The sequence below is a fragment of the Balaenoptera physalus genome (genome assembly GCF_965194825.1).
Source record: "Balaenoptera physalus genome assembly, chromosome: 13".
In the NCBI taxonomy this organism is placed as follows: Eukaryota; Metazoa; Chordata; class Mammalia; order Artiodactyla; family Balaenopteridae; genus Balaenoptera; species Balaenoptera physalus.
The window spans coordinates 65,692,699-65,764,787 of NC_138892.1; the positions used below are offsets into that span (position 1 = coordinate 65,692,699).

At 38.4% G+C, this 72,089-nt stretch overlaps 1 protein-coding gene and 2 pseudogenes across 3 annotated transcripts; 2 read left to right on the plus strand and 1 right to left on the minus strand.

Moving 5' to 3' along the window:
* Positions 1-795: 795 nt before the first annotated feature.
* Positions 796-6,698, minus strand: LOC309640759 (olfactory receptor 5V1-like; annotated as a pseudogene). Its single transcript has one exon. The product of its transcript is annotated as an olfactory receptor 5V1-like (transcript).
* Positions 6,699-12,386: 5,688 nt separating this feature from the next.
* Positions 12,387-29,011, plus strand: LALBA (lactalbumin alpha). The gene is made up of 3 exons (XM_082420484.1): positions 12,387-25,690; positions 26,025-26,183; positions 26,661-29,011. Exons 1-3 carry the CDS (start codon positions 25,558-25,560, stop codon positions 26,738-26,740), a joined length of 372 nt encoding a protein of 123 aa, XP_082276610.1. The 5' UTR covers positions 12,387-25,557; the 3' UTR covers positions 26,741-29,011.
* A 4,038-nt stretch (positions 29,012-33,049) lies between these two features.
* Positions 33,050-44,063, plus strand: LOC309641435 (olfactory receptor 8S1-like; annotated as a pseudogene). Its single transcript has one exon. The product of its transcript is annotated as an olfactory receptor 8S1-like (transcript).
* Positions 44,064-72,089: the final 28,026 nt, after the last annotated feature.

Consider the following 72,089-nt stretch of genomic DNA (forward strand, 5'->3'; position numbering starts at 1 on the left):
GACACAGGATGCTCCCAAATGATCTATTACTTGGAGGATTTAAAAATTCTAACGAGAAAACACTCACTCTCTTCACCCTCTTGGGCATCGGCACAAGGCAAGAATTGGCTGCACTCTTTATGCCTCTGATTTCTCCAGAACCTTTCCTTCGAGGAGAAATCTCTGGACTCTGCGGGGACTGTGAGTGGTGACAGTCAGCTAACTCTGAAACTGAAAAGCTGGAGGAAAAGAGACAGGTGAAGGAGATGAGAAGTGGTGACAGGGAACAGCAGGGGCGTCACGTTCAATCTAAGGCTGAGAGTCTGGGTTAATCTCCAACGAAGGTAAGGACCACCAGGAGCTGGCCCCACTGGCCTTGTCACATGGGGTGGGGATGGGGGACAGCTAAACCACCTTGGCCACTTTCAGAGAAATGAAGAAGAGTGGGAGGGCACCCCTGGGAGCCAGTTTGAAAACGGTCACTGTTGTGAAATAATAAGATGCACTTTTCAGAAAAGTGAAGACTGTTCTCTTGGTTCTCAAAGACTTGCAAATACTGTGTGTTCTTCCGGAGGCATGCTGAAGCCCCCAGCCTTTGAGGGCAGAAATGGGAAGTAATCTGGGTTCAATACAATCCAGCACTCACTCCTTGAGGGTGTTGAGGATGACCAGTGTCTACCCCTTGGGTGCTATGGGGCCTGAAATCCCCTTATCACCTGGGATGGGAGGGGCAAAGCAGGTACCCCACTGGGCAGCAGGGGGCTTGGCTGGTGGGCGACAGACCATCATCAGATACATGATTTGCAAACATCTCGTGCCATTTTAGATGGTGGATTATCCTTTTCTTTTCTTCAAGAGATCCTAAACCTCTGTAGGGCACTTCGTTGCACTTAGAGGGAGAGGAGGAACGAAATCAGGCTGGCAGGTGCCCAAGGCCAGTGCAGCCCTAGGGCTGGGGAGGGAGGCAGGAGGAAGGGCTGAGAGTTGGCATTAGAGCAGATGGCCACTAGAGGGCGCCAGGGCACCGGTGGAGTCCACCTACGGCTTTCAGGCTGGATCTCCAGGCTCCGAGGTGAGAGGAACAGGTGGAGAAGGCTTTCTGCTTTCCATAGCTTGAAGTTATTCGCAGCACAGCGCTTAGAATGAAGGCATAGGATGCCACAATCCACAGGAGGGGAGCCAGTGTCAGGAAACCCGAGGTGCTCGCTCCAGCTCCCCACATGACCCCCACATCACCATAGAATAGCGCTACAACTGGAGCAAACTCACAGAAGTAGTGGTCGATCACCCTGCTGCCAGGGCAGAGAGGCAGAGGGGCTGCCAGGGCCAGAGTGAAGGCAGAGAAGGAGAGGCCACTGAACTAGGCTTCAGCAGCCATTCAACCAGCTGCTCGTCAGGGCAGGGTAGCGAAGGACGTGGCAGATGGCCAAGTAGTATCATGGGACGTGGCAAACAGTAGCAGGCACTCAACTGCAGTCAGTGAGGCAAACGAGTAGAACTGGACCAGACGGCAACCAGCGAGATGGTTTCCCGCGCATCCAGGAAGCTCTGCAACAGCTGAGGCCCGATGTTTGAGGTACAGCCCATCTCCAGCGGGGAGAAGTGGCAGAGGAAAAAGCACATGGGTGTGTGAAGAGTCCGGCTGGAGGCCACAGCCAGCACGACGAGGTTGTTGCCCCCGACTGTTACCACATAGACGACCAGAAAGAGGGTGAACGGGAGAAAGCCCAGGTGTTGCAGCTCCTCAAAGCCCTCTAGGATTAGCCAGGTGGTCTGGTTCTTGCTGTCACTCCTGGGCTGCTTTCTCATCTAGATTTGTCCTCAAGAGAACAGAGGAAGGTAATATTAACCAAGACGGTATTATGACCACACACCATGTTTGGCTTATTAATTTATTCATCAAGCAAGCACTGGGTACAGGCTTTATTGTCTCCTGTTTATAGAAGAGAAACTGAGACTCAGTGAGTTTAAGTCGATTACTCAAGGTCATTATGGTGGAGTCATGATTTGAACCCAAGTGTGCTTGACTCCAAAGCTCCTAACTACTATCCTACAGTGCTTTTTGAAATCCTTTCTGAGTGATAGAAATGTCCATATCAGAGAGCAGTATAGGGCTCTTCCAACCAGCTATTTACCTGACAATCTTCGCTGAGCATCAACAAGAGAAGCATCCCTGGTAAACTCTTCTGGAAGGGTAGGAAGAGGCCCCAGGACTTCTTGGGAGGTGGTCCTGCTCTAGGTCATGCACATTCCTGAAGCATTCACTCATCTCAGACTATTTTCCCTTTCCAAGAAAATGAGACTTGGAAATCCTGACAAAAAATGTATATCATCTACTCCATGAGAGATGCCATATAGAAAGATCTGAATTAACCTAGATCCCACTCTCCTGGGAAGCCATTCTTTTTCCTTGGACAAGTGGCCTGGTGACTGTTGGTAAAGCCATTTTCAAACTTTGCCCAGTCTCTAATCAGTTTGCTGGAAGCTGGGGATACTTTCTTTTTCTTGATTCTCCTGCCTTACATTCCCTATACGAGCCAAAATGTTCAGCTTATCTCACCTAACTGTAGATTCTTTAGAAATTTCTACCCTGGTTTGTTTTCTCTCAGTTATTCCAGGAAGATAATACCAACACACAGGAAGATCTTGATAAGTACTTGTGGAATATATGAAAATATAAATAAATGAATTAGTTATAATGAATTTCCAAGAGTAAATTGCCATGGAAAATTTCAGCATCTGAAATTAATGCTTGGGCTAGAGAAAGAGGCAATTTAAATGATTACCAACAGAGAAGGAATCTCTGGTCCCTCCCCTAACTGAGGGAATATTGGAATATTGCTACTCAGAGCTTCAGATGGAACCATGATTAAGATTGTAGGTGGAAGTCAAAGAGGTGAGTGTGTGTGTGTGTGTGTGTGTGTGTGTGTGTATGTGTTAAGCTGAAGAAACCAGAAAGCCCAACACAATATAGAGTTTTCTCATTTTTGAAGTTAAGAAAGATGACTTTCCACATTAGCAGATGGCAGCAAGAACACAGGGTTTTCGCGTTCTTTTCCTGGTCCTACCTGTTCTTCTGGTCTTGAGCTTACACCATGCAGACACACATTGGTCACATGGGCGGTACAGACATAGAGCAAATAGAGTACTTTCATATGTTTCTGAACATATTTTGTCTTCTATGTACTAGTGACTTCTTAAAGAACTAGGGAGAGACTTGAAATGAGAGTGGAATAGGACTCCGGATTTAGCAGAGAGATGGAGCAAGGGAAGAAGCTAGTAAAATTAACCAAACCAACAAACCAGTCAGCTGACCCCAAACGTTTCAAATCTGGACTCTGAATTGATGCTTATGATCAAAAAGTTACTATCGTTCTTGCTAATCAGTGAATTTGACCTTGGTCCCTGTTAAAATTCTTAAATAGATGTTTTACAGAACATTTGGAATTCTCATAAGGAGATATCATTAGGAACTATATAATGCCAATTACAGTGTGAAACCTCACATAATGTCTTTTATTGATAGTATTAATAATTTAGTAGATCAAAAAATAATTTAGTAGATCAGGAGAAAGGGGTAGGAAAAGGGCATATTAATTTCAGTAAAGCTTCACAGAAAACATGATGACTGCGAGCTTAAAGAGAATACTCTTAGCTTGTTTACTATATAGCAAAAGTATTCATTAATGACCCTCTGAAAGTCTGAGAAAGATGTCTAGTGAAAAGGAGAAAGTTTTGTAGATCTTGTCTTATTCACCTATCTAGACATAGCAAATATGCATGGCTCATCAAACTTCAGATGATATGAATCAAAGAGGGGTAACCAATATTATAGGTGATAGAACTATAATTCAAAAGAATCTTGTCTTTTGGAATGCTAAAGACAAGATGAAATTTAACAAGGGCACATAGAAAATCTGCAGATAGGTTTTAACAATCAGTTGAAAAATTACAGGAAGGATAAGACCTGACTTGGTAGCCACTTCTGTGAAAATGATTTGAGATTTTTTTTTTGACCATCATGAATTAGGACTTAGTAGGTATAAAGTAGGAGGGAACATATGAAGAGTGTGGAGATGTTTAACCTGGAAAAGACTAAACTAATGGCAGACTATGATAGCTGTTTTCAATATTGGAGGGACTTTTATGAAGAAGAGGGATTATAGTTATCCCATAGAAGCTCAGAGGGCAGAACAAAGACCATGGGGGTGGTGGTGGTAGAAACCCCATACCCACCTACCTGTGCTGGTTTCACAGAGGGGATTCTTATGGGGCTAACAATTGTTATTTACAGCATGATTTTTGGGGTATGAAAATAAGGTAAAGCTCACTTTAAGAGAGGGTAAGAGTGGGGACAATGAAGTTTCTTCCTAGAGCCTCCAGAAGTTTGTTGGCAAATATGGGCCCCATTCATTGGAAGTAGTTGGAACAAACACAAGACATTAAAGAAATATGGCATGCTTCCGAATTTCTTTAGGCTGTGTCAGAGATGGTCCTCTCTGGAGGCAGAGAGTAGTTTGGGTCCAGATAAATTCTAGGTACTCAGGTTCAGTAGAGAGGGGACATAACCTGCTTTGGGCTTGGAGTCAATGCCTTCTCTCCTGGTTGTCTTACCCCTGGACTAAATTCTTCTGCCAGCTTACAGGTCTGTGGACTTTCTGCTTCTCTCCTGTGAAGGCTCCATGTTATTGGCTTCTCCCCACTCCAAGGTACTCATGGAAGACTGTTGACCTTATTCTATATATGCTGCTATGGACACTACTGCCTTTTCTAGAGCAAGACAGCCTCCTTCCCTTCTGGGGGTTGAAGAAGAGCCTCCCCAAGGAGGAGACATATCTTGGAGTCAACCAGATCAGCTGCATGTATGTTTTTGTTCCAGGGAAATGTTTTGGTTCATTCATCAGGGACCACATCCACATGTTTCACTCAAATCTAATGACCTCTTCCTTATGAGATAGGGAAAAACTGGAAAGACATAAGAATATCCATGATTAAAACCAATATTTAATACTTTATAATTCATAAAGCAAATATTAACTTATTTGATAAATATCTGATACTCAGAATGAACCCCAATGTGAAATGCGTGTATGCTATCATTTGTTCTTGCATCATTGGGACGGATTATCTAGAGTATGACCTCTAAGGGCTAGATTAGCAGTCTTCCTACTCTGGCATGGGTCAGGACCTGGGCCCTGCTTTAATCTCTAAACAGGGAGGAGGCAGGAGAAAACGGCCATATAATTCTTTATTTAAAAATATATCTTTATTGGAGTATAATTGCTTTACAGTGTTGTGTTAGTTTCTGCTGTACAACAAAGTGAAGCAGCTATACGTATACATATATCCCTATCTCCCCTCCCTCTTGAGCCTCTCTCCCACCCTCCCTATCCCACCCCTCTAGGTGGTCACAAAGCATTGAGTTGACAGCCATATAATTCTGTAGATAATTTTTTCTGCTTAGTTTGATAGTTTTTAACATCACAGATTTACATAAACCAGGTCAGTCCTCTTAAAGAGAGTCCAGGAAGATAGTAAAATGCAGTTAAATGACAGATATAAAGAAGAAACCTTGCTGCAGGAATACAGCACTGAGTTCCTTCCATATGAAAGCAGAGAGGGGACCTAGGCCAGAAGGAAGACAGCACAGCGCCACAGCAGAGGCTGGATTTTTCCTAGTAACAGACTAGAATGGCTCCTCCTGGAGGAGAATGGACAAGTGTCTTACTTTGAGAGCTGAAAGGCAGAGTGGAAAGACTTGGATGAGGAAAAGGTGACCTGCAAGGAAGTAACTATAATATTGCTTTTGAGAGAGTAGCTGAGAGTAATATATGGCTGCCTCAGTCTTGGGTTGCTGTAAAGAGCCTGAGAGAGATGCCAGCTGAGAAACAGAATAAGAGACTTTTCGAGGTAGAAAGGAAGTCCAGTGTTTATTAATGTAGAATTTATGATAACAGTAATAAAAATACCCAACTTGTGTTTAAAAGTTTAATTTCAGCTTTTTTTCCCCTGAAGTGTTATCTGTGAGCTTAAAGTGGAAATGAAGGGTCTACATGCTGTTTCCTAGGTATTAGATTAGTTTTTGTATAAAACCGTGCCATACATTAATTAATTCAAGAAATATTGTACTTACCAAGTATTTATGACCTGTCAGACACTGTTCTACACTCTAGGTATAAGGCAGTGAACAAAACAAAATTTGGTTAGCGGAGTTATCTGAACTACTTTCAGTTACCCGCGTCTTGATGATGGATACATATTACCCTCATCAGAAACCTCTTTCATCCAGAGCTGGCTTTCCTGAATGCAGAAATCCTGCCTGGGAAAAAATTCATCTTCATAGGACTAGCTTCTTGTGTCCTTCATATCAACTAACTGATATAAGCATCAAGAATGAATGGAGAGAATATAAAGAGGAGGATGTGTTAAGACCAGAAAACAAAATAACGATACTAAAAGAGATCATTTAGTGAATATCTCTTATGTGTGAGGCACTCTAAGAGTTTTACAAAATTATCTCATTGAAACCTCACAAGAATTGAGGAAGGTAGTTATTATCATTATCTACAATTTACATATATCAGGTAAGTATAGCATAGAGAGATTGAGTATGTTGTCCAGGATCATACAATCAGTAACTGGTGAAGCCAAAATTCAAAGCTGACATTCCACAGTATTGCCTTTGGATAATAGAGAAGGGTAAATAGAAGATATTAAGAAAAAGAAGAGGGGACTTCCCTGGTGGCGCAGTGGTTGAGAATCCGTCTGCCAATGCAGGAGACACGGGTTCGAGCCTTGGTCCGGGAGGTTCCCACGTGCCGTGAAGTGGCTGGGCCCGTGCACCACAACTGCTGAGCCTGCGCTCTAGAGCCCGCGAGCCACAACTACAGAGCCCACGAGCCACAGCTACTGAGGCCCACGTACCTAGAGCCCATGCCCCACAACGGGAGAGGCCACCACAATGAGAAGCCTGCGCACCGCAATGAAGAGTGGCCCCCGCTCGCCGCAACTAGAGAAAGCCTGCGCACAACAACGAAGACCCAATGCAGCCAAAAATAAATACATAAATTTAAAAAAAAAAAAAAGAAGAAAACTGTGATGGGTTGGCCTGGAAATATGATTAAGTTGGTCCATAAAGACTATCTTCAGATGCTTGCTACCTCCAAAGTATTGTGGAACAGACACACAGATCTACAGACATACATGAAATGTACCCTAACTTGGCTCCTATTGATTGTCAAAATTTCATCCTGGAAAAGATAAATAAAGTGGATGTTATCAAACAATGGTCTCAGTCATTAACAAACAAAGTCTCAATAAAGCACTCTTACAATACCTCACTAGGACAGTAAAACTTCTTGGTGAACTCATCAGGATAAACTTGTTGCAACTACATGAACTAATATTCTCAATAAGACTGTTAGTTTGATCCAGTAAGATGTTGGAGGATATTTAGTAAAACTAAAGTTTGGCTTTTGGAATTACTGATCATCCTATGTCATCCTTCATGAAGGTAGCTAGATAGCCAGGCCAACTGTCTTTCAAGACTAATTTTGGATCATGGCAATAAAAACATGTGAACAGCACATATACATTAAAATAACTCCATCACCAAAAATTTTTTTCCTTCCAGTTTTTTTATATGCATTTTTATATAGTTGTAATTATCATCATACATAAAATTTTAATCCTAATATTTCACCTAACATTTTATTGTAAGCATTTTATATTATTTTTTAAAAATTTTAAAGTTCTTTAAAAAATAAATTTATTTATTATTTATTTATTTTTGGCTGCGTTGGGTCTTCGTTGCTGTGCGTGGGCTTTCTCTAGTCGTGGCAAGTGGGGGCTACTCTTCGTTGCGGTGTGCGGGCTTCTCATTGTGGTGACTTCTCTTGTTGTGGAGCATGAGCTCTAGGCACATGGGCTTCAATAGTTGTGGCACGTGGGCTCAGTAGTTGTGGCTTGTGGGCTCTAGAGCACAGGCTCAGTAGTTGTGGTGCATGGGCTCAGTTGCTCCGTGGCATGTGGGATCTTCCCAGACCAGGGCTCGAACCCATGTCCCCTGCATTGACAGGTAGATTTCCAACCACTGTGCCACCAGGGAAGTGCCAGCATTTTGTATTATTTCTTCATTTAAAATAATCATACAATATTCATTATGTAGATACAGCACCATTTGCCTAACCATTTTTTCATTGAAACTTTGAGTCTACATATAGACCATATATGTAGACCATATATATTCCAACCTTCCACTAAGTGGGTGGGTCATTTATCTTCTTCTTATATATTTCTACTGATAAGAAGACAATATATTTTCGGGTATCTCATTTATTCAACAAATGTAGTTTTGAACCCCATGACATGTAGGGCATTATTGGTTGGTCAAGACACAGAATTTTCCTGTAGATAACTATGGTACAGTATGGAATGGGATAACTGCCACAAAAGAGCTACATAGTTATTGAAATCATAGAGAAGGGAGTAAAGGAAATGAATGGATAGAGTGGAATGTGAACTAGAATTCAAAGGATAGCAAAAGTTTTAGAAAGTTAAAAATGAGGGTAAGTGTCTTCAGCTTCCACCTCTTAAGGAGTAAACTGGTACCAGATTAGGTCTCCTAATGTAAGCAATTACATAATGGACACAATATATCAAGTACCTGTTTACAGCTATTGGAAAACATACAGCACCGGACAGTAACCCCTGAGAGAAGGGAAACCACTGAAGTGAGCTATGCCACCACCTTGGCTTTCTGTTTTCACACACTTTTGAGACCCAAGATCAAAGAAGGGGCAAGGCAGGACTGTCTCGCTGAGTTGAAGAGACAGAGATCAGAGTTTGGGGAGGCAGAGATAGTTTGAATCTGTGGGCAGCAGAGGAGGGAGATATGCAGAGACAGAATTCTAGAAGCCTGTATATGGATACCCACAAGACTTTAGCTACGTATTATTAGGAGTGTAAATTGAGTAACTACTCGAATTCACACAGAGTGGGAGATGTTTAAGGTCTAATCAACCAGAGTGGAGACATCTCATTGAAAACTGGGAGCATTCAGTAGACACCTCAGAAAGGCTACACTTGAATAGGGTTAAATCAGCCCAAGAATAAGGGCTCATCTTGACCTGCTCTCACAAAGTTTTAAAAACAAGTCTTAAAAGATTAAACTGAACGTTAAGTATCCTAACTGTCTACCAGTACAAAGCCAAAACTCTTTAAAGGAAGACAACAAAATTCAGACGCTCAATAACAGAACACCCATAATGTTCCAGCATCCAATAAAACAATTAGTAGAAATACAAAGAAGCAGAGAAATGTGACCACTAGGCAGAGAAAAATGAGGCAATAAAGGACATCAGCAAGATGGCAGAATAGGAAACACCAGACCTTCCTTCAACCATGGAGACAAGGATTTAACAATATATGAACAAGTTGCTTTTGTTAGAAAATCAGAAACCAGCTAAGAGATTCCTGGATAGAGATCTTCCTGTTAGATTTTGGGAGTTCAGATTCTTTTTCTGCTTCAGCTACTAACTGGCTGCCCTCTTTGCCTTTCAATAAAATGATGAACTGAAACAACGTAAACAGAGTAATCCAGTACTTTACTTCATTAAAACTTGGCAGGTCCCAATGGTATGGGAAACCCTGGTACTCCTCAGGTTTGGTGAGTGGGTAAAATATCCTTCCTCAACTCTCCTGCTGGTGATTCCATGAGACTAGCCTGCAGGTTTTTCCATCATAGCTGGAGACAGAACTGCCCTGAGTGGCACCAAACTGCTCTCCAAATGGTTATGAAGAAAGGTATCTTCCATTCCTCATTTCTTCTTTTGTTTTTCAATTTATTTGTTTATTTATTTTTGGCTGTGTTTGGTCTTCGTTGCTGCGTGCGGGCTTTCTCTAGTTGCTGTGAGCAGGGGCTACTCTTCGTTGTGGTGCGCAGGCTTCTCACTCCGGTGGCTTCTCTTGTTGTGGAGCACGGGCTCTAGGCTCGTGGGCTTCAGTAGTTGTGGCACATGGGCTTAGTTGCTCCGCGGCATGGGGGATCTTCCCGGACCAGGGATCGAACCCGTGTTCCCTGCATTGGCAGGCAGATTCTTAACCACTGTGCCACCAGGGAAGTCCCAATTCCTCATTTCTTATATCAGAGGAAGAATTGTGGATATTTGTAAGAATAAGTCATTTGTGGTTTTCTGAAAGTGAACACCTCAGATTTGAAAGCTTATGCCAATTAGGTGTATTCCTGAAAATGGGTACAAACTGTTATGTCTAATCTTTTGAGGCCAGCAGACTGTAAACAGGGGTAAACAGAAAATAAATATTTCTATTTTTGGCCTGAAAGTGGTAAAAGCTATTTTGTGTTTAAAAAAGAGAGAGAGAGGGAGAGAGAGAGGGAGAAATTTCTGCATCCCAGGCAAGCATGAAGCCCAGCAGGAAAATTCTTGCATTCGTTCACCAGAGCACTTCTCCTCAGCATGACTTGGCATGATTAAGAGAAACCTCCAACTCCTGACTTCTTCCTTGGGAGGGAATGGAGTGGAACGTATATCCAGTGTTCTTTTTGTGGTGCTGCCAAGGGACTGGTTTCTGTCTTACCTGAGTCTAAGCACTGAGAAGAATGGGATGTCAGGTCATAGAGAGCAGAGGCAATCAAGGTGGCTTGGCCTAGCACCAGAGTCTGCACAGATAGACACTAGGTGGAACTCCAGTACTGCAACTTTCTACAGTTCCAGAGAGGCTGAAGTATTGCAGACAGACACAAGGAGGAGATCTTAAGTAGAAACTGGTAAGTCTCTTAATTAGGAGATGACATGTGCAAACCCAAAGAGGATGCATACCCAGAAAAGGCTTGAGAGGTCTCCACATTCTCTAGCTGGGCTGATTGGAGAAAGTCCTCCCTGTGGAAACCAGACCACAAAGACTGAGAGAGGTAGCTGAGTTTTCAAATGCTTAAGTCCCAACAGAAAATAACACAACACACAAAGAAACAGAAAAACATAGCCTATTCAAAGGAACAGATTAAACCTCCAGAAACCAACCCTAAAGAAATGGCAATATGTGAATGACCAGACAAAGAATTCAAAACAACTATCATAAGATGTTCATGAATTAAAAGACAACACAGATGGACGACTACATGAAATCAGGAAAATGATGCATGAATAAAATGAGAATACCAACACAGAGATAAAATTATAAAGAAGAACCGAACAGAAATTCTGGAACTGAAAAATACAATAACTGGATTGGAAAATTTACTAGAAGGACTCAACAGCAGACTTTACCAGGCAGAAGAAAGAATCAGCAAATTTAGGAGTTTTGAAATTACCGAAGCAGAGGAGCTAAAAGAAAAAAAGAAAGAAAAAACATGAAGATAGCCTAAGGGACTTATGGGACACCATCATGCAGAGCAACATATGCACTATGGGAGTCACAGAAGGAGGAAAAGGAGAGAAAGGGGAAGAGACCCTATCTGAAGAAATAACGGCTGAAAACTTCCTAAATCTGTGGAGAGAATTGGACATACAATTTCAAGAAGCTCAAAAAACTCCAAGTAGGATCAGTCTAAAGAGACCTACATTAAGACACAGCATAACCAAACTGCCAAAAGTCACAAAGGGAGAATCTTGAAAGCAGTTAGAGAAAAGTGACTTGTCACATAAAAGGGAGCTCCTACTATACTATCATCCTATTTCTCAGTAGAAACCTCACAAGATAGAGGGAGTGGGATGATATAGTCAAAGTGCTAAAAGAAAAAAACTGCCAACCAGAATACTGTATCCAGCAAAACTGTCCTTCAAAAATAGAGAAATCAAGACTCTCCCAGATAAACAGAAACTGAAGGAGTTGATAACCACTAGACCTGCCCTACAAGAAATACAGAAGAAGGTCCTTCAAGTTGAAGCAAAAGGATGATAAACTGCAACACAAAGCCGTACCAAAGTATATAACTCTCTGGTAAAGGTAAATTTATAGACAAATACAGAATCCTATAGTATGGTAATGTAGGTGTGTAAATCATTTTCAAATCTGGTATAGAATTTAAAGACCAAAAGCATAAAAAGTCATTATAAATCTATGTTAGTAGATATATAATATAAAAGGGGCATTTTCTCTGACCACAGGAGAGTAAATTAAAAATCAATAGCATTGCTCTTCCAGGTGGCAGGGACGGAGGTGGGCCTGGTGGGTCCGCGCAGCCTTGGGGCCGGAGCCGGGGTCCCCGCCCGCCCCAGCGCCTGCCGCCGGCCGAGCCCCGCGCCCCGCGCCTCCGTCCTGGGTCGCGGTGGTCGGAGGTGCGCCCGGGTCCGCGGGACAGGTGGGCGCAGAGGTCGCTTGTTGGGGGGATGGGGGTGGTGCGGCGAGGTTCTGGCGCCTCCGCAGAGCATTGCGGGTCTGGAGCTGGGGCCGCTGCGGCTTGCTATGCTCTCCGCACTTTCCTGGCTCTGAAGCCTCGAGAACATGGCTAGGCAGCAGTAGTTTAATGGGGAGTTTGCCTGCTGGGAACTAGGGGCCTGCTGGCGTCTCAGTTCTTGGCTGGCCCCGGAACACGAGGTTGCCAGGCATGTGACGGCAGCAGGTAGGAGTGAGCTGCTGGTGCAGTGATGAGCAGGAAAGGAAGGACACTGGCTGTTGGCCTGTGAACCTCGGCAAGAATGACCAGCCGACACAGTCCAGACCAAGGTCCATGGGCCCAGCTCGGTCCTGTGCGGCTGGTCAGTGGAATAGACCTGCAGGTGTGGCTCTTGTCACTCTAGGACTGGCTTCAGGACAGACCCTGCTGATGAGGCCAGGGCACCGTCCTCAGTCCTCCAGGAGAGTGCGCTGGAGTGGAGCCAGGTGGGGTGTGCCCGACTCAGCACTGCGGCCAAGCAAGTCCAGTCTGCTGGCAAGGGCAGTGGGGAGCTGGGGGAAGTCATGGCCTTGGGAATGTCCTCTGATGAAAAAGAACCTGCAGGCTTGTAAAATAACTTTTGTGTGGAACGTTGGTGTGTTGAAAGCAGTTCTGTGTGCTTTTCCCTCTTGGTGTGGCTCAGCAGTGCTGACGCAGCAGGCGTGATACAGAAGTGTGAGCAGAGACCGTCTGGAATCTCCAAACTCCAGGGAAACTAAAGGTGACAGCCAGCCTAGTGAAGAGGACAGGAGTTGGGGGTGGGGGCGGTGGCAGCAGCCCAGCAGGTGCCCATCATCTCAGGGCCCTAATCCTGGCTCCAACCAGCTGGCCAGGGGCACTGTAAGTTCTCTGGGCGAGCAGAGCCCACAGTCCTGAGCTGTTCTTTGTTGTGTTTGGGTCATCTCCCCCCATCCAAGGGGAGAAATCTACATGAGATTTAAGAATTAGCGCTTTAAGAATGTGGATCTCATAGTTGAAACCTCGGAACACGTGTTTTCAGCACAAGGTGTTAAAGTGAACGGAAGGATTCAACCCCTTTTCAAGGAGGGTGTCTCCATGTGGGCAGAACTAGAGAATAAATGGGTCTTGAATTAAAAAAAAAAAAATCAATAGCATTAAAATATCTAGGAACATCTCTAAATATTTAGAATTTAAGCAACATACTTTTAAAAATTGAGATATAATTGACATGTAGCATTATATTAGTTTCAGGTGTACAACATAATAATTTGATATTTGTATATATTGCAAAATGATCGCCATGGTAAGTCTAGTTAATATTCATCACCACACATAATTACAAAAATTTTTTGTGTGTCATGAGAAATTTTAATATCTACTCTCTTAGCAACTTTCAAGTATTCAGTACAGTATTATTAACTACAGCAACATATAGTTAAATAACTGGACTGTAAAGGAAGACATCACAAGGGAAATTAGAATATATCAAAATGATGCAGCAAAAGCAGTGCTTAGAAGGAACTTTATATCTTTAAATGGTTATATAGGAAAAGAAAATTTTAAAATTTTAATCTAAGCTTACACCTTGAGAAGCTAAAGGAGAGCAAGGTAAACTCAAAGAAATAGAACAAAGGAAATACTGCAATACAAAATGAAATAATGGAAATCAACGAAATACAAAAGGAACCAATAATAGAGAAAAATCAACAAAGCAAAAATTAGATCTTTGACAAATCAATAAAGTTGATAAATATTCATCTAGATGATTAAAAACAGATTAAGCACAAATTATTAATATGAAAGAAGAGGAATCACTGCAGACCCTTAAAAAAATATATATATATATTTTAAATTTATTTATTTATTTTTGGCTGCATTTGGGTCTTTGTTGCTGTGCACGGGCTTTCTCAGAGCGGGGGGCTACTCTTCGTTGCGGTGTGCAGCCTTCTCATTGTGGTGGCTTCTCTTGTTGCAGAGCATGGGGTCTAGAGTGCAGGCTCAGTAGTTGTGGCACTGTGGCACATGGGCTCAGTAGTTGTGGCTCATGGGCTCTAGAGTGCAGGCTCAGTAGTTGTGGCGCACAGGCTTAGTTGCTCCGCGACATGTGGGATCTTCCCGGACCAGTGTTCGAACCCATGTCCCCTGCATTGGCAGGAGGATTCTTAACCACTGCACCACCAGGGAAGCCCACCCTTAAAATATTAATGGAATAAAAAGGTAGTATTATGAACAAACTTATGCCAATAAATTTGACAATTTAAGTGAAATGGAAAAATTATTTAAAAGATACCAGTGACCAAAACTGGCACAAGAATTAATAAAAATCTGAATAGCTGTATATATACAAAATAATTAAATTCACAATTGAAAACCTTCCCACTATGAAAACTCCAGATGCAGATAAGTTCACTGGTGAATTCTATAAAACTTTAAGTAAGGAATAATAAATAATACTGGCCCTTCAGATACTCTCTCAGAAACTAGAGGAGGAGGGAACACTTTATAACTTTTTTTGTGAGACCAGAATAATCCTAATATCAAAACCTAACAGAGACATTATAGAAGAAGAAAATCACAGATCAATGTACCTTATGAACATAGACACAAAAATCCTCAATAGAATTTTATCAAACTAATTCCAGCAACATACAAATATGCTTATATGCCATGAGCAAGTGTGGTTTATTTCAGGAATGCATGATTTGTTTAATATTCAAAAATTAATAGGAGGAGGGAATTCCCTGCCCGTCCAGTGTTTAGGACTCCATGCTTCCACTATAGCGGGCAAAGTAAGAGGTGTGGAAATAGATGGACACATACATTTTCAATTGATTTTTGATAAAGATGCCAAGGTAATTCGTTGTGGGGAGGAGAGTTTGTCATTTCAGCAAATGTTCTAGAACAACTGGGTATATATAAAAAAACTTATAGAACAACTGTCCATATTGGGGAAAAAAACAACAAAACCAAACCAAACGCTGACTCCTATCTTAAACCATACACAAAAATTAACTCAAAGGTATTATAGATCTAACTGAAAAATATAAAATGATAACACTTCTGGAGAAAAACAAAGGAGAAAATCTTGGTGACTTGGAGTATGTAGGCAAAAATTTCTAAGTTAGGCTATAAAAGACATTAAATAGAAAAGAGAAAAGTGATAAATTGGATTTGATCAAAATAAAAAAAACTTTTATTCAAATTACTCTATTAAGAAAATAAGAAGGTAAGCCATAGATTGAGTGAAAATATTTACAATAAATATATCTGAAGAAGAACTTGGATCTAGTATATACCAAAAAGTCTTCCAACTTAATTAGAAGACAATGTAAAAAAAAGTGGGCAAAAGATATGAACAGGAACTTTAGAAAAGGAGGCTTAAGATTGGCCAATTGTTACATAGTCAATATTTTATAACTTTGTATGAAGTATAACCTATAAAAATATTGAATTAACTACGTTGTACACCTGAAACTAATATAATATTATAAGTCAACTATATTTCAATTAAAAAAATCATATAGTAAAAAAACCTATAATACCCAAAGTCATCTGCAGATTCAATGTAATCTCTATCAATATTCCAATGGCTTTTTTCACAAAAATAGAAAAAAAAAGATGCTAAAATTTGTGTGTAATCACAAAAGATCCTGAATAACCAAAGCAATCCTGAGAAAGAACAAAGCTGGAGGTGTCACACTTCCTTATTTCAAACTATGTTGCAAGGCTACAGTAATAAAAACAGTGTGGTACTGGCTTAAAAACAGATACAGATCAATGGAACACAGCAGGGAACTCAAATATTAACCAATGCATACACAGTCAACTAATCTTTGACAAGGCAGTCAAGATTACTCAATAGAGAAACAATAGTGTCTTCAATAAATGGTGCTGGGAAAACTGGATATTCACATGTAAAAGAATGTGAATTGGACTATCTTACACCACTCACAAATATTAACTCGAAATGGATTAAGGACTTAATTGTTAGACTTCAAATGATAAAAATTCTAGAGGAATCCTATTTTTAAAATAGTTTTCAGAATATAAGCTGCATAGCTTATTAGAATAAAAAATAATGATGATATAACCTCAGGTACACAATGGAATATTATTCAGCCTTAAAAAAGGAGGAAATCCTGCCATTTGCAACAACATGGACGGAACCTGATTATGCTAAGTGAAATAAGTCAGACAGAAAAAGCACTCACTCCCCAAATTTTATTTGCTTTAAATAATTCTAATTCATTTATGAATTTGTCTAAATTTGGGTTTCAAGTCCAAGATCTAGCTTCATTTTTCACCTAGTCATAATTTACCTTGATTACAAGAGGAAGCAGAAAAAAGTGAGGATATTAATTGTAAGGAGTAATGATCAATATTATTGTGGTTCTCAGGGTGTTCCCTCCAAATGGTAGCCCTGGGCTCTCTCTATCAATTACCACTCATCTACAAACTACAATTTCAGATGACTACTGCCAAATGTGTTTTGAAGCAGATGCTTCTGATTCCTTAATCTCTAGGAGTCCTCCATAGGACTGGTCTGAGAAACCTGGTTTGAGAAACCTTGATTTTTACCACAGCATCTGAGGGAATGAACATAGCTTCCTAGCATATTTCTGAAAAATTCCATGTGTTGCAAGTGCCTCTTCATTCCCTCAAGTCAGATCTTGGCCTGCACAGAGAGCACCCTACGTCTCTGGAAAGGGAGTTTTTGGCAGGAGCTTTCCTCCATCAGCTGTTCTTATGTCTTTCCATACACTTCCTCAGTGCTGAGATCGTGTTTGCTTTTCTTCTTTGGTTCATCTCCAAGAATCGACATCCTTCTCTGAAAGTTTATAATTGTTCCCATGAGACCTCTATCTTTTTTATCAGATGACCCCAGATATGCTATTTTATAAACATTTCTAGGGAGATAATAGTTCCTCTTGCCTGAGGCACATTTCTTTTCTTTTTGCACTTAGCTGTGATTCCTTACCTAGATACTGCTTCAGGGAAGGACAGAGATACAACCAAATTGTAGGCAAGCAGGCTGCTGCCATAAACCTTGACTTGGCTGGAAGCATAAGAAAGCCCCTGTGATTCCTGACTATCCTGGCCCATCATCTTATTCTATCACAAGAACTTAGTCCACAGCCCAGGGCAGGAGAAATTTTACACAAGACCCCCCTATTGGAAAGCCTAATCTATAGGACTAGCATTTCTTATCCATCCCTCTTACATATGGTTCAAGGTCATCCTCTCACTCCCAGCCATATTTTCAACCATACTTGCTTAATGTGATGGAATTCTTATTACTGTCCTTCATGTACTCCTCCAATGCCTCTGGATGGAGTGGAGGAGAAATGCAGTGGCAGCACTTCTGCTGTGTTTCTACATGTATCTCTGCTATCAGGAATTTCTGCTCAACTCTCTTGGCACACCAAGATCCTCCACAATTGTTTCACTCATGGTAATGATGCCGAAAACTTGACACCAATGCTGAATCAAATCTCAGAGACAGAGTTTTGGGTGAAGCAGAAAAGAATAGCTTTATTGCTTTGCAAGGCCCAACCTGGGAGGATTTGGTGGGGAGTTTTATAGCAGTGCTTCAAGGGTGAGGTTGCTGATAATATTAGGGTGTGTGCAGTGCCTGCCTGCACTCCTTTAATCTGGTCTCAGGTAGTCTCCTGATGAGCTTTTCTGGTTCCTTAATTTGTTGTCAGGTGGTCTTCTCTGGAATGAAGAATGCTAACATCTTCCATTTGTTGGGGGTTTTAGTTCTATAAAGAGCTCAAAGATATTGTTATGTGTATCCCTTGAGGTGGAACCAGGACACTCCCCCAAGTCTGCACTATTGTTTCTTGGCTGCTCCTCCCTTGTCTCTGCACCCCCTCCTTTCCCTGCTTAGCAACTTTTTGAATCTACCCTTTAGAACTCAGGGAAGGTCATGGAGGCTGGAGTCTATTCCCTACAAACAAGAAACAGGTGACACGGAAAGGCTTCTGTGCCCAGAAGCCCCATAGGGTCCTGTTCAGTTTCAGTACTTCATATAGTGGTAATCCATGGTACGGAATATAGGATAAAACTGAGGAGTTTGCCTTGATTCTGAAGAGTTGTAGAATATAACGGTTTGGAATACCTTCAGTTTGGAAACCTTAAATTGTTCAGTTGGGATGGGTACCCACTGCAATATAAGAAATCAGGTTTATTCTGCACCTTTTTCCAATCCCTGCATGCCTCACGACCACCACACCTCAGACCACTGTGCTTTTTTATTCTTTATTCCCAAAAAACATTGAGCCCCTTATCTTCAGGGAGGAAAATCTGAGACTGGCACTCCTGTCACTTGGCTGCCTTGTGAATAAGCCCTCTGTGTGCTGCAAACCTCAGTGTCTCAGCGTTTTGGTTGCTGCCCATCAGGCAAAACCAAGCTCGTTCAGTAACACTAGGACATCAGGAGTTCACAAATGAATTCATCTAGAGAAATGACAAATTTGTCAAAGAGAGTTGGATCTTGAGAGAAGATTTTCTTCTGTGGCAGCCGTGTGGCTGACAGGGTCTTGGTACTCTGGCTTGGTGTCAGGACTGAACCTCTGAAGTGGGAGAGCCTAGTTCAGGACGTTGGACAAACAGAGACCTCCCAGCCCCAAGTAATATCAATCAGCAAGAGCTCTCCCAGAGATCTCCATCTCAATGCTAAGACGCAGCTTCACCCAACAGCCAGCAAGCTCCAATGCTGGACACCCCATGCCAACCACCTAGCAAGACAGGAACACAACCTCACCCATTAACAGAGAGGCTGCCAAAATCATACTAAGTTCACAGACACCCCAAAATACACCATGGACGTGGCCCTGCCCACCAGAAAGAAAAGATGCAGCCCCACCCACCAGAACACAAGCACCAGTCCCCCCCACCAGGAAGCCTACACAAGCCACTGAACTAACCTCACCCACTGGAGACAGATACCAAAAACAATGGGAACTATGGACCTGCAGCCTGCGAAAAGGAGACCCCAAACACAGTAAGTTAAGCAAAATGAGAAGACAGAGAAACACACAGCAGATGGAGGAGCAAGGTAAAAAGCCACCAGACCAAACAAATGAAGAGGAAATAGGCAGTCTACCTGAAAAAGAATTCAGAATAATGACAGTAAAGATGATCCAAAATCTTGGAAATAGAATGGAGAAAATACAAGAAATGTTTAACAAGGACTTAGAAGAACTAAAGAGCAAATAAACATGATGAACAACACAATAAATGAAATTAAAAATTCTCTAGAAGGAATCAATAGCAGAATAACTGAGGCAGAAGAACAGATAAGTGACCTGGAAGATAAAATAGGGGAAACAACTATGGCAGAGCAGAATAAAGAAAAAAGAATGAAAAGAATTGAGGACAGTCTCAGAGACCTCTGGGTGACATTAAATGCACCAACATTCGAATTAGGGGTCCCAGAAGAAGAAGAGAAAAAAAAAAGGGTCTGAGAAAATATTTGAAGAGATTATACATGAAAACTTCCATAACATGGGAAAGGAAATAGTCAATCAAGTCTAGGAAGAACAGAGATCCCATACAGGAAAAATCCAAGGAGAAACACGCCAAGACACATATTAATCAAACTATCAAAAATTAAATACAAAGAAAAAATATTAAAAGCAGTGAGGGAAAAGCAACAGATAACACACAAGGGAATCCCCATAAGGTTAACAGCTGATCTTTCAGCAAATCTCTGCAAGCCAGAAGGGAGTGGCAGGACATATTTAAAGTGATGAACGATTACTCTACCCAGCAAGGATCTCATTCAAATTTGATGGAAAATTAAAACCTTTACAGACAAGCAAAAGTTAAGAGAATTTAGCACCACGAAACCACAGCTTTACAACAAATGCCAAAGGAACTTCTCTAGGCAGGAAACACAAGAGAAGGAAAAGACCTACAAAAACAAACCCAAAATATTAAGAACATGGTAACAGGAACATACATATTGATAATTACCTTAAATGTAAATGGATTAAATGCTCCAACCAAAAGACATAGACTGGCTGAATAGATACAAAAACAAGACCTGTGTATATGCTGTCTACAAGAGACCCACTTCAGACCTAGGGACACATACAGACTGAAAGTGAGGGGATGGAAAAAGATATTCCATGCAAATGGAAATCAAAAGAAAGCTGGAGTAGCAATTCTCATATCACACAAAATAGACTTTAAAATAAAGACTATTACAAGAGACAAAGAAGGACACTACATAATGATCAAGGGATCAATCCAAGAAGAAGATATAACAATTGTAAATATTTATGCACCCAACATATTAAGTATTGAGCACCTCAATACATAAGGCAAGTGCTAACAGCCATAAAAGGGGAAATTGACAGTAACACAATCATAGTAGGGGACTTTAACACCCCACTTTCACCAATGGACAGATCATCCAAAATGCAAATAAATAAGGAAACACAAGCTTTAAATGATACATTGAACAAGGTGGACGTAATTGATATTTATAGGACATTCCATCCAAAAACAACAGAATACATTGTCTTCACAAATGCTCATGGAACATTCTCCAGGATAGACCATATCTTGGGTCACAAATCAAGCCTTGGCAAACTTAAGAAAATTGAAAATGTATCAAGTATCTTTTCCGACCACAATGCTATGATACTAGATATCAATTACAGGAAAAAATCTGTAAAAAATACAAACACGTGGAGGCTAAACAATACACTACTTAATAACCAAGAGATCACTGAAGAAATCAAAGAGGAAATCAAAAAATACCTAGAAACAAATGACAATGAAAACATGATGACCCAAAACCTATGGGATGCAGCAAAAGCCATTCTAAAAGGGAAGTTTATAGCAATACAATCCTACCTCAAGAAACAGAAACATCTCAAATAAACAACCTAATCTTACACCTAAAGCAATTAGAGAAAGAAGAACACAACAACAACAACAAAAAACCCAAAGTAGCATAAGGAAAGAAATCATAAAGATCAGATCAGAAATAAATGAAAAAGAAATGAAGGAAACAACACCGAAGATCAATAAAACTAAAAGCTGGTTCTTAGAGAAGATAAACAAAACTGATAAACCACCAATGAGACTCATCAAGAAAAAAAGGGAGAAGACTCAAATCAATAGAATTAAAAATGAAAAAGAAGTAACAACTGACACTGCAGAAATACAAAGGATCATGAGAGATTACTACAAGCAACTATATGTCAATAAAGTGGACAACCTGGAAGAAATGGACAAATTCTTAGAAAAACACAGTCTTTCAAGACTGAACCAGGAAGAAATAGAAATATTAACAGACCAATCACAAGCACTGAAATTGAAACTGTGATTAAAAATCTTCTAACAAACAAGGGCCCAGGAACAGATGGCTTCATAGGTGAACTCCAGCAAACATTTAGGGAGGAGCTTACACCTATCCTTCTCAAACTCTTCCAAAATATAGCAGAGGGAGGAACACTCCCAATCTCATTCTATGATGCCACCATCACCCTTATACCAAAGCCAGACAAAGATGTCACAAAAGAAAACTAAAGGCTAATATCACTGAGGAACACATGCAAAAATCCTCAACAAAATACTAGCAAACAGAATCCAACAGCACATTCAAAGGATCATATGCCATGATCAAGTGGGGTTTATCCCAGGGATGCAAGGATTCTTCAATATACACAAATCAATGTGATACACCATATTAACAAACTGAAGGGTAAAAACCATATGCTAATCTCAATAGATGCAGAAAAATCTTTCAACATAATTCAACAGCCATTTATGATTAAAAACTCTCCAGAAAGTAGGCATAGAGGGAACCTACCTTAACACAATAGAGGCCATATATGACAAACCGACAGCCAACATTGTTCTCAATGGTGAAAAATTGAAACCATTTCCTTAAAGATCAGGAACAGGACAAGGTTTCCCACTCTCACCACCATTATTCAGCATAGTTTTGGAAGTGTTATCCACAGCAATCAGAGAAGAAAAAGAAACAAAAGGAATCCAAGTCAGGAAAGAAGAAGTAAAACTGTCACTGTTTGAAGATGACATGATACTATACATAGAGAATCCTAATGATGCTACTAGAAAACTACTAGAGCTAATCAATGAATTTGGTAAAGTAGCAGGATACAAAATTAATGCACAGAAATGTGTTGCATTTCTACACACTAATAATGAAAAATCTGAAAGGGAAATTAAGAAAACACTCCCATTTACCACTGCAACAAAAGAATCAAATACCTAGGAATAAACCTACCTAAGGGGACAAAAGACCTGTATGCAGAAAACTGTAAGACACTGATGAAAGTAATTAAAGATGATACAAACAGATGGAGAGATATACCATGTTCTTGGATTGGAAGAATCAACATTATGAAAATGAGTATACTACCCAAAGCAATCTACAGATTCAATGCAATCCTTGTCAAACTACCACTGGCATTTTTCACAGAACTAGAACAAAAAATTTTATAATTTGTATGGAAACACAAAAGACCCCGAATAGCCAAAGCAATCTTGAGACAGAAAAACAGAGCTGGAGGAATCAGGCTCCCTGACTTCAGACTATATTACAAAGCTACAGTAATCAAGACAGTATGGTACTGGCACAAAAACAGAAATATAGATCAATGGAACAGGATAGAAAGCCCAGAGATAAACCCACGGACCTATGGTCACCTTATCTTTGACAAAGGAGGCAAGAATATACATGTAGAAAAGACAGTGTCTTCAATAAGTGGTGCTGGGAAAACTGGACAGCTACATTTAGAAGAATGAAATTAGAACACTTCCTAACACCATACAGAAAAATAAACTCAAAATGGCTAAAGACCTAAATGTAAGGCCAGACACTATAAAACTCTCAGTGGAAAACATAGGCAGAACATTCTGTGACATAAATCACAGCAAGATCCTTTTGACCCACCTCCTAGAGAAATGGAAATAAAAACAAAAATAAACAAATGGGACCTAATGAAACTTAAAAGCTTTTGCACAGAAAAGGAAACCATAAACAAGACCAAAAGACAACCCTCAGAATGGGAGAAAATATTTGCAAATGAAGCAAGTGACAAGGGATTAATCTCCAAAATTTACAAGAAGCTCATGCAGCTCAATATCAGAAAAACAAACAACCCAATCCAAAAATGGGCAGAAGACCTAAATAGACATTTCTCCAAAGAAGATATACAGATTGCCAACAAACACATGAAAGGATGCTCAACATCACTAATCACTAGAAAATTACAAATGAAAACTACAGTGAGGTATTCACACCAGTCAGAATGGCCATCATTAAAAAATCTACAAACAATAAATGCTGGAGAGGGTGTGGAGAAAAGGGAATCCTCTTGCACTGTTGGTGGGAATGTAAATTGATACAGTCACTATGGAGAACAGTATAGAGGTTCCTCAAAAACTAAAAATAGAACTACCATATGATCCAGCAATCCCACCGCTGGGCATATACCCTGAGAAAACCATAATTCAAAAAGAGTCATGTACCACAATGTTCACTGCAGCACTATTTACAATAGCTGGGACATGAAGCAACCTAAGTGCCCATCGACAGATGAATGGATAAAGAAGATGTGGCACATATATACAATGGAAAATTACTCAGCCATAAAAAGAAACTAAACTGAGTTATTTGTAGTGAGGTCGATGGACCTAGAGTCTGTCATACAGAGTGAAGTAAGTCAGCAAGAAAAATAACAAATACTGTGTGTTAACACATATATATGGAATCTAAAAAAAAAAACAACATGGTTCTGATGAGCCTAGGGGAGGGACAGGAATAAGGACACATATGTAGAGAATGGACTGAGGACACAGGGAGGGGGAAGGGGAAGCTGGGACGAAGTGGAGAGTAGCATTGACATATATACACTACCAAATGTAGAATAGGTAGCTAGTGGGAAACAATGTATCACACAGGGAGATCAGCCGGTGCTTTGTGACTACCTAGAAGGGTGGATTAAGGAGGGTGGGAGGGAGACGCAAGAGGGAGGGGATATGGGGATGTATGTATACGTATAGCTGATTCACTTTGTTATACAGTAGAAACTAACACAACATTTAAAGCAGTTATACTATAATAAAGATGTTAAAAAAAGAAAAAAGAAATCAGGTTTAGACATTGTGGTAGAGAGAATGACCCCCTGCATGAAGGAAGCTAACAGCTATTGGCACCATGACGTGAAGCTTGATGCCAGCAAGCCGAAGGAATCATCAGAACTAGTATCCTAAACTCTACTGCTCAAGGGCACTGATCCGAAAGCTCAGATCCAGAATCTTGTTTTATAGGCTCTAGATATATATTACTCCAACCTTAAAGTGCTTGAAGTCCAATCTTCCCACTGGCTTGGGCATTCTTTTTTTAACCTTCTGTGGCCAACTCTGAAGCTGTCTACAAGTTTATATGTTTATGAACAAGTCTGTTACAAGTTATTACTTTTAGGTTAACAATGTGTTATCTGGCTATTTAATGGTAGTGGTGGTTGGATGTGGGGAGGCTGATAATAGCTCATAGGGTAGCTAGATACTGTCATACACACTTTTCAAGTTCTCCATTTTCGTGAAATAGAAAGTCTCTGGGTCCACGTTATATCTGATTCTCAGTCTATGTTGCCATATTCTATCTCTATTCCTGAGCCCTCAGCCACAAACTGGCATATCAAGGAATTCTTCCTTTGTTTCATGCCTGGGTCGACTGGGCAAGTGCCAGCTCTGATCCTGGAGCCATGACAAGTGATGATATACACTCCTTTCCCAAATTCTGTATTTCTCTAAGGAGAAGGGGGAGTTGGCCATGGACCCTTTTTGTATTTTCTAATTGCTTCACTCGTATTACCCCTGAGGCCTCCTTTGTTCCTGAAGTAGGTTGGGGACATCCTGCTTCCTAGAACCAACACTACAAGAAACAAAGGTATAAACAAAGCCAAATGGGAAACAGGATCATGCTTGTAACTCTCTCTGGACAGGTAACAATACCTGGTATGGTCTAGAGATTCTGGGAAGGAAAAGAATAATGGGGTGAAATTACGGAAGGAAGCTGGCAGGATAAATGTTTCTTTGTTGGCGTGACCAGTCTCTCTTCATCCTCTTCCTGGATGTAGGGCTTGATGCCAGGACCCCTGAGGCTTTCTCCACAAATAAAAGGAGGTGAAGTTGTGTGGTGACCCCATTTCAGAATCTTGGGAGCAGCCAAAATGATGTCCTTTGTCTCTCTGCTCCTGGTGGGCAACCTGTTCCATGCCATCCAGGCCGAACAATTAACAAAATGTGAGGTGTTCCAGAGGCTGAAAGACCTTGATGGCTATGGAGGCGTCACTTTGCCTGAATGTGAGTTCCCTGCTATCTTGCTTTGTTCCATACTTCATCTTCTTCTGTCTTCCCCACCCTTCTCTTCCTCCTCTTTTTTTCTCTACTTTTAATTCAATTATCTAATAATCCTCTTATCTGCTCATCTGTTTACTCTTTTATTACATTTATTCACCTATCTCTCCTTTCTCCCATTGTCTGATCTTTTTTTGGAGCTCTTCATCTTATCAAGATACTCTGTGGTTGGCCATATTTGGAGATTGGCTGGAGAGCCTTTTTCTGTCTGGGAATACAGGTCCTTATTTATACTATATGTGGACATCCCTGTGATATCTCTTTTTCATCTTTCTTTCAGGGGTCTGTACTGTATTTCATACCAGTGGTTGTGACACACAAACCGTAGTAAATAACAATGGCAGCACAGAATATGGACTCTTCCAGATCAATAATAAAATTTGGTGCAGAGACAACCATATCCCTCACTCAAGGGACATCTGTGGCATCTCCTGTGACAGTGAGTGACCACTTTTACCATGTTCTTGTGTTTTTTTGGAGCCTACTCCTGGGATAATCTCCTTTTTTGGCATCAAGCGCACCTTTAACTTCACTGCCTTGGACTCCACATCAACTGTGGGACTTCAATTGTTAGTACTGAGTAAGAGGCTGTTAGAATTTTTCATTATCACCAAATCCCCAGACAGTCACTTAAAGTTCACGGGTAGATGATCTGAGCTGTTTGGGGATCTTGAAGTCTAATACCATGCATTTTCAGAGTAAGTCAGTTGATGAAGTTGATAATTCCTCTAGAGATGCCCCCAGAGAAGCGAAGGGAGTCCTTACCTAGGGGGAGGCATTATTGTACTGTATTTCTCATATAGAAAGGCAACAGGCATAAGCCTCTAGATCAGAGAAGGACCAGGCAAGAGGGAAACTCATTACCTTTCTGGGTAATACTTAGTTCTCTCATTTTTCCCCCTGTAACTCCTGCCAGAGTTCCTGGATGATGACCTTACTGATGACATTATGTGTGTCAAGAAGATTCTGGATAATGTAGGAATTAACTACTGGTGAGTCCCCATTCTATTTTCTACTTTACCCTTCCCCTCCTTCTTCTCACCCTTTTAGTCCCAGCACCATTCCCCTTTCCCTCTATTTCCTGGTCTTTTAAGCTAGAATGTAGTCTTCAAAACAAAACTCATCAAGCAGACTCAGGTTTTCAGTTTTAAGCCTCACTCACGCCACTCCTGTTTAGCAATTTTCCTAACAAGTGTTCCCTAATAGAGGGCTGAGACCCAGGATTTCCTTCACCTGGATTTGAATATTTAATTCTACTTGTATAGTCCTAAACCCTAAAGCAAGCCCTTTGTACCACTGCCCTACAATTTTCTTGGAGTTTAAAAAAATGGACCTTACTCCACTAGGTGGCTCAGTGTCCCTTGCCATCTGGTTAGGAAAGTGTAATTTTCACCCATACTCTTCCACCTCGTCCCTCCTGAGGATAAAGCTAGATGGAAGTTTGAACTAAGATCCGGCCAGTCAACTTGCCTTGTCTTTTTCTTCATGATCAGGTTGGCCCATAAAGCACTCTGTTCTGAGAAGCTGGATCAGTGGCGCTGCGAGAAGTGGTGAACGCCTGCTGTCTTTGCTGCTTCTGCCCTCTTTATGTTCCTGGAACTCCTCTTCCCTATGGCTACCTCGTTTTGCTTCTTTGTACTCCCTTGAAGCTAATTTGTCTCTGAGCCCTGAGCCCTGTAGTGACACCATTTGGACATGCAAGGACTATTCTCCAGGGATGAGTGACTGGTGCTCTGGAGTTTTGACCCTTGCTCAGTGCCCCCAGTGGCACTTTCATTACAACAGTGGATTCTACCTCTATCCTGAATAAAGGGCCTGATTTTGAGTGGCTGGCTGTATTTTCTTCCTGGAGGGAGAGGGAGGAAATAGGGTGAGTAGGTGGACATGGCCATGGGTCATAGACACCTTCATCTCTGCTAAAGAGGAAATAGGCTGAACTTATAATAACTCAAAGGTACCGATTACTTTCTGTATCAATTCAATTCAATGAATATTTATTGATCACCTAGCATATTAAGAAACTATGGAGGGGAACTAAATTTGGCTAAAAGCATCTCTTGCCTCAAGGACTCATAGGAAAGATAAGATAAACATTAATAAATAATTATAATACAAGAAAGAGTGTCTTAAGTATCATGAGAGAGGTTAGAAATGTGCCCTGAGTATTCATAAGAGGAAAGATAATTTAAATTTGGTGGGGGGCCGTGGGGAAAGGGCTCAAGGAAAGATTCATGACAGAAGTGACATTTAAGCTTGTTTGAAGTTGGGATTTTGACAGGCAGAGATGTAGGGTGGGAAAAGAACAGCAAGGGCAGGGGTTCCAAGAATCTGAAATGGGTGACTTGAGGGGGGTTGAGGTATTTCTTTACCCCTGAGATAATGAAATACCTTTCATAAATTGCTGTGAGACGAACTCTTTCTAAAAACAATAGACGAGAACAGCTCAGCAATTGAAGAATCTGGACACCTGGGGCCTTTTTGTTGGGACCCTGCACCCATTACCCCTTCTTGCTGCTTTGCTGGTCTTGAAGGAGGAATTTTGCAGAACTGTATTCTAATTTGATTATGAGAAATGTGAAAGAAGGAGAGTCAGGAGATTTGAGTCCTAAAGTCTGTTTCTGTTTCTCATTGATGGTCCAAAGCTGGGCAAGTCATCTCTGTCTCCGGGGCTCAATTTCCTCATCTTTAAATGACAGTTTTAGTCTAGTGATTTTTCTGAGATCTCTTCCTGCTTTGAGAATCCAGCATTCCAAGACTCCAGTTTGAATTACCCCATTTCTGTATTAGCTAAGTTATATCTTCTAATTCCCTCCTCCTACCTTCTATACCCACTGGGGCTTTAGGCATTCAGACCATATTTCTTTTGTCCCAGAGACCAGCAGCTCCCAAATGAATTCCCCATGGCCTGTTTAGGGACCTATAGGGCCAGGCAAGGGGTGGACAGGCCATCCCTCTCCTGTACTTAATGAAAACAAACTCTCAGGAAATAACTTGATATTCATCATATGATTTTAGTCTGAATTTGAACACAATGTGACACATCTCCCAGGGGTATTGCATGCTATTCCCTCCCTAATTATGGGACAAAAGGCTTTCCCCCAAGTCTACAGGGTTTTAGGAATAACCCCTGTGCGTGGTGGTGTGTGGGAGGGCAGGATTGAACGGCCACTCCTCCCACTGATCTCACACATCTACTTACTACTTTGCCTCAGTTACACCCTCAGGAAGGTATATGCTCTGGAAAATATAAGGGACCAGCTCCACCAAGTGGGCAGAGCAGAAATGCAACTAAAGCTGGGACTGTTTTGCTCAGCTCCATAGCCCTGGCCTTCATTCTACAGAGAAATATCCTGATCTTGGAAATTTCACCTGTGAATGTACCCTATATGAGGCCATGATTTCCAGAGGGTTTTGCTGAAGGAAACTGACAATTGCAGAGAGGATCTTAGCCTGAGGGTCAAAGGATCAAGAACAGGTAGAAGCTAGGGAGCTGGCATGGATGTGGTCTTGACTGATGCAGACCTCTCTGCCTTTGGGTAGAAGCAGGACAGAAAACTGCTGTTGTTCTCTTTCAGAGAACCCTCTTGGGAGCTGAATGGGAGGTGGGGTGGTAGCTGAGAATTTGTTCTGCTTTCTCTAACTCCTTCTCCTTCCTCTAGGCCTGGAAAAACTCCTGAACCAGGCAGGGATCAGAAGTGACCCAGACTAAGGTGGGTGGTGGAGAAACTCAGGGCAGAGGCTGTCAGAGTGCACACATTTCACCGAGCTCTGTGTGAGGAGGACCCTGGATGGTGTCCCAAAATATGGACTCTTTTTCTCTCCTGATCTCTCCTCCATGCTACTTTCCTCTGTCATCTATATTGTCATGAAGGCAGGAATTTTACTGGACAAAATTGTTTCTTTTCATATGTTCCTTTTCTCACCCCCTCCTTCTCTCTCATTCATTCTTTTTTTTCCCACACTAATTGAGAGCATATTAAATGACAGGACATACTAGACACTGGGGATACAGAATCTGTTAGGGGTTTTGCTCTCAAGACTTACACTTTAGAGGAGGATACTCCCTCCTGTTTCCTAGAATCATGCAACAGAAAGGACTCTTCAGACAGATCCATTGATCATTCCTGCATTCACTCCTTAATCAACAAATAGTTATTGAGGATTTATTATTTGCTATGTTCTATTTAGGTGTTACTTGTTAAGAACAAAGACAGCAGGAGACACACTTATTTTATTTCATTTCTTTCTAAGTTACTCTGGAGCTGTAGATTTTGCCAGAGATTTTTTGGTATGGGAACAAAGGAGGAATTGGGTCTCAGTACTAAGAAGGGACTCTCCCAGAATTAAGTGGGATATTTACTAGTGGTCAGATAGGTTGATTTACACTTTGTGCATAGACAAAAGTAAAAGAGTGCAGGAGAGGCAAAAGGGGAGGGGTAGAAAGGACAAGAAATGAGAGGAAAAAGCAATAGCTGTGGAAATGGCTGGTGAAGCTGTGAAGATTTTCTTCACTTTTTTTCCCCAGTTTTATAGAGAGATAATTGACATACATTTCTGTACAATTTCAAAGTATATAGCATGATGGTTTGATGGTTCTATATATATATATGAGTACTGCAATAGGTTCAGTTAGTATCCATTATCTCAAAATTCCTAATTAGGAAAATCCTGAAAGTTCCCTCTGATGGAGAAAATTTTCACACATTGAGGTATAGGGAAGTAATTTTGGCTTATACATTGTTCAGCCTGAACTTTGTGTGAACTAGAACAGCGTGTTAAACACACACAGCACATCTGCTTTAACCATTAAGGTAAAGAATGTCTGCTTTGAAGATAAGGATAAAAAGCTCCTTTCTTATGACATCCACATTAACACTCCCTCGAAGATAAGGTTCTCTTCCCAGACACCAGGGTCCTGCTGTCTCACTCTATATATACTAAACCTGTCTTTTTTGGAAACTTGAAGACATATACCCCTGTCATGTTTGATGTATGTTCTTTGTTCTGATAAGGTATGTGTCTATGCTAAAAACCATGCTTCAACGGAGCAGTTTCTCAGAGTTATCTGAGAGGCTGTCTCTTGGGCTACAGTCCTCAGTTTGGCTCAAATCTTTTCTATTCCTAAAAAAAAAAAAAAATCCATCATCTCATAAAGATACAATATAAAGAAAAGAAAGAAGAAAAAGGAAAAAAGAAAGAACTTTTCTCCTGGTGATGAGAACTCTAAGGATTTACTCCCTTAACAGATTTCCTATGTATCATACAGAAGTGTTAACTATAGTCATCATGTTGTACATCACCTTCCTAGTACTTACACTGGAAATTTGTACCTTTTGGTCACCTTCCTCCAATCCCCCTTCCTCCCACCCTCCATCCCTGATCTCTCACATGTCTGATCTCTTTTTCTATTAGTTTGGTTTTTCCCTAGATTCCGCATATAAGTAAGATCATATTGTATTTGTCTTTCTTTGTCTGACTTGTTTCACTCAGCACAATACCTTCAAGGTCCATTCATGTTGTCAAAAATGGTAGAATTTCCTCATTTTTATGGCTGAATAATATTCCATTGCTTTATCCATAACTTCTTTATCCATTTATCTATTGATGTATGCTTAGCTTCTTTCCATGTCTTGACTACTGTAAATAATGCTGCTATGAACATGGGGGTGCAGATTATCTTTTTGAGTTAGTGTTTTCATTTCCTTTGGATATATTCCCAGGAGTTGAATTGCTGGATCCTATGGTGGTTCTATTTTTAGTTTTTTAAAGATCCTCCATACTGTTTTGGAGAGGATTTTCTTGTGTAGTGACTGGGTTCCCTGTGGATGGGTGCCATCAGTTCTGTGGAGGTTTGCCCGTCTCGTTTGACTGGGGGAGGGCATTGGAGTCAGAGGAACTAAGGCTTCTGTCTTGGACAAGAATTCACGCTAAGATAGCTTAGTGGTGATAGCTCTTTCTGTCTCCTCTTCCTTCCCATAACTTTTCCTCCTATTATGAGGAGTTAGTAGAGCCTGACTTAGAAGGTAAGCCTGGGATTCCTGCCCAGCAACCTCCCCAGAGCTGCCTTCCCCTCCTGGTTCTTCAGAACTGTAGATAAGGTGCTTTAGCAGTGGGGTCACCACACTGTACTGCACTGACACCACTTGCTCCAGGGCTGAGTCGGAAGCTGGAGTCATGTACCTTGAAAGGAATTGCACAAAGGAGTAAACTGAGCTCAGGACAGTGGCCACAATGCTGTTGGAAGCCACAGTCCATCCCATCCCGGACTCTGCAAAAAGTGTCCTCAGAGCTAAATCAACCACTAATGGTAGAAACATCTAGAAATGACTGAATTATCAGTGAGAAGTCAGTCATTTCTGCCTTCAAACGCCTCCATACATGAGTGATCTTACACAAAACATTATAGGAGTTGCCCCGAGGAAAAAGGAGGTTCTGCAGTATATCAAGTGCTACAGGTCAGAACTGAAAACAATTTCATACATTTCTGTAGCACTTCATACTTTTTAAAGTGTCTTTCCTTAATAGTTATGATGATAATATGAGGATTTTTTCCTCTTCTTTTCCCTATATATACAACTATATGTTCCCACCTTGTGGTGATTGTTCCTTATAAAACTGTATGCTAGTCCAATAATGCTGTCATTTTCCCTAACATTTATGGCTCTGGGAATTACCCCAGAATCACAGCACATTATTTTTATAATGCTTAGTGGAATAAACATTTGTCCTTTTAGATGCATTTTTCTTTGCCTTAGAAAAGAAACCAAACTTTGTAAATAAAGTGAAAGATAAAAATGTGTTTAGCACAAGATGTGAATCCAAAATAATAAGATTAAATTTTTGGATGCATCTTGTTAAGTGTCACTGGGAGTATTTCCCAAAGAAGCATTAAATTTTGCTGTTGTTGTTGTTGCAATTGTGCTATTATCATTGGAACATTCTTTGTGGGTTCTGGTGTGCTTGGTTAAAAAGATATTCATTTCACTGTCATTTTTTATCTTTTAATTTATCCCTCCTAACATTTCTGTGAAGTAGGTGGGAGAAATCTTATCATCCCCTTATGGCAAATGAGGAAACTGAGACAAAGAGAGCTGAAGAGATTTGTCCACAGGCTCAGGTGAGCTCTCCTGGACAATTCCTTATCCTTTCCCACCCCTGACTTCACTTCAAGTAACAAGCAGGCCTGGAAAAAGTCCTGAACCAGGCAGGGATCGGAAGTGGCCCAGGCTAAGGTGGATGGTGGAGAGACTCAGGGCAGGGGCTGTCAGAGTGCACATGAAAAGCTCCTCAAGATCACATCTTGGGTCACAAATCAAGCTACGGTAAATTTAAGAATATTGAAATCATATCAAGCTTCTCTTGGACCACACCAGTCTAGACAAGTGGACTTGAGTTTTCCAATTTTCTTGGAAGCTTATTTGTTTGCTTTCTTAATAAATATTAAGGATTATTTTTATTCTAGAGCTAATGTTATTAAAAATCTTAAAATTAATTTTAATAAATAAATGGTAATTTGTTTTGTATCAGGATGATGATAACTTAAGCAAATGATTCCTCACATCACATCTCAATCTGTGAGCACTCAAAATTTAACAGAGCAACTATGTAGGCTGAATCTACACAGATGCATCATACAAAGGGAGTCAAATTGTTTAGAAAAAATGAGTTCACTGATTTTTTTTTCTTCTCTTTACTAATTTGATAATAACTTAGAGAGTCAGCAACTCACTTACAGGTAAATTCCCATTGCCTCGTAAGGACCAGTCAAATATTCTTGGCCCAGTCTGTCTCCAATCAACTCTCTCTAGTGAGTCATGTGTGGTGCTTCATGGTCATTACATCCATCTAATAGTTCCAAAGCCACATCTAGGCAAGCTTTATGAATTTTGACTTGCTGACATTCTTGAATACAGTTGCTAAAGTTCTTAAGTACAAGATTGGCTTCAAATTGTGACTACTGGGAATAGCAGAGCTGTCATTCCCCTAAACTGCTAAGCCAGGGAGTTAATGTTCAGGCTGTCTAAACACAGCCATTCTAGAATTAACTAGACCAGATAACCACATGAGTGGCTGAGACATGCTATAAAGAAACATGTGGAAATCCAAGTGAAGAGATGCCTGGAAGAAGGCATTTGAGATCATTTGAAAGAAGCAACTGTCCTGTGGCTATTTCATGTTGTTAGTGCTGACTCTAGTAATATATTTAATTATCAATAGTATTTCACAAACTTAACCATGTTTCAGGACGCAGAAAACTACCTTCTCCCATTCATTTTCTTAGAAGCTAGCTTTATTTATTTATTTTTAAGATGCTACCAGAAAACTACTAGAGCTAATCAATGAATTTGGTAAAGTAGCAGGATACAAAATTAATGCACAGAAATTTCTTGCATTACTATATGCTAATGATGAAAAATCTGAAAGAGAAATTAAGGAAACACTCCCATTTACCATTGCAACAAAAAGAATAAAATACCTAGGAATAAACCTACCTACGGAGACAAAAGACCTGTATGCAGAAAACTATAAGACACTGATGAAAGAAATTAAAGACGATACAAACAGATGGAGAGATATACCATGTTCTGGGATTGGAAGAATCAACACTGTGAAAATGACTATACTACCCAAAGCAATCTACAGATTCAATGCAATCCCTATCAAACTACCACTGGCATTTTTCACAGAACTAGAACAAAAAATTTTATAATTTGTATGGAAACACAAAAGACCCCAAATAACCAAAGCAATCTTGAGACAGAAAAACAGAGCTGGAGGAATCAGGCTCTCTGACTTCAGACTATACTACAAAGCTACAGTAATCAAGACAGTATAGTACTGGCACATAAACAGAAATATAGATCAATGGAACAGGATAGAAAGCCCAGAGATAAACCCACGCACATATGGTCACCTTCTCTTTGATAGAATCTAGCTTTAAATCACACTCCTGCACCTTCTTGGTCATCAGGTTGCCTTGTTGGACAGAATTTACAGGTAATCAGAATTTGGGTTATGAGAAGGGCTTTGAAGCCAGGATCATGGATGAAGAATTAGTAAGTAAGGGCTCACCCCTACTAGGTAATTAAATCTGGGACAGATCTTGCATTATCAGGTACCAAGCAACTCACGATTAGGCAAAACCAGGAATCAAGCTGGGACACCACGATGAATCCTGAGAGTTACCTAAAGCATAGGCCCTACACTATCAGACCAGAGTTAGAAACTGGGTAACCATGTTTAACTAGACTCCCTGATGTTATAAACTCGTTGTAGAGTCTTAGAAAAAAAGTAGAATCTAAGGACAGGAATATAATCTAGTCATGAAAAGGGACTGGACCTGAACACAGAAAGTGTATAAGGATCAAGATCAGAGAAGTACACACCTGAGGTACATACAAGACTGAATGTTTTAAGCAGCCTTTCTAGACTGGAGAATGAAAGGTCAGATCTGCTTCCTTTGGGACAGAGTAAATAGCAACTGGTGATTTCAATGGAAGATAGGGGCCCCATCAAGCACCAGCTGTCGCAGGACTGAGAGGGTGAGTTCCTGATCTTCTCTTACATTGTCTCTGTTCTACCCAGTCTCAGGGAATTGTCCAGAGTCTTGTTCTAGAGAGGGTCTTCTCTCTTGGCTGCTCCTCTGAGCACTGGCATAATTTCCATTCATGTCCTTTGCTTCCTTCTTTGTCCGGAGTTTTCTGCCCAACTGAGCTATGCATCCATCCCAGAAAGTGATGTAAGGGCAAGTGCCATAGATACACAGAGAGTCCCTAATACTTCCTGTCTCATTTACAGCCTCTCTTCCTTTCAAGAACGATCACCTGCCTTCCCCTTCTGAGTGAAATTGCCCACAGTGATTGTAAAACGGTTTAACTTTGGAAGGGAACAACTCAAGAGTGATTTCAAAATGCCAGTCTTCAGCTACCTTGGTGATCTCTACATGATTTTCTTATACCTCCTTTACAAAACAAGTACAGTAATTGTCACAGCAAAAACTTGAATTCCTGCTAGTGCATCACCCTGCAAGAGGATTTATTAATTACCTGACTTCTGCCTACAATTGTAGCCTACAGTAATAATAATGATGAAAATAATCATCATAATAATGAGTTTTATGTAGGCATTTTTCTAAATACTTTATATGTTATATATTTTATTCTTACAAAAACCCTATGAGATGGGTACAATTATTATCACATTTTACAAGCAAGAAAACTGAGATACAGAACAATTAAGTCATTTGTACAAGGTCTCACAAGTAATTAGTGGTGGAGCTGAGATTTGAACCTAGACTGATTCTTACCTGTAAGTGACTATGCTGTGCTGCTCATTCATAATATAGGGTCCAGCTGAAAAGAGCTATCCCATTTCCTATCTTTACCTTTGATTGCACTGTTCTCTCAATCTGCATGTCTCTCTAGAGAAACTTTACTCTTTCTTTAAATCTTTTCTCAAAGACCTCAACATTAATTCATTAGTAGCTCTTCCAAAAATCAACTCTAGACTTCCCATTGCACTAATCATAATAGTTTCTAATTACCTGCATTCATATTTGTGTCTCACTGAAGTGCAACCTTTAAAATGAGTGAGACCATGCTTAGGTCTTCATTATATTTAAAGTGACTGACATAAAATATGGCCTACTGTAGAAGATAAACATTTATTTGCCGATTAATGGTATAATAAAAGAGAATCAATGCAATGTGAAAACTATTTGGAGGATAAAGGAAACTTCACTGCGATGATTTTTTATATAACTTTTAGGAAACGGCCTTTGTGAATGGCTTCGGGGAACCACAGCACCATCACTAAATTCTTTCTCCTTGGGCTGTCTCCTGACCTCCACATCCAGGCTGTGCTCTTTGTGTTGTTCCTGGAGATTTACTTCCTGACCATAATGGGGAACTTTATGATGGTGCTGGTGATCAGGGCTGATTCTCACCTCCACACGCCCATGTAGTTCTTCCTGAGTCATCTCTTTTTCCTGGATCTTTGTTTATCCTCAGTCATTGTGCCCAAGATGCAGAAGGACCTCCTGTCTGAGACAAAAACCATCTCATAAAGGGCTGCCTGGTTCAAGGCTTCTTTGCATTTATCACTGTAGGGACTGAAGCCTGTCTGCTCTCAGTGATGGTCTATGACCGCTATGCCACCATCTGCCACTCTCTATTCTATGGACAGATGATGAAGAAACAGCTGTGTGTGCAGCTTGTGTGGGGCTCATGGGGTTTGGGTGCTTTAAGCACATTTATTAACACCCTTCTAGCTGCCAACTTGCACTTCTTTGAGAATCATACCATTAGCTGCTATAGCTGTGAGGTGCCCTCTCTCTTGTCTCTGTCCTGCTCTGATGTCTCCACCAACCTCATAGTCCTGCTTTGCTCCAGCCTGATGCATGGGTTTGGGACCCTCCTCCCAACAGTCTCCTCCTATGCTCGTATAGTCTCCACCATCCTGAGCATCAGCTCCACCGCAGGCAGAAGCAAGGTCTTCTCCACCTGCTCCACCCACCTCACTGCAGTGAGTTTCTTCTTTGGCTCAGGGTTTCTCTGCTACCTCATGCCAACTTCAGGATCCCCTCTGGAGTTGATCTTTTCTGTGCAGTATGGTGTGGTCACTCCCATGCTGATCCTCTTGTCTACAGCCTGAAGAACAAGGAGGTGAAGGCAGCTGTGAGAAGAACACTGGGAAAGTACTTGTCATGTTCCAGATAAAAAAATAAAGCCAGAGGAAAATGAAGAATCAGGATAATATGATATTGTGAGAGTTCACATTAAGAAAAACCTCCTGGCTCTACACAACGTCAGATACTACAAGGTAAATTAACCGTGCAAAGAAGTGAGCACAGAGATATTAGAGAGGTGTTAGCTTAGGCCAAACAGAGGGAAAACAATGGGTTAAACAACTAACTTAATCCAGAAAATGTGGTCTTGAAAGTATTGATTCATCATTCTCAGTACTCCCCAAATAATCACTTAGTTCTGCTTAATAGGTAAAATACTTGTTTTGAATCATTACTTTTAATTGAATTTAGGGAAAGGCACTGAAAGCTGTAATTTCACTATTAAGAGAGTATTCAGATATTGGGTAAAAGGAGTCATAGATTTTTGGATCAGGATATAGGAGAAAAATGAACATCAACTGGAGTGGGCCCTTGGAGACAGGCAAAAAGAAGGAGGTAAAGGTTCTGAAGACAATGAGTTCCCATATTAGGACAGAGGACAGGCTCACATAAAACCTTCCAAGGACCCTGCTATTTCTTGCCAGCATTGGCTCATGCAAAATTCCACATCTCCAGCTGCACAGGAGTCCTGATCATTCTCCTTTCCAGACTCTACCTGGGCACACATCCCTAAAGAGGAGGACTCTCTTAGGAAGATGCAACAAGGAAAACAGACCCACTGGTACAATGTAGAACTGCTGGTGACCTAAGCTGTGGTTTGTTTCAAGATGGTCCCTGAACCAGCACCTGCCTGTCCTGCAGGTGAAAGTCAGTTTTTCTCATCAGAACTCCGCAATAAAGCTCAGAAATGAGACCAGGATAGGATAGGAGGGGTCAACAATCACTTTTTTTAACATGGGAAAACAGTGTGGGTTCTGGGCAGAATTTAAAAACTGAACAGTGTAGATGATCTCTACCTACCCTTTGTGCCCCCAGTTCCTTTTCGTCCAGTTCTGTTCTCTACTCTCTGCAGAACTTTCCCAGCATCTCACTAGCTGCTTACTTTATCAATAACAAGTTACTCAAAAGGAAACATTAAATGTCCTCTTTTCTAATAACAAATTTCTAACACAATACATTCTTTAAGTCATAATGCAAATTTTGTATAGATACATTTCATTGTCTCTAATATCATTTTATGTATTTCTCCTTTGCAAAAATAATTTCAAAAATTATTAACCAGTTGCATTTTCTCCTACAGACTATATTCTAAAAAGTGCTTATCAGCAAGTAGACAGTGTTACACGACATATTAAATATGTTTTTAGAAACTTCGTTACCTTTAAGCTGTTTTATTCACATATGATTATATTTTTTGGTCTAGGAGCTTGTCAATCATAGCACCTACCACATATTCCTTTCTGTATAGTGATAAATTACTCTACTGCCAGTGGAATCAGAATGTATAGATTAAATTATTTGAAGTTGCATTTCATTTAATTTTCACTGTATTTAAAACATAATAATTTGATCCTCTAATACTAGCATGCTTAATTTTCCAATGAAAAATATATTTTTTCAAAAGTCTACAAGGAGAGGAAAGAGTTTTCATTCTACTCTACTTTCAGTCATCTCTGACCTAGGTCGGGGAGGAACATATGAGGAAGAATTGTGTGGCCAAGTAAAACTGCACTTTCCCACAGAATTAAGACATTGTAGCCTCCCTCATTCTTCTCTTCTCTCCCAAGATTTTTTACATAGATTGGGAAATGGGTGTGATGTGGTAGTTGATGATGGCAAATCTGTACTGACATCTCATAAGTAAGTCCAGGAAAAAAGAGTCTGGCCCCAACTGTTGTCAACATTCTTTAAAATATATGCCACTCTCTCTGTGAATTCTATTATCAATTTTAGCATGGCAGGAAAAGTTCAAATCAACATCTTTTATAATATTTTGCATTTTTATGCCCAGTAACAATCATACAATATGCTCAATAGTGTATCCAGATTTATCTACTGAATATTATTATATCATAAGAATTTTTCCATGTTAATGCTAGTGAATTGCTAACTTTTGTTTTAGTCAATGAATCGCCGCTTATGACCCAGGCTCTTTTGAAGCTGCTGCCTCTGCACTGGGACTTGGAGCAAGTGAGTTTGTGTGTGAGCCCTTCAATAGTGGAGTCTCCATTTCCCACAGCCCTCTGGCTCTTGAGCTCTGCTGGTTTTCAAAGCCAGACACTATGGGGGCACATTTTCCTAGTGCAAGTCCCCCAGGCTGGGGAGCCTGACATGAGGCTTGAACCCCTCACTCCTCAGGAGGGACACTCCTCACCACAGTGGTGATATCCCTCCTGCTTGTGGGTCACTGCACTGGGGATGTAGGTTGTGACTAGACTGCATCTCTGCCCCTCTTACCCATCTTGATGTGACCTTTCCTTTATATCCTTAGTTGTAGAAAGCCTGTTCTGCTAGTCTTCAGGTTGTTCTCAGAGATAGTTCTCGGGTTGTTCTATATGTAGTTGCAGTTTTGATATGTCCATGGGAGAAAGTGAGCTCAGGATCTTTCTACTCTGGCTTCTTAATCCAATCCCTCAAGTAACCCTATACCACATCTTCTTTATCCATTCAACCATTGATGGACATTTAGGTTGTTTCCATACCTTGGTTATTGTAAATAGTGCTGCAATGAACATAGGGGTGCAAGTATCTTTTCAAAGTAGTGTTTTCATTTTCTTTGGATAGATACTCAGAAGTGGAATTGCTGGATCATATGGTAGTTCTAGTATTAATTTTTGAGGAATCTCCATACTGTTTTCCATAGCGGTTACACCAATTCACATTCCACCAACAATGCATGAGAGTTCCACATGATTTCACTTATAAGTGTAATCTAAAAAACAAAACAAGACAAACAAAACAAAACAAATGTCAGACTCATAGATACAGAAAACAAATTGGTGGTTGCCAGAGGAGAGGGGGATTGAGAGGCATGAAATGGGTGAAGGGAATCAAGAGGCACAAACTTCAGTTATAAAACAAATGTCATGGATATGTAATGTACAGCATGGGAAACACAGTCTACTAACTTTGTATGGAGACAGATGGCAACTAGACTTATTGTAGTGATCATTTCGCAATGTATACCAATGTAAAATCACTATGTAGTACACATGAAACTAATATAATATGGTGTAATCAATTATAGTTAAATAAAAATAAATAAGAATAAATAATTTTTAAGTGTGTAAATGACTGATTATGGTGTGTGTATAGCATTGTCTCATAGTGATTTAAATTGCATTTCCTTAATAATGTTGAGCATATACTAATTTGCTTACTGGCTATTTTGAAATCCTCTTTTGTGAAAGGACAGTTTAACTCTTTTGCCTAATTATAAATTGGCTATTTGACATTTTATTATTTATTTGAAGGAGATCTTTTTATATCCTACATATATCTTCTTACCACCTATATGAACTATATTTATCTTCTCTCAGTTGTTGGTTTATTTTCACTTTCCTAATGTTGTCATTCTCTTAATAGAAATTCTTAATTTTAATTTTAGTGAATCCCAATTAGTTAATCTTTTATTTTAGGAAATAACTGGCAAGGAAGGTACAATAAATATCATTCATCATATATTATTATACCAAAGCTATCATAACACTTTGAATCATGTTCTCGATACTTAGACACACTCACACACATATATGTGTGTGTGTATATATATATATAAAATTAAAGATGTATTTATATAATTTTTATATGGGGCAAATAATCATATTAAACTTTCATAGAATCCTTTTATATACACATACATGCATGTATAAATTCTAAGATATATGAATAAATTAATATTATAATCAGAAAAATAAATTAAAAATAAAATACTTTACAATGCCATGTAGTTAAAAAAGAAAGAAAATATTTAGAAAAGTGGACTTGATTATTCCAAACATCCAGCCGTTCATTACATTACCATTGCTTACTTATTTAATTGATAAGTGACAGTGGGGAAAAAATATTATGCCAGAACAGTCTAGTTTGACTGAAACTTATAGTTCGTTGTAATAGATAAGTAGATATTTTCATCTATAAAACAGTTTTTTCCTACGTAAGACTATAATAAACTTATTAAACAAATGCTTTCCTAAATACATCCAAATCTTGGAGCACACAAATTGTAACAGGGCACTGTGTGGGAATCTAATTGGATCCATCAAAGCAAGTAGATTTGAATAGACAGTTTAGGTAAATACTGTGCTTAACTTATTTTTTTCTTTTCACTTTGATCAACAAATCACTTTTATACACCAAATTTAACTGGAGGCGATTTTGCCTGAGAAATTCCTCAGAGAAGACACAACCCTTAGAGTGCAAATTGAAAACTTTTCTTTTCCTGCTTAGGGTGCCAGGCAAATACCCCTTTGGCCACTCTGCCTACTTTCATCTCCCACTAGATTCAGAAGAGCTTAGAATGAAAGATTACAAGTCATTGCATCACCCAGATATTCCAAAGATCACACAGAAGAGATCCCCAGTTGTCCTAAAAAAGTCAATGTTGCTAAAGTTCTTGACAACTAAATCCAACTTCAGGTTGTAACTATATAATATAAAAACCAATGCCCTTGATATCAACTGGCCTGCCAAGAGCATGAAATCAAACCAACAGCTGGCTAAACACAGCTACTCTGCAGACTGGTTAAATCGAAACAATACTATGTGTGGCTAAGATGTGACATTAGAAACAGGGAAAACGAAAGCATATTTGAGACTTCTTGAAAAAGGAACTGTTCTATGGCTATTTAACTTTATTAGTGTGGAATTGAGTAAAACATTTCATCATCAGTAGGATTTTATAAATTCTACCATGATATAAGACTTAGAAACCACATTCTCTAGCTCATCTTTCTTCCTAGTAGATGAATCTAAATAAAAATCCCAGAGCCAAGTTGGAGAGCAGATTTTCTTAATGGCAAGAAATACAGGTAATGCGTGTTTGAGGTATGGGAAGGATTTTGAGTCTGGGATTATGGCTAAAAGGTTACTAACTAAGGAATCAGAACTTCCCCTTGGTTGAACTTTGGACTTGCTGGGAATGAACTGGACCAGGAAACTGACTGAACCACCAAGATAAGTTCTATGGGTGACCAAGGTCAGATTCTAGGGTGTAAAGCCAAAGCTGGAAATCATGGATAAACATTCAGTATTCTAGGAAATACAGCATTGTTGTAATCCAGACCTGAAGACTTACGAGAAACAGAGATGAGAGACATGAACAGAATCTGGCCATGAAGGAGAAATTTGGAATATGGAGACTGAGGACAGTGTCTCAGGATAAAAGTCAAAAAGTTCATCTAAATATCTGTACAAAAGAGGAATAGAAAGGACTGAATGTTCTGTTCCTATTTTAAACAAGTCTCTGAATTTGATCAGAGAAAAAATAGTGGGTGGAGATTTCTTCCTGGGGAACAGAGAGTAGCTGCAGTGGGTGTCTCCAACAGAAGGTAAGAGCTCTGAGTCAAACTCTCACTGTCCTAAAGGATAAATTCCCAAACTTGCTTACTATGCTGTCTAGGAACGAGGTCCAGAAAGTATAGTACTGGGCAGAGTCCTCTATTCTAGCTGCTGCTACAGCCAGGATGCCCATTCATTTATTCCCTGGCATGAAACACTTTCAAGCATTCCTCTTGCTTACTTTTCTAGAGATCCAGCCTATTCTAGGATATACATACATCCTAGTAATGCTTTTCTAGGTTGGCCCAAGGGTCTACACTGAGTCTCAACCACCTTCTCTCCCGTTTGACATCTCTACAGTTTGGCAGCTACACCTATGAGTGGCAATTACTGCCCTCCTTTCTGTGAAGGCACCCACAGTTATTATAAAGTGAAGACAGGCTTCACTCCAAAATAATTATAAACCTCCAATTTACCTTACAGTTAGGGTCATGAGCAGAGGAGGGCAGCTACCGTTAGTGATTTCAGTGTGATTTTCTTACACCTCTCTTCATAAAGGCACATAAAGTAATAAGAAAACAGCAGCATTAGCAGCAATAAATTTGATCTTTGATAGTGCTTCACTACATATAAGAATTTATTTGACTTTTGCCTAGACACTAGACTCAATCTCAAGAAATAATAATAATGAATTTTTTCCATGAAAGTTGCACTTTATTTTAACTTACAAATAATGCATGCATATGATTAAAAATAAAAGATGCAGAATTATATAAAATAAAAAAGTAGTCACCAAATGTTTTTAAAACAAGCTTGGTGTGTGTGTATGGATGGAGTGGGTGGGAGATATATATATATATATATATATATATATAACTATATTGTCAAGCAAGTCTTAACTCAAAACTTAATTTTTTTCCAATCTCTGTTTTCCCCCTTGCTTTATCCAATATTCCTTTTCCATCCCTTAATGATCCCTCGGAATTATTTCACAACTTCCCAGTTACTTTCAATTATTAAAAGTCTGTGCACACAAATATTTTAATCTCAGACTCAACGCACATTGTATCTGTTCCCTTTTCCCCAGCATAGGCTTGACCTGTGCTTTGGGGAAGGTGCAGTGCACCAGAGGGTTTTCCCCTCTTCTGCTCCTCATCCCACTCAAAGCACTCGAAATAGAGACAAGTGGCCTTGTCTGTCTCTCGGACATCTTTTTCTTCTCCCACTTCTAAGCTGTAGATTCTCCACTGTTGGGAAAGAAAAAGAGATTAGGGTAAGAATGTTTACTCTACTGGGTGTGAATTTATCCTGTGTCTGTGAGGTATACCTGTTCAAACTCAGATACCAGGTTATTATTTTTTATTATTTTTCCTCTACCATGAGGAAAATGTTCTATACATGCACTGTCCAATAAAGTAGCCACTAGACACATGTGGTTATTGAACCCTTGAAATATGGCCAGTGAGACTGAGGAACCGGATTTTTTGTTTTACTTAATTTTAGTTAATGAAAAATCAAATTCAAATAGTCGTGTGATTAGCAGCTACCACACTGGACAGCTCAGGTCCAGACGATTGTTTCTCTAAAGAAAAATCTATGCAAAAAGTAACGTTCTCATTCATTTCTCTGACTATAAAAGCTAAATATATAATCTAAGAATGTTTTTATGACTAATTACATTTATGCTTTTTAAAAAATTTATTTATTTATTTATTTTTGGGTGTGTTGGGTCTTCGTTTCTGTGCGAGGACTTTCTCCAGTTCCGGCGAGCGGGGGCCACTCTTCATCGCGGTGCGCGGGCCTCTCACTGTCGCGGCCTCTCCCATTGCGGAGCACAGGCTCCAGACGCGCTGGCTCAGTAGTCGTGGCTCACGGGCCTAGCCGCTCTGCGGCATGTGAGATCTTCCCAGACCAGGGTTCGAACCCGTGTCCCCTGCATTGGTAGGCAGATTCTTAACCACTGCGCCACCAGGGAAGCCCCTACATTTATGTTTGCATATTTTTATACGTGCATGGTGTCTGCATTTGTTGCAGAACATGGACAAAATGTTAATGGTAGTTATCTCCTGATGGACAGTATTATATATTATTTTCATTATCTATTCCTTTTAAGGGGATTCTCTGTGTTTCTATATTGAGCAACTATTAAAATAGGAAAATAAAATGTGTCAGAACAAGAGTAACACAAGTTCAAGTAAAAGAAAAACTTAAGAAAATATAAAGCCCTCTCTATTTGCCACAGAGACAAATACTATGGTATTAAGGTATTTTTCCTTTAATTCTATCTATCTATCTACCTATCTATCTATCCATCCATCTATCATCCATCTACCCATTTCTCTATCTACCATCTATTTTCCCCTCAAAATTGATACACCCTTGCTACTCAATTCAAACTATGGTCTATGGGCCAGCATTAATTACATCATCTGGGAATTTGTTAGAAAATCAGACACTTAGGCCCCATGCTTGCTTTATCAAATTATGATCTACATTCACCACATCTTCATTTGTGCATAAAAGTTTGGTATACAGTGGATTAAATCCAAATATAATTTAGCATCATTTTTATGTAGCATTTTAACATGTAAATTTTCCTTACATTAGATACTTTTCTAAATGTGATTTCAAAATATGGATTATAGTATTAAATAGCATGGGTTTACCTTAATCAAACTATGCATTCCCTAATAGATCAATTAAAGAGTTTACAATTTTCATCACTATCATGAAAAATTCTATGATAATCTTGTGGCTAAACTTTGATGCAATATGTGGTTAATTATTTGAACCTACAAATGCAGGGGAAAAGGATATGAGCTTTGTGATACATATAACCACACAATATCTAGAAATGTTGAACCAGTTTACACTTTGGCCTAAAGCACGTAATTATGCTTTTCTCTTTAGATTTTCACCAACACTGAATAATATTAGTACACTTAATTTTGACATCTATTGACCAAAAATTATATTTCACTTTCTATTCACTAGAGTGAATACGTTTTGAATATTTACCATACAATTCTATTTCTCTTATTCTGAAGGGCATATTTTGTATTTTGCAAACATTTGATTGATATGTCTGTTTCTGAATGGTTTGTAAAATTTTCTGCAATGTTTTCAATCAAAAGCCAGAAAGAGCCAAATGCAAAAGGGTAACTGAGCTGGAGAAGAACAAAATATCAACTAAGAGTATGACAAAAGAAATAGAAATAGAAATAAACAGAATTTGAATAAATAAAGTTAAATAAAACAAATTTACTGAAATAGACCACATTTTAAAGCTTTGAAATAAAATATTTTTTTCTGGCAAAAGGATATTGAACTAGAAATCAATGTCAGAAAGATAAATAGAAAAGCCTTCAATACATTTCTCAATGTACATGGGTTAAAAGAGACATTGCAAAGGAAATAAGAAAATACTTTGATTTAAAAGAAAATGAAAATAATATAACAAAACCTGTGAGTTGGCAATGCTAAGAGGGACACAAAATCATTAAATTCATCTATTAGAGAAGGAGAAAGATTGAAATTCAGTTTTCCAAGCTTGCACCTAAAGAATATTGGGAAAAAAACTATAAATTATATACCAAAAAAGTGGAAAGAGGAAAATAATCAAGAACAGTAAACACAAAGTATAAAGCAGATGTACAACAGAAAATAAGCAAAGCCAGATTTGATTTTTAAAAAAAATTAGTATAAATGATAAACTCCTCACAGTGCTGACAAGGAAGGAAGGAAGGAAGAAAGAAAAAAAGAAAGAAAGAAACAGAAATTAGTGATATCTGAAGTGAAAGGAAGACATTACTACAAATTCTACAGACATCAAAAAGATATTGACAAGATATTATACACAAATTTACCAAATACTTTTGAAAACATATTAAACAGACAGATTCCTTGAGAAACTCAATCTAACAATTATAGCATAAGAAGAAATATAAGATTTGATTGCTGCCATATGTTTAATGAATTAAATATGTCATTATGAAATTTTCCATAAAGGAAACTCCAGGCCTACATGGCTTCACTGGCAAAGAAATCTTACCAATTAAACACACAAATTTATTTAGAGAATAGAGATAGTGGGAACAGTTCTCAACCTGTTTTATGAGGCCGGTAATGACCCTAAAACTAAAATCTGACAAGAACATTAAAAGAAAAGAAAATAGCAGTTTACTAAGTATCATGAACATGGGTGGAAAAATTGCAAACAAAACACAGCAAATATAGCCAAGCAATTTATTAAAAAGATAACATATTACATTCCCACCAACAGTGTAGGAGGATTCCCTTTTCTCCACACCCTCTCCAGTGTTTATTATTTGTAGACTTTATGATTGACCATTCTGATTCTTGTCAGGTGGTACCTCATAGTTTTAATTTGCATTTCTCCAAAAATTAGCAATATTGAACATCTTTTCATGTGCCTCTTGCTCATCTGTATGTCTTCTTTGGAGAAATATCTATTTAGATCTTCTTCCTTTTTTTTTTTTTTTTGATTGGGTTGTTTGATTGTTTTTTGATATTGAGTTATATGAGCTGTTTGTGTATTTTGGAAATGAATCTCTGGTCAGTTGCATCATTTGCAAATATTTTCTCCTATTCCATAGGTTGTCTTTTTGTTTTGTTTATGGTTTCCTTTGCTGTGTAAAAGCTTTTAAGTTTAATTAGGTCAAGTTTGTTTATTTTTGTTTTTATTTCCATTATTCTAAGAGATGGATTCAAAAAATTTTTGCTGCAATTTATGTCCAAGAGTGTCCTACTTATGTTTTCCTCTAGGAATTTGATAGTATCCAGTCTTACATTTATGCTTTTAATCCATTTTGAGTTTATATTTGTATATGGTGTTAGAGAATGTTCTAATTTCATTCTTTTACATATCCAGTTTTCCCAGCGCCACTTATTAAAGATTTAGACTGTGTTTTTCCTATTGTATAGTCTTACCTCCTTTGTTGTAGATTAATTGACCATAAGTGTGTGGGTTTATTTCTGGGCTTTCTATCCTGTTCCATTTATCTATATTTCTGTTTGTTTTTTTTGTGTGTGTGCCAGTACCTTACTTTTTTGATTACTGTAGCTTTGTAATATAGTCTGAAGTCAGGGAGCATGATTCCTCCAGGTCCATTCTTCTTTCTCAAGATGGTTTTGGCTATTTGGGGTCTTTTATGTTTCCATACAAATTTAGCTTTTTTGTTTTGTTTTTGTTCTGTGAAAATGCCATGGGTAATTTGATAGCAATAGCATTGAATCTGTAGATTGCCTTGGGTAGTATGGTCATTTTAACAATATTGATTCTTCCAATCCACCTTTCCATCTGTCTGTGTCATCTTCAATTTCTTTCATCATCATCTTACAAGTTTTGGAGTACAGGTCTTTTGCCTCCTTAGATAGATTTATTCCTAGATATTTCATTTTTATGGTGTGATGGTAAATGGGATTGTTTATTTTGTTGTTAGTATTAGAAATGCAACAGATTTCTGTAGATTAATTTTATATCCTGCAAATTTACCGAATTCATTGATGAACTCTAGTAGTTTTCTGGTATTGCCTTTAGCATGTTTTATGTATAGTATCACACCATCTGCAAACAGTGACAGTTTTACTTCTTCCTTTCCAATTTGGATTTCTTTTATTTGCTTTTTTTCTCTGATTGCTGTGGCTAGGACTTCTAAAACTATGTTGAATGAAAGTAGTGACAGTGAGCATCCTTGTCTTGTTCCTGATCTTAGAGGGAATGCTTTCAGTTTTTCACTGTTGAGTATGATGTTATCTGTGTGTTTGTCATATATGGCCTTTATTATGTTGAGGTATGTTCCCTCTATGCCCACTTTCTGGAGAGTTTTTATCATGAATGGATTTGAATTTTCTTAAAAGCTTTTCATGCATCTGTTGAGATGTAAGTAGTGCATCTATTGAGATATAAATTTGTGCAGCCACTTTGGAGCACAGTATGAAGTTTCCTTAAGAAATGAAATCTAGAGTTACCATATTATCTGGCAATCCCACTCCTGGGCATATATCTGGAGCAAACTCTAATTTGAAAAGATACATGCACCCCAATGTTCATAGCAGCACTATTTGCAATAGCCAAGACATGAAAGCAGCCTAAATGTCCACTGACAGATGAATGAATACAGAAGATGTGATATATATATATACAATGGAATATTACCCAACCACAAAAAATAATGAAATAATGCCATTTTCAACAACATGGATAGATCTAGAGATTATCATACTAAGTGAAGTAAATCAGACAGAGAAAGACAAATATCATGTGATATCACTTATATGTGGAATCTAAGAAAATGAAAATGAACTTATTTACAAAATAGAAATAGACTCACAGACATAGAAAACAAACTTATGGTTACCAAAGGGGAAAGACGAGGGAGGGATAAATTTGGAATTTGGGATGAACAGATACACACTACTATGCATAAAATAGATGACAAACAAGGACCTACTGTATAGCACAGGGAACTATATTCAATATTTTGTAATAATCTATAATGGAAAAGAATCTAAAAAAGAATATATATATATATATACACATATGTATAACCGAATCACTTTGCTGTACACCTGAAACATTGTAAATCAACTATACTTCAATAAAAAATAAAAATTAAAAAAAGTATATATATTTCAAAATAAAAACTTAGAAGAGTTGAAGTATGTGCATAAAAAAAGATAACACACTATAATGAAGAGTGCATTTTGGGAATGCCAAATTAATCTAACAGTAGTCAAAAATCAATCAATGGGAAATAAAAATCTAAACCACAATGAGAAAACATCTCACATCCATTAGGATAGCTGTTATAACAACAAAACAACAACAACAAAACCCAGAAAATAAGAAGTGTTAACTAGGATGTGGAGAGATTGGACTCCTATATGTTGCTGGTGGGAATCTAAAATGGTATAGATACTGTGGAAAACAGTATGATGGTTCCTCAAAAAAATTAAACACAGAATTATCATGTGGTCCAGCAATTGCACCTCTGAGTGTATACCCAAAAGAATTGAAAGCAAGAACTCAAACAAGTACTTGTACACCACTGTTCAAAGCAAGCATTATTCACAATAGCCAAAAGGTGGAAAAAACCCAAATGTCCATCAGTGGATGAATGGATAAACAAAGCATGGTATATACATACAATGGAAGATTATTCAGCCTTACAAAGGAAGGAAATTCTGATACATGCTGAAATAGAGATGAACTTTGATGACATTATGTTAAGTGAAATAAACCAGGCACAAATATTGTTTGATTTCATTTACATGAGATGCCTAAAATAATCATATTCATAGAGACAGAAAGTAGAATGGTGGTTATCATGGACTGTGGGAAGGAGAAATGAGAGTTATTGTTTAATGGGTATAGAGTTTCTGTTTGGGAAGATGAAAAAGTCCTGGAGATGGATTGTGGTGATGATTACACAGCAATGTAATGTACTTAATGCATCTGGACTGAATTGTACACTTGAAAATGGTTAAAATGGTAAATTTTGTGTCATGTATATTTTACCACAATTTTAAAATTTAAAGAGTCAACCAATGTAATTTATTAAATTAAAAACATAATACAAATATAAGATCATTTCAATAGATTTGTGAAAAGCAATTGACAGTATTCAGCAGTTAATAATGACTATAGTTCTTAACAAATTAGGAATATAAGGGTACATTCTCAATATGATAAAAGGCATCTACCAAAAAATCTATAGGTAACATTATTAAGGGGGAATTATTAAATACTTTCCCCTCTGAATTAAGGAAAATGAAATGGATGTCTACTTTCATCACTTTTAAATATTTTTACTAGAGTTCCTAGTCAGTGCAATAAAATAAGATAAAGAAACTTAATGTATAGCAACTGGAAATGAAGAAGAAAACCTGCCTGATAATATAACTGTGAAAGTAAAAAAAATCCTAAAATCTCCACCAATCCCTCTAGAACCAAGTAAATTAAGGAAAGTAGCTGATTATAAGCTCTCTATATAAAAATCTATTTTATTTGTAACTACTAGTTTTAATCAGTTGGAAAAATAAATTAAAGAATAATTCCAGTTCAATGGAATAAAAAAATCATTTTCCTAGGAATAAATTTTCCAAAAGACACAGACAACTTCTGCACATGAAACTATAAAACTTGCAGAGAGAAATTAAAGAAGACCTAAATAAACTGACAAATATACATATTCATGCATTGGAAGACTCAATAAATGTAAACTGTCATTTCTCCTCAAATTGATCTCTAGATTTAATGTAAAAGTCAAGCAGGTAATTTGTATAAAATTGACGTGCTTGTTTTAAAATTTATATAAAAATGCAAAGGACCTAAGACAGCCTAGATAATCTTAAAGAACAAGAGTGTGTGAAGCTTTGAGCATGGAGTTATATTGGTGAAGAGAGACATAGACAAACTGTAGAGAATTGAGAGTCTAGGGACAGATTGATTTGTATAAAATCATCTGACTTACAGCAAAGATTACATTGAAATTCAATGGGGTAATAACAGTCTTTTTGGCAAACCAAATATACTGTTATGTACAAAATAAACCTTGACTCCTATCTCAGATTATAAACAAAATTAATATTGCAGAGACACAAATATAAAAGTAAAACAATAAAGGCTGTAGAGAAAAAAATAAGATAATTTCTTCATGAATTTCAGATGTGCAATGATCCTTAAATAAGGAAAAAGTCTGATTAAACATAAAAGAAAACATCGATGAATTTAGCCTTATAACAATTAGGAACTGCCCACCAAAATAAACATCAAGAGAATGAATAATAATTCAGTTTTGACTGGCCCTAAAATTCAGTTTTATCTGGCAACCCTAAACTGCCCCATACTAGGTGGACAACTGGAGCATTCTATGGAAGGTTATAAAGATTTCAGAATGTTTTTTGTTTACTTGTTCATTTTTTTAAAGTAGTAATTGTGAAAAGACTCCACTTGAAGGAGGTCAAATATCAAAAGAGTAAGAAAGGCCAGTATTTGAGTCAATTTCATTAAACATGAGTTTGTAAAAGGGGCTTGAGAAAGGTATAAATTGACATTAAATACTTCCTGAAATTCTTATTCCTTTAGCATTACTTTTCACATAATAACAGTAAATCAGATAATTTTAAATATAAATGAAATATGCAAAGCATGTTAAAATGTACTTGTAATTTTTAGAAAGCTAGGAGTTCTTGTAGCAGACTTAAGCAATGGCATTAGAATCATCAAACACAGCAGCCACTGAACATTCATTAGTTGCCTATTTGACAAAGAGAGAACCACAAAGCTGGTCTCAAGACCCACTAAAGATAAGAACAAAACCAGATGATTAATCTGAGTTACTATATGCAGCCTATGTTCTACAAATGAATGCACCCTCACACCATAAGAAGAATGGATGAGAAAATAAAAAGGAATTGGAAAAGAAGTTTTCCTCATGAGACAATGAAGATTATATGAGAAAAAGAAGTTTCTATATTACAGAGCTTCTTTGTAGAATCTCAGACTTGAAATTTGGTTACCTGTGCAAGTGGACAATGAATAGTTCCCTCTAAGTGTGTGTGTGTGTGTGTGTGTGTGTGTGTGTGTAAAGCTAGAGCAAGTCATTATTTACATCAATAAGTGGAATCAATTCAAATCTGTTTCAATTTTTCTGTTTTGTGTATTTAAGAACATGGCCTCTAGATTCTGTGCTGCCTAGTTTGATTTCAAAGTTACACCATTTAATATGGATCATTGAGTTATTTTTATTAACCTCTTTCACTATCAGTTTCCTTGTCCATGTAATGTGATTGATCAAACTTACCTTATATATAATAATGTATAATGTCAATAATTAATGGGAGGGTGAATGTAAGGTATTTGAGTTCTGAGACAAATTGAGTTCAAAACATGTTTGATATTATTATTTGTTTCATATTCATGAAAGAATTTTTTAAGCTTAGGAAAAAAGAATCTTCATGAGAAAAGTTGACCATATTTGAATGCATAAAAATTAATGTGCTGTCTCTCAAAAGAAGAAGCTCATAGTATTAAAAGAGATTCTAAGAAAATCTACAAATTGGAATCAGCTATGACAGACCATATTTAATGTATTTATTGTGCTCGCAGTGGAATAGATGCTAAATTTCCTCATTTTAAATGGAACCGTCAGCAGCTGTGACTGGATCCTTTCCCCCTCAGCTTTCTAACAGGTGTTAGAAAAGATCTGATACTACTATTCTAACACACTGAACAATACATAAAAGAAATTCTGAGGTCTTCGCGGAGGGAGAGTGAGCCTTGATGCTTTTGTCCTTGTGGGGAAGTATAATATGTTTGATGGACAAACATTTTCTCTCCTTATTGTAGGTGAGAGATGGGTGACTTCCTTCCTGGATATCAAGTAAAGGAAGCAACAAGAAATTTACTTATAAACATAGGGATTCATGAAAGGAGGGGAGACTGACCTATCATTTCTCTGTTTGGAAACTTTTGATAGCTTAAATTCTATTTCTTTCAAATTGGAAAGCATTGGTTCATGGTAATGTGTATTACATGAGCTAGTAACAAACCTTTTATTTTGAATGTAGTGAAAAGTTAACTGAAAGGGAACAGCAAATGCTTTATTGTAGCCATTACAGTCTGTCATACTTGCTGTCCATAGAGCAATACCTTATTATTCAGAAATGAATATTGAGCAGCAGTTAAATTGATGTATAATTTCTTGTGCTATAATGTGTATACAAATATGAATAAAAGTAGAAAAAAACAGAGAAACAGTTTTAAAAAAATACATACTTGATGAATCGTATGTTAAGGACGGCCTACTACTGATAAGCATTTAAAATGATGATGTATACATAGAATGCCTTTGACTCAACTGGCTAAAAATCCTTCAAATTCTCCAAAAGCCAAGCAAAAAACATCCCAAAATACTATAGGGGCTCAAATGTTTCTCTCCTATAAGAAATTTTAAAATATTTTGATGATAGAATCTAAACAAGTGTATTACCATAGAAATGCAGCATTGAGATAAAGGACATTTAGGAAAATTCGGTTTCAATGAGTTGTTATTTTTCAACTGGGCACCTAAGGAAATGCAAGATTCCTGTGGGGAATAAAAATGTTGCCCAGAACACTTAGATAGGAAGAGGCATCAAGGATTGGAAAGGATCCACAAAGAAAAGGAAGAAGCCACCGACCATGTCCTATTTGCAATTCTGCCCAGAACCTAACCTGTATCTGCTCATTTTAGAAACAGGAATGCAATGCTCTGGTACTTCTGTGTTTTCCTGTCTTCTTTTTCTAGCAGTGTCTCTCTCCCTGCAGCTGTGGGCCCTACTTAAATCCAGGAAATCGTTAGGTTTGCTCTGCTACTCTAGTAGTGGAATTCTCCACAGGCCTAGTTCCCAGCTTAAGCTCCCCGTAAGAGCAAACGTCTGGGATGGCTTCAGCCCCATTATGATGACTCACTCTCTCTGCAGTTTTGACCAGAACTCATTACCCAATGGCCCTATGAACTTATGACCTTTGTCCTTCAAAGATTCAGGCAATTTTCTATTTAGGAAAACTATAGCTTTCAGTGCCTTTTTCAAACTCAACTATCAATTCTGATAGATAATTTACACCAAACTCACCTTAATATATATATAAGAACAGATAAGAAATATTGATGAACATGTTCTAAGCAAAATTTTATAGTGTCACATGAATATTTAATCAATTTTTTGCCTCTGAGTAAGACTGAACTGAATGATCCACTTTATAATCTGTCTATGTTATTTTTTCTTTAGTAATTTCTGATTAATTTTGCCAAATTTGACATTATGAGCAGTCAGAAAGTTCTTAAAATCAAGTCATGCGATGTCTTGCTACATGTGTTTCTGTTACAATTACTTGTCATCCTCTCTCTTTATTCTGCCACCAAAATTACTGTAAATACTTTCTCAATGTTTACAGTGTCCAGAGTCCAACTAATTAAGGGAAAGCCAGACACCCTCAAGGAAGACCCACAAATCACATACAGGATATTCAATAAATATTATCCTAGTTCTTCTCCCAAACTTTTCTCTAACCGTTCATCAGAGTAACTGTCTTCCGAGGAAAGCAAAACATCTAGATCTTTTGAGGACTGTTGTGTACAGGGTCTGAGCTGGACCTTGACACCTGGGACATGAAACACCACCAAGTCCTCATGTCATAATGTGAGAATATGTAGGATAGGTAATACATGTTGTACTGGCCCAAAACATCTCAAAGTGGGTCTTGTGGGTCTGCGAACCTATCCAACAGTGATATCCTGGATCCCTTAAAGAGTAATTGAGATGGATATACTTAGGAGCTGGCAGATTTCACACATTGGTTCTCTGACCTATGGTTTTAAGCTTTTATAGTAGGAATGGCCAAAGAGGAGCTCTCGAATCTTATCTCCTTCCAACTTCAGCCAAGTTATCTCATTATCTCATTCTGTTAGAATTGTAAAGATTCATGCCACCCTCAAAGACTCACAGAATGGAAGGGTGCAAATGTTTCTCCATTTTATCTAATTCATTGGCATTGTCCCTGACTTGGTGGCAGTACACTATATAGAGTTAATTAAGGGTGAGCTCCAGTCAGAGTTGTTCAACCAATTGGGTTTCTTTACTAAAATCTATCACCAGAGACTTTGGCACTTAATGTGAAGCTGTTGATCTGTCAAAAGTATTTTTAAAACCATTATCAGGGAGGAGGAACAAAAGCAATTTACGTTTATGTAGGAAGGACAGAATTTCACGTCATTCCCCTTGATCCAGGGTGTGCTAACTCTCTATCATGAGACCTTGATCACCTTGACATTCTGTAGGAAAACAAACTGGACTGCTAATTCATGATTTCATGGTAATTGGACCTGGTGAACAGTCGAGTACCAGCTTCTGTGAGCTAACTAATAAATACTAATAGATTCAATTTCTGCTTCAACTAACCAGAGAGGATTTCGTAGTTTGTACTGCACCATTAACCGCTACAGTTTGCAAAAGGATATCAGTTCTCCATATAACCCAGCTCCAAAACCGCTCCTCATTACTTCAAGAATTGCAAATGGAGTCAGGTCCCAGAATAATCTCAGGTTGTGGAGTGGGGCAATTATAAAGTGAAATACGAGAGAAGAGGAACTGCAAGATTCTGCTAATTTATATTGGCAAAAACTAGAGAGTACATGTGAAAATAGATTCTGTTGGTCTGGACTAGGGAAGGAGGGAGGTAAATTAGATCAGGCTGTGTTAATTGGTATGGTGCCTTTACTTATGATTCCTTATTAAGCAAAAAAAAAAAAAATTTTTTTTTTTTTACATTTAAAACCATATGGTTGTTGAAGACAGCTGGCTCTGGCAGGTCTGGATATAGGCACGGAGAACCTCATTTCTAAACTTTTTGATCTCATCTCTTAGATTTGTCCACGATTACCCCCAAATTGGGATCATCATACTCTCCATGCTTTTTAACACTGAAAACATATTAACTTCCCAAGGGATTCTGGTACATGATATCTGTTATATTTGCAAGGAAATCAGAAAGCAATTTTCAGGGGCCCAAGGTAAACCTTGCGGTGGTATGCTGATCTTGTGGCAGAAGGTACCAAGATCGAGTAAAAGTGTAGACAGGGAAATGAGAAGTGAGAGATATCTGGTGGTGACATCACATTGGCCCAAAGCTGTTGAAGAGAGGTGATGCACGAGTAAAGGGCTTTGCTATTACCAGCTTGTAGTCAAATGTTGGGCAAGTTCACCCTTTGCTTGGTTCCATCCCATTACATGCTAAATGGGATCCATTAGCACTGCCTGCACCCTCTTTTATAGTAATTATTAGGCAGTACCTGAGTACAAGAAAACAGTGAACCTCAGCCCTTATTAAGAATCCGTAGAATAAGGAGTGCAAGTCTCCTCTAACTCTCTCTATAATATTCCTATATGGCGTATGAAAAACATTGCACAGCTGACTGTTGACTAGTGAATTTTTAAAGTACTTCTATACATAACCTTTGCTATGCCAGACATGGGGACAGTTCAGCAGGTTAAAGGTGACTGATTTGCTTAAAGTGACTTGGTTTTTGTACCCCATTCGGGAAAGCTGGTCAAGTACAGTTCCTCTTCCTGTGAGATGGACTCCATTATGCGATCACTGTGCTTCTACAGGGTACCTGAATATCCATCATACTGTCACAACCTGAAAAGATGAGATTTGGATCTGACCACTTTCAAAAGTAAGTTGATTCATTACATTGATAATATCATGATAATTTCCTCTTTGGAAGAGGAAGCCAAAAGAATTTGGAAATTATAGTGTGAAGGAGTAGTCAAGGATGGTTGATTTAGGGCTGAAGTAAATCAGTCATATATTTGGGGATATCCTAAGTGGAGGCCTCTAGGGACATTTCATAAAGAGTAAAGAAAAAATTACTATCTGTCGTGGGTCCTACTAATAAGAAGAGGGCATAAGGTCTTGTGGAGATATAGGTTCTGGTGGACACACACCACATTGGGGTATCCTGTCATCTCTCATATAGAGTTAACTAGAAAAAAATCCTAAATTTGAATAAATAGGAACAAAGGAAATCTTTGAGAATAGTCAAAGGGTAATTAATAATACAAGCTGTACCTCTGTGACTATATAATACTAATAGACCGATGATTTTATACATGTCTACTACTAAAACTCAAGCAGACTGAAGTTATTAGCAAAAGTCTAATTCTGCCACCCAATGGCAGTTACTGGTATTTTGAATTAGAAAACTATGCTGTGACTAAGTGCAACCCACTTCAGACACAATTACTAGCATGCTCTTAAGCTGTGGTGGAAATAGCTCATATGGCTGAAGGACAATTAATTACCAAGATATATATTTTGATATGAGTGATTTAAGAAAGACATTCATATAAAGAGAGAGCTGAACAACACAATTCCTTGATAGAATGTAAATATTATACTTAGGAATATGCTGAGATGGAGTGTGTACATCATATCCATGAGTAGGTAGCCTCTCTCTATCTGTAGGATCAATGACAGAATGCTCACTCATGCTTGTGAATGATCTGACTCTTATGACTCCCTTCTCGCTGAAGTGTAACAGGCTGCTTGCTCCACCATTGGGAGCTCAAGTATTGAAAAATGACATTTTGTATGGAAGTCTGCTGCTATTTGCCTAGCAGACAGTAAATTCCTAGTTGAAAAAGGCAAAAAGTATTCTGCACAATGGGCTGAACTGAAAGCAATTCATGTAGCAGTACAAAAGTAATTTTGCTCTAGAACAAAGTCCTAATTCATACAGAATGCTACATACAAAAGTCAGGATATCACAGACTATTAGGCCATAGCAAATGGCCCAATGGTCTAGCTAATAAATGTTTGATGGATGAACAATTAAAGAATACTGTGTGTGAAGAACACAGCTGTGGCAGGCCTATGGAATTTCAGAAAGAAAATTAAAGTAGATCATAGGGATGCTCAACAAAAGAACCCAATTACTGGCTCAGAGGAGAACCAGAATGCCAAGGTGGTGACCTGGTCGACTGTTTGCAGGTAGCCACTTGGATACATGATATGAGCAGGCATGGAAGTGTCCAAGCCATGCAATGATGTTTGTTACAAAAACATATTCCATTGTCATCCACCAAAATCACTGCTGTGGAAGTTACTAATGTAATTTCCTGGATGATAATAGGAGAAAAACTACCCAAAATTGGTCTTGGGGAGAATCTCCCAAGAATGCTAAAAGGTGGTTGACATGGGGCCACTGCCAGTGTTTCTGAAGGATTCAAAAGAATTTCAATAAAAATAGGGACTTATTTCTCTTTGGTCTTTGCTTACTCTTTAACTGAAATAGCAGCTGAAATACCATTAAGGTCCTGGCAATAGGCATTTTAAGGACCTTTAAGATGTATAGAACAGTGACTTAATTGAACAATTGGAATGGGAGATTCAGACATTCTTATTAAAGATGTGATAAGATCATAAAGGGCTTCCTAGCTCAATTAGGTGAATTTGTGTCTGACCTGAAAATGAGGAGTTGTAAATGTGGAACCTTCTTAAAGAGATTTCTGGACATTGGGTTTTAAAAACATTAATTTAATTTTAATTTAATCTTTAAAAAATCAGCTCCAGTGGTCCCAGGCTCAGGACTATATCTGCATGTTTGAGCTAAGGGGAACATTGCTTCTTAAATGCTACTATCTCTATTCTTTTGAATTAGACTGCATATTTTCCTAAGGCACCTCTGGATAGATTATTGATCTTGCATCTTGTACAAACTAGAATTGATTGTAAGTGCCACCCCACTTCAATAATCTTTTGATGATTTACCTCTCCAACTCTTAACATCTCTCCCTGGAAAAGGACAAAGGAAAGGCTCTGACAAGATTCCTATTGCTGCTTTACAAGGTTTCTTTTTTTATTATTATTTTTAAGATGTAGCATTTTTCATCCTTTTATTGTCAGCCTTTCTGTACCTGATATTTAAGGTGTAACTCTTTTAAGCAGCATTTGGTTGATAATCTCTACCTTTTAGTCAGAGTATTTAGTCTATCTACATTTAATATAATTACTGATGTAGCTGGATTTAACGTCCCATCTCACTACTGTCATACCTGCTCTTTTCCTTTTTCTCCCCTTTATTACTTTCTTTTGGATTAATCTTTTTTTTTTTAAATCACTCCATTCTTTTCTTTCTATTAAGAGGCAATCTTTTACCCTTGTTTTAGTTGTTACCCTGGATATTAGCACATGCATCCCATAAATTAGTACTTTATAGTACTTTTGGGGCAATATAAGGATCTCAGCATAGTTTTAACACTTTTTGCCCCTCTCCAACATTTTGTGTGGTTATTATCATGTATTTTGATTATATGTGTGCATGTGTGTGTGTATACATACGTATGTGTGTGTGTAATGCCTCAAGACATTACTGTTATTACACAGATCAATATTCATTTAAGTTTACCTATATGTTCATACTTTCAGTTGCTCTAAATTCATTCCTCTACTTCAGTGTTTCCATTTAGGAACATATTCCTTCTATGTAAAAAAATCCTTTCAGTATTTCTGTTGTGAAAGTGTACTGGTGCCAAATGTCTTCAGCTACTGTTTGTCTGAAAATATTTTCCTTTCATTTTTTTTTGAAAAGGCAGACTTAAAATTTATTTTATTACTTTTATTACTAGGTTAAGTCGTGCAGTTACAAAGTAATTAGAAATTTCTGAAAGAGTATTATTGTTTTTAAAAAAATGACTCATTCACTATATAAATAATGTCTAGTATTTCATTGGTATACTGCTGTTCAAAAGGCCTTAACCAAAAAATCCCAAACAAAACACCCAATCCAATGTTTTAAGCTCCACTGTGTTAATTAAGCTTGTGTGCACGTGTGAGTCCTCTAAAACAAAAGGAATACAAAATCAGGCAGGGCTGTGGACATTGGCAACGCTTAGAGCTGTCAGGCAGACTCCAGACAAGGAGACCAAGTAGTTTTTTTCTGAGTTACTCTACTTGAGTTATTGTTCAATCACTCAGAACAATAGGTCGTTAGAGAAATGAAAAATTAATTAACACGATAAGGAGGTTACTGCATCATTTGGACCACATGTCATAATTACATTTAGTAAATTCAGATAGCCATAACAAAAACAGCCTCCATCACCTGCAGTTATGAATGTAACAATTATCCATCTAGCTTTTTATGTTTTTGGATAACAATACAGAACTGATGAGCTATAAATGATTCTGTTTTATGTCATAAAAATGCTAACTTTTTAAATTCATGTTTATAAGCACTCATTGCTTCCAGGTTAGGCTTGTTAAGTAATTAAAGGCAATTTTATTACAGCAGCATGTACTTATTTCATTCTAAAAGAATAAAATGCATAAAGAGAAACAACTGTTATTTTTGTTTGCAACCCATGAAATTCAGTTATTTTGCTGATGTGAAATAACAATAACTCATTTTAGGATCATGCCACCTTCTGAAAATGCCACACACCCATTTCTTAAATGCATTAAAGTTACAGCAGGTCCCATATCAGACTTGGCCAGAGCAAAATATTGCAAGCAACTGATTACTCAGCTCAAGCAACAGGTAACTAACATGTTGAGAACAAGCTATGGAACAAGAGGGTATAGGAGATGAAAAGAGACTTTTTAGTTAAAGGTAAAATATCCCAAATGGCCCTCTGGCACAGGTAATTTCTACTTTCATACTCGTCAACCTGTATATGATATCTTAACCTTAATTGCTTTCTTAAAGGGCTGATTTGGATTGACTTGTTGAGAATAATGTCCATAAGAGAAAAAGATTTCTGTGGTTACAAAACTTCTGATAGGTTTGCAGAAGTTACAGGTAAATAGGGCAGTGAAGAAGTAAACCAGCTTCACTGTATACCCCAAAGACTTTCTCAATGGTACTGACATAGGCAGCCAATTCTAGGTTATATTTTGTGGCCATGGGCATGGTTTGCCTGTCAGAAAATCCCATAGTGTAAACTAAACCAAACTACACAATGTCTTTCTTGGACGCACCTGATACTCTGTTTTAGAACCCGCTGTGGGTACAACGAGAATATTTCCACCACGCTTTGATCCATGGATTGATCCCCGATTGATCCATGTAATTTGAAGTCTTCTAGTTCCTTTGGGTCAATGCCATCTGAATTTCATATGCTCCCATTAGCTTCACCACCATCAACACATTTAGCACCAATATGATGTAAATATGTCACAGAGTACAGGCCCACATTGCCAAATCCCTGAATAACAAATGTTTTATCTACAAACCCTGGGGTCATGCATAAAATGCTCATGTAAGAAGCTTCATTGAGGAAGTTTTCAATCCCATGGAAAACACCACGGCCAGTGGCAGAGGTACATCTGTGGATACTACCCTGACTGATGGGTTTACCATTAATAGCAGGCATGTGCATTAATATCTAAGTGCTCTATGGTGCTGGCATAGGTGTCAGCAATCCAGGAATCTTCTCGCTCACCTGTGCCCCTGACTGGGGAAGGCACATCAACCTCAGCACCAATAAACTACCCTTTTTTGGTAGTTCCATGGTGAACCTCCTTGTGATCTTTTCCAATTTATTATCGGTGTGGTTCTTGGGATTGATTTTAACACCAGCTTTAGCACAGTCAAATGGTACTTCAACCACAGCACATTTATACGTCATCAGAGAAGCCAAAGATTTTACTTCATCTACACTCACATCTTCACAGTAGCCGACCCTTCCTTTGCAGGGCGTGCAGTGCTGGCTACTCTGGGCCCGGTAGCCCTCAGGGATCTCCCAGGAGCCGCCGTCGGCAGGATGAGGAAGGACAGGATCAGCACGTGGTTGCGGGGTTCATGATTCTCAGGATGCCATGCCCTGGTTCCGCTTCTGCTCCTCGCTCTCCCAGGTGTTGACGTCTGCCATCAGCTTGTCTTCCATGATGTGCTCTAGCACCGACCACGGTCGAGGAAGCGCTCCACCAGCTTGAAGAGGCTGTGTCATCGCGGTTGCTATGGTGTAGCCAGGTGGGCGGAGCCGGCCCGCGTAGTTGGACGGCTGCGCAGAAGCCAGGGCGCCGGCTGGCTCTGCGGAGGGACCAGCGGGAGAGGCAAGCTCCCGGAGGTCCTGGGGCGGGCTGCCTTTTAAGCTTCCAGCCTGCCTCCCTGTCCTCTCCCTCCTCGTCACCCGCCACCTGATCTGGAGGAGCGGGCTCAGTCTGTTGCTGCCAAACAACACGTGGAAACGGTGGTGTGAAACCGGGCGTCCCGCGCGCCGGGCCTGGGCCTCCTCTCGCCTCTCCTGGGCCCACCCGCCGGGCGCGGGGCGGCGGAGGAGCTCTCCCTTCATTTATGAGGTACATTTTCTTTCATTTTGAGGTACATTTTGATGTATAGAAGTCTAGTTTGCATTTATTTCATCATTATCAGAATATTAACCCATAAGTCTTAAGGCTTCTATCACTTCTGTTGGGAAATCAATTTCAGTCTAAAGTTGGCTCCTTCAAAGGCAGGCTCGCCTTTACTTATTTCCCGGGTAAAAAGTACAAATGGAGTTCCTTGACCCAAGGCTCTTTTTTGTCGCACCGTTGGGTCTTTCATGAACTGAGAAAGTCAGTGCATGCTTCCATAAGTCAGCACACACCGTCGAGCTCCCTGCACACTCCTCACGCCTGGTGTGCACACTCCTGTGGAAAGAGGGCTGTGAGAACCGGAAATGGACCTGAGGCTGTTTGGGCAGGGATTTCTGAGGTCCAGCTCTTTGGAGCAGGAGATATAGAGTGTGCCGGCTGTGGGTGGGTGTATCAGCTAGACTCTGCAGGACCCTCACCCTGTGAAGAGTGATGGGTGGGAAGGAAGCCAAACAAGCCCTAAAACAGAAGTCCAGGCCTGGACCACAGTTGCCTGTGTCTAAAGGTGGTACTGTTATGGACCTGGGTTCTTAGACTATCTAATTAATATAAATTGATAAGAGGCCAGACAAGAAATTCAGGCAAGGCTTTATTGGGACTCGTACTGCAGCACGAGGGAGTGAAAACAAGTAACAGGTGCCCTTGCTTGCTCACTGAGGGCTAGCTGGTCCCTTAAATGGGGTGAGGGTAGGGGCAGATCCGTGGGTCAGGCCAGCAGGTGGCTTAGGTGGTCTGCCCACTCCCTTGGTGGTGCTGTGTGCAGGGATCATGGGCAGTACCCTGTGTTTGCTCCTGACACCTCAGAAGTAGCAGTTGGGTTTTGGTCTTTCTGTTTTGCCCCAGCTGCACATGCCTGCAGTTATTTTCAGCCCCTTGTAGTTTCTTTGTATTCTGTTGCTGGAGGAGACTTTGTCCAGGTGCAAGCACTGCGGCAAAGGGTCCCAGGCCCCAGCTCCCAGCCTGTCTCAGTACTGTTTAAAGGTAATTTGTCTTTTGTCTCAGGCTGGTTAAAATTTTTTCTTTTTGCCTTTAGTTTTTAGTAGTTTAATATAAATGCCTAGATTTGTTTTCTTTTGTATTTATCTTGCTCGAGGTTCAAAGTGGTTATTAAACTACTCTCTCTTATCTCTAAACCCACGCTTATGCTTTGTGATGTGCAGAATATGGAAAGTATTTTCTTCTTTGACATCCAACTCCTCTTAGGTTGTGGCACTAAAGGGAGACTACTTGCTGTTTCTATTCGCATCACCCAGCAATAGCTGGGGTTCCACTTTCAGCTTTTTCTCAGCACTCCTGGAACTAGCTTCCTCATGCCCTCTCAGCCATAGCAGGAACAAGGAAGCTCCCCTTCCCAGCTTCATAAGACCCCTTCTCTGAGCTCCTGAGATGGCAGCACAGATGGGCAGCACCCTGCTTAAGGATCTGAGTCGCAGCTCATGGAGAATCTCTTGCAGGCTTGCACCAAATAAAGTAGTACTGGATTATAGCACAAAAGGTGTGAGATCATAGTGATATAAATAAATGATTGAACAGATAAAAAAATGGGGGAGAAGAAACAAATCTCCCATGTAGAATTTCAAATAATTTATGTAAATACTCTACCCTCAAGTAGGTGAAGAATAACTCCTCATTCCATAATTGTGAGCTACACATAGTGACTTCCTTCCAAAGAGTAAAGTGTGAAAAAAAAGAGTCAACTTGGAGGAAAAAGAGTAACTTTACAGTGGATAAATCTGAAAAACACTATCTGAGACACGTGACCTAGGTAACCTTCAACAGTGATAAACTTTGTTGGTAGTGTGTACTCTTGATATAACATGATGAAAATGGTACTTTACCTCTATGATCTTCCTCCCCAAAACAAATAACCCCAGTCTAATCATGAGGAAAACATCAGACAAGCTCAAATTTAGGGACTTCTTCAAAATATCTGCCCAGTACTACTCAGAAGTATCAAGGTCATCACAAACAAGAAAAGCCTGAGAAAACTGTCACAACCAAGTAAATCCTATGGTGACATGACAACTCAATATAATGTGGCATCTCTGGATAGGACCCTGGGGCAACAAAAAAAGAGGACATTATGTAAAAACTAAAGAAATCTAAATTTTAAAGTATGGAGATCGATTAATAATTTTCAATATTGTTTCATTAATTCTAACACATATTGTATTAATGTAAGATGTTAATAGGTGAAACTAGGTGCAAGGAATGTGAAAACTATACTATCTTTTTGATTTTCTGTAAATAACTACTCTAAATTTCTAAAATAACTGTTCTATATAATAAAGTTTATTTAAATCCTAAAGGAAAAATAATAATGGTAAATAACAATTGATAGCTAGTTATATAGGTTTCTCACTGTGGTACAGGTAAAAAATTCTGAAATGCCTTTATGTATTTTAGAATTTTACAAAGGATTTGGAGACAAATAGGAGCCAAGGTTTTTACTGTTGGAAAAGAGAATACCAAATATGGAAAGGTAGAAGATAAATCTGTTTGTTTATATAATACATTTATATGAATGTGTTTATAATTATGCATAAACCCATTTTTTCCTAGCTCTATCTGGTAAAAGAGTCTAGAGGCAATGACATAACAATACCAATAAGCTCACCTAGCACCCAGATCTTACTCTCTAAATACTATTTTCCAGGGGTTGGGGGAAATGAGGAGATGTTGGTCAAAGGGTACAAACTTCCAATTATAAGAAGAATAAGTTCTGGGGATCTAATGTACAGCATGATGACTAGTTAATCTAGTACAGTTAATACACTGTATTACATTCTTTAAATTTTCTGAGAGTAGATCTTAAATGTCCTCAACACACACACACAAAATGGTAATTACATGAGGCGATGGATGTGTTAACCTTATTGTGGTAATTATTTCACAATATACATGTATATCAAATCGTCCTGCTGTGTGCTTTAAACTCACACAATGTTGTTTGTCAATTATATAAAGCTAGAAAAAAGGCAACTGTTTATTGAACAAATAGATGAATGAATATGAAAATGAAATAAAGTAAAATGCATGTCTAATAACTCTAATATCTGAGATCTCCAGTGGATCTGTTCTATGGTCTTTTATTTTCCTTTTTTTGGTCATTTGGTCCCGTCTTAAGGAATACCTGATATTTTTAGAAATGAAATTGAGACTCTGGCTGATGTTATCTCAGTCCAGAAAAGGATGACTTTTGCTTTGTGCAGGCATTTAGAGTCAAATCATCTTAATCCAATCTGGCATTGAGCTGTTTCAGAATTGTGTTTCCAAATTGTTGTGAGACTGTTCTATTTCTTGTTCAGTATTACTCCTGTGGTATAGTGCTTCTGTGACCTTCCATGGCTCTAGCTAAAGGGGTAATTTCCACTTACTTCTTCTTGGTGGACCCTCAGCTCCAATTTCAAACTACAGTTATATCTGCTTGGCTTCTAAGATATAACTGTACTCATAGACTCTACTTTCTGTTCAGCTTTTTACCCTTTTATCATGTGCTACATATGGCATTTACGTATCTCATGGGGAAAATTGATGCAGAATGTTGGGCTCACCTTAAAACATTTTGCTTCTTTTGGGGATCTTGACCCAACGAATCCTGCCTGCCTTGGTAGCCCTGAATTTTAAGTTTTGTGTTCATATACCCATGAACTGCCAAAAGCTCAGCTAAGGTTCTCAGCCTCTTAGCTATCAGTTTCTGCTAGGCTTCTCAGTCTCTTGGCCATGTACCACTTACACATAGACAAAGGCCTTGAGGAGACAATTAATACAGAATATCAAGTTCGTCTCAGTACTCTTCCCTCTGAGGTCTTGTTCTCTGACTCTTGACAGCCTTGTTAGACTTTCCAATACTTTCAAACAAATACTTTTTGCGTTTCATTTATCTTTTTCTAGTTCTCAAAAGGAATGTTGATAGATAAAGCTGGCTCTACATGATCAGGAGTGAGGTGTCTACATTCTTTATAACTCAGAAAACATGAGATTTCTAGAATGATGGCCTAACTTTGTAGGTAAAGCCTTGAATTCCCCAAAAATCTTAGTTTGGGCTGTATCAAATATTTCTCTGTCATTTGGCTCTTGGTTGCCTTTCTCTGGGTGTCCCACTTTCATCTCTGTGATAACTAGGTAGTGTGAGGTGATTTAAAGAGAAATTCCTTTCATTTTTCAAATGATTGTCGGGGGAGGGAGAAAGAAAGGGGGTGAAATCTGGCTTGACAAGAGCTGGCAAACCATTCCCTGTCCACCTCTGCACCTTTCTCTTATGCCCAGAAAAATTACATGCATTGACAGTGGTCCTAATATTCCTATTCCAGGTTTCTAAATCTTTCAACAAAGTCCTTTAGGAATATCGGGATCCGTACCATTCCCTATTCAGAGATGACATTTGAGTGACTGCTTCTATTAATTTCTCTTATAAATATTCAACTCTCTGAGTATATATAGTTGAGGCTTGTTCAGCAAAAGACAGACAATGTCCTAAGGCACTTGTTACAGCTGTGGCCAAGTACTACACAGTTGCTGCCAAAATACGTTTGTTGTACAGTGACTACTTGGATTCTGTATCTTTTCTTGCATAATTGGGATATTTAAAATATTTTCTCTTAATGGCGACAACACATTCCCAACTTTCCAATTTCTGCCTTGAAAAACTGTTACCAAACACAAGTTTGTGTGCCTGATGCACAGTGAGGCCAAACAAACTGAAACGTCAGAGTTTGGAGCAGAGAAAGGTTTATGGCAGGGCCATGAAGGAGAATGGGTGACTCATGCCCCCCAAATCCCCGAACTCCCCAAAGGGTTTCAGCAAAGCATTTAAAAAAAATTTTTATAATGAAACAGATTAAGTTGAAACATTACAGATTATATGAGCACTATTCTTTCTATGTCTTTTCTAGGTCTCCATATGTATATTTTCCTCTAAATATATATGCTTGACTCTTTGAAAAGAGTATTTTACCTGAAAGGTGAGGAAAGTCTGAATTCATGTTTAATTCACAGAATTGCCTCAACTCAACAAATGTTTGGACTTAAGAAAATTACAGTTAGGTCTCCAGGCATCCTTTTTTTTTTTTTTTTAACATCTTTATTGGAGTATAATTGCCTTACATTGTTGTGTTAGTTTCTGCTGTATAACAAAGTGAATCAGCTATACGTATACATATATCCCCATATCCGCTCCCTCTTGCGTCTCCCTCCCACCCTCCCTATCCCACCCTTCTAGGTGGTCACAAAGCACTGAGCTGAGCTGATCTCCCTGTGCTATGCGGCTGCTTCCCACTAGCTATCTATTTTACATCTGGTAGTGTATATATGTCCATGCCACTCTCTCACTTCGTCTCAGCTTACCCTTCCCCCTCCCTGTGTCCTCAAGTCCATTCTCTAGTAGGTCTGCGTCTTTATTCCTGTCCTGCCTCTAGGTTCTTCAGAACCATTTTATTTTTTTAGATTCCATATATATGTGTTAGCATATGGTATTTGTTTTTCTCTTTCTGAATTACTTCACTCTGTATGACAGACTCAAGGTCCATCCACCTCACTACAAATAACTCAATTTCGTTTCTCTTTATGGCTGAGTAATATTCCATTGTATATATGTGCCACATCTTCTTTATCCATTCATATGTCAATGGACACTTAGGTTGCTTCCATGTCCTCCTGGCTATTGTAAGTAGTGCTGCAGTGAACATTGTGGTACATGACTCTTTTTGAATTATGGTTTTCTCAGGGTATATGCCCAGTAGTGGGATCAGCAAAGCGTTTTTAAAGGCCAGGTGAAGGAGGGGTGTGGTTGGTTGTTGCAAACTTCTTGGTGTCAGAATCCCTTGTTCTTATAGCCGTCCCTGTAGATCAGGTCATGATGTTCCTGTAAACCTCCAACAAGACAAATGTTATTCTCTGTTCTGCAACTTTTTATTTCTATATGAATGGAAAAATGTTACACCCTTAAAGGTCAGAGCCTTGAGAATGGGCTATCCTGTATATTTCAGGCTATAGGCAACATTCTTAACTGGAAGCAAAGGCAATAGAATACAAAGGTTAAAGTAAAAGAAACAGATCTAATATGGAGTCAGATTTGTTCTTCCCTGTTACAAAACTGGTCCTATGATTTGCCCCAAGTGTTGCAAGATTTATGCAGGATGTATCCTAGAGAACAACACTGTATTAAATCCATGTTCTTGGAAAAGTGGACTTCTGTTTATAGGTTTTTAAAAGCATCACATATGGGTTTAGAAATTTTCTACAGATCATAAATATAAAAATATTTTCTGTAGGTCACCAATACAAAAAAAAAAAGGTGGGGGGAAGGGAAAGGAAATCCTTGCCAATTTCTCATTTCCTTTTACTAATAAAAAATGAAAACAAAAGTATCTTCTGTTTCTATACAGAATGTATAGGTGCACTATTACTGTTTAGCCAAAGAGTGCTGAGTTCAGTTGGATTCCATTATAAGGTATTGGTTAGAAAAAGAAAATTATTTTTGCAACCCCAGTCTGACAACCAAGAACTGCTATTTAAATGCCCTTGGGTGTAATTTTACCCAATGCACTCACTTTATACTAGGGCATTATTCTAATAATATTAAAAAAAATCCCTAAACAGATTCCATTAAAAACATTGAATTTAAAGAAACTATGATGTTGAATGCTTTGACATGACCAAACTGTCTCATTACAGCAGTGTCAGGGGTCCAGAAGTTATTTATGTCTACTTTTATGGACATTAAAATAGAATGGAATCCTCTTATGAACTATATTTATCATATATTACATTTACATATATTATTTCATTCAATTCTCTCAAAAACTGTGATGAGTATAATAATTATTATCTCTGTTTTCTAGATGAGGAAGCTTAAGCCCAGAAATGCCAAGCTAACTTGCACAAAATTCCACAGCTGTTAAATAATAAAGATAAATTTCAAATCAAGGGAGCCTAACCCAGAGCCTGTAGAGTTAATCACTACAAAATATGACTTTATAAGAAATATATCAGTCAAAATGTTACTTTATAAGAAATATATCAGTGTAAGTAGGGTGTGTTTTAGGAATTGTATTCCAACTTGGCAGATAAAGAAGTGCTTCCTTGAGAAAGTGATATGTGAGAGAGACTAGAAGGATGAGTAAGAGTTATGCCAAGGTTTGAAAAATTGAGCTGAGACAAGTTCCAAGTGAGGGTAGAATAATGGCACTATATATCCATTGTCCCAAGATGAAAAAATGTGACCTACTCCAAGAACAGAAAGTAACCTGGTGTGCCTGCGGAATAATTTTTGACAGACTGGTGAGGAAAATTATGAGGGTAGAAAGTTAGAATGGACCACATGGTAATCGAGTATTCCTTATTCCATGTAAAGAAATTTGGACTTGATTATGTGGGTGATGGAGCATCACTGAAGTGCTTTAAGCTGAGGAGTTAGTTAAATATATTTCATTTTGGAAAGATCACTCTGTAGTTATGTTTTGTTTTTGTATTTTTGCCCCCACTAGTTTTCTAGGAAAGACAGAGCATTTTGTTATTGAAAAATTCTAATATTGAGCCCAAATTGGGTCCCTCAAGCTTTCCACATTAGTCTTATTTCTATTCTCTCTAATTAACATAGAATGTAATCTAAATGACATACATGTCAAATTTAGATATTATGATGGAGTTAACATAATTATGGGAGCAAAATATGTGTAAACCATAAAGATAAGATGTAAAAAAAAATCTAAATATGTTTTTATTTTTTCCGTTAGTTTTCACAACTTCTGGTTAAGTTTGATTGTTAATTCATTTCAGGAACGTAAAGTATTAACTCTTGTTTTCTTCAAGTTATCCTGCTTGTTTTCTTAAAAAAATATTTTTATTGTAAATTAGAATATATATTATGTATAAAATGTATATTTTGTAAGTTTTACATACATATGATGTTAGACATATATTTGTAAGTATTATATATTATAATAGTATTATAGTATTATAATATTATAAGTATATATATATACTTATTATATAAGTATACTTATATATAGTACTATACTATACTTATATATAGTATTATATATATATATATATATTCATATATATATATATATATATGAAACCTAAAAATGTTTAACCTGGTGTTCACATAGTTTCTTCATATTATAAGTATATATATATATATATATATATATATACTTATTATATAAGTATACTTATATATAGTACTAATACTATACTTATATATAGTATTATATATATATATATTCATATATATATATATATATGAAACCTAAAAATGTTTAACCTGGTGTTCACATAGTTTCTTCACTGTAAAGTTACTTTTTCCTTTGTGATTAATAAGTTGTAGAGAGGTAGCTTGAGACTATGTAAATATCTTGTTCCTTATTAAACTTTTACCCCATAGCTTTAATATCCTTTAATAACTTCCTAACTCCTTCATTCCTTCTTTATTAGTTTACATTCTTCTGCAGGTAGGGTCTTTCCTTTCTTCCTATTTCTGTGTCTCTGTCTGTCTCCTCACTTTCTCAGTACAGACTCATGGGTTCTTATTTTATTTAATAGATTATAATCAATTACTGTCATTATTTATTGTTATGCTCAAATTGTCTCAGATATGCCCAGTGGGTTCCCCTCCAAGTTGGCTTCTCTTTCCTTTCGCTATGTCCCATCATTATTTGGTCACTTCCCTTTAGCGTACAGAAAGACTCATCTTGCACTTTTCTTGCCCTAGCCTTGAATCAGTCTTTATTCCAAGATACTCTGGTTCCTTAAGTGGAAAATAGTATTTAGAAAGTAAGATCTGGGTGCTAGGTGAGCTTATTGGTATTGTTATGTCATTGCCTCTAGACTCTTTTACCAGATAGAGTTAGGACAAAATGGGTTTATGCATAATTATAAACACAGTCATATAAATGTATTATATAAACAAACAGATTTATCTTCTACCTTTCCATATTTGGTATTCTCTTTTCTAACAGTAAGAACCTTGGCTCCTATTTGTCTCCAAATCCTTTGTAAAATTCTAAAATACATAAAGGCATTTCAGAATTTTTTACCTGTACCACAGTGAGAAACCTATAACTAGCTATCAATTGTTATTTACCATTATTATTTTTCTTTTAGGATTTAAATAAACTTTATTATTTAGAACAGTTATTTTAGAAATTTAGAGTAGTTATTTACAGAAAAATCAAAAAGATAGTATAGTTTTCACATTCCTTGCATCTAGTTTCACCTATTAACATCTTACATTAATACAATATGTGTTAAAATTAATGAAACAATATTGAAAATTATTAATCGATCTCCAT

Coding starts and splice junctions, on each gene's coding strand:
- LALBA (XM_082420484.1), top strand. CDS start 25,558: ATGATGTCCTTTGTCTCTCTGCTCCTGGTGGGCAACCTGTTCCATGCC. Junction 25,691..26,024: donor AGGCGTCACTTTGCCTGAAT/GTGAGTTCCCTG, acceptor TCTTTCTTTCAG/GGGTCTGTACTGTATTTCAT. Junction 26,184..26,660: donor CTGTGGCATCTCCTGTGACA/GTGAGTGACCAC, acceptor AACTCCTGCCAG/AGTTCCTGGATGATGACCTT.